Genomic DNA, 72089 nt, shown 5'->3' with positions numbered 1-72089 from the left:
AAATATAAATACAGTAATAATGCCATAAGTGCCTAGTATATTAATGTATAAATTTGCTTATTATGTACAATGTACAGTCTAAAGAAATTATATGAATATGATATACACATGAATAATTTCTATAAACATACAGATTTTTAATTCATTAAATTCTACTTATGTATTACATAATTAAATTTTTTAAGGTTTTATTATAATTATATAGAATAGGTATAGAAATATCGAATAATTTTAAACATTTAATAAAGTGGTAATATAGATTATAAAAGTATATATCTATCATCTCTGTAGAACGTATCTATGTGGTTTTCTTCTTATCTCATTTATGTGTTATAGTCATATTTCATATTAATATACTTGTGTGTTTTTATTTTTTAATTTGTTTAATTTAAAATTATTCATGAATTTCAAGTATTGAATATGTTATATAGTCAAAATATTAAAAAAAAACAAATTTTAGTGATAATTTATTACTAATTTAATTATTCAAGTAAAAATACTTGATTCAGAACTTTAAACGATAAAGTGGTATCAATGGAATAATGGAATTATTGGATACATCTTGAAACATGTAAACTAAGGTCCAATATCTACATACAATTTATACACACTCTACTTACATAATTTTACTAAATGACTCAACTGTATAAGATTATAAATATTTAATATAATATAGGTAGGTATTTTTATAAGACATTTTATGTTTATAATTTAGACGTCGTATGTTAAAGTTTTGATCTTATTATCTCCTCCTTAAAAATGATGACATTAAAATAATCCTTTAGTTTATGAACTTTATAAAAATTAAAAATGAATATTTTATTTTATTTTTTATTTTTTAGTTTTCTATAGAAATTTAGTTTTATTTTATTATATAATCATTTTCCTATACTACTATTTTTATCATATTAAATTTTGTGTATATTTAAGTCTAAAACAATGAATTAAACAAGCTACTATAAATTTAAAATAACCAAGTAGGTATGAAGTATAGTAAAATTGGTTCTAGCTATATATACATTGCTTATGTTCAATTATGGTATTATTTTAGCTTATGATTTCGATTTTTAAACATCTGTTTATTCCAAATTATGATGTATAGTTCATGAAAATAAAATAATTTTATATTTTTAAGTTATTATGACTATCACTCTAATCTTTTAAGCATGATAGCAAAAATTAAATAAAATTCATAAAATATGGATAAAAAATAATCTTGTGTTTAAAGATACAATTTTTATATGATAAAACATGATCATGTCTCTAAACTGAAAAAAACGATGGAATATGATTTTAAGTTATGAACACTCGACAGTGGACAATAGCCAATAATGCTGACGACCTTTTAATATCTAAAAAATTGCCAACCACAGAAATAGATTATGATACGTCTTTACTCCCACCCTTTTAAATACATTCTTGTTTACCTAATAATTTATATAAATTAAAAACAATTTTCAATATATATTCAATACTGTTTTAAAAGTTTTTCGTGTATGGCGTATTTGAGATGAGAACATAGCGCAATATACTATAGTCACCTAGATTTATTTTTAAATTTGAATCATTTTATCAATCATATAATATGCATTACATACATGAAGAGAAACACTATATTTTTCCATAAAATTAACACAAAAAATAGTATAATTCAATAGCCGAAAAATGTATTATATAGATTAATAAATAATGATATATTACCTGGGTATAGCATTTTGAGTTATACTCTGTTGCTGAGCATGGTTATGCGGATTTGGCCACATTTGAGATACTGTAGACGAGTGTTGGTGAATGTGGTGGTGGTGTAAATGATGATGGTGATGATAAAGGTGAGCATCCGGCCAACATTCATCATAACTTTGACTATCCTATTAATGTGTAATATATATAAATATATATGGTATTATTATGATAATAAATTATAATATTATACATTTATAATTAATTCAGCTAGACCAGCTATAGTACAAAATTATCTACTTAATTAATAAGCAAGTTAATCATTACTACTATATTATTACATAAATACATTTATAAAATAACTAAGAGCATATAATTTTAATAAAACTCTTAAAAACTTATTGAAATTAAAAAAAAAAAAAAGAAGAATAAATTGTTAATATAATATGAGAAGAATTGAATTTAGTGTTCTTGCCTTAAGTTAAGATATAAAAGTCGGCATATATGATATCTCATAATTAGTGACGATTCTTATTAAAATTTAATATAAAAAAATTTAACTGGAAAAGTTTTAGAAATATTTTTTTTTTCATATTAAGAGCTGTATTAATTATTATTCTAGATATTTGATAAAAATTGTGTACTTACTGTATTTGTCAAACTTGAATCCCAAGTGGGTGTATGGCCCGTAGTTGCGAATCCGTTGCTCATCATTGTGCAGTACTTTTGAATATGAGAGCAAGTACATCGAGTTTATCGGGGGCGTATTTCCCCTTTTGTAAAAGCTTGATATTGGTCCATCAAATCAGCCAATGGTGACGCAAGCAGATGTTGGTTCGTTTCAACCCTCTAGCTATACTGAAATATTATTTTGTATGATTCTGTACAAAATCATAAAAAATTCCAACTAAATGCCTTACTTAAGTTGTTAATAATCAAAAAAAACTATATATATACATATAACGTTTTTGGTATATTTTAGTAAATACCTACGACTAACCTACTGCATAAAATATAAATAAATATAAAATTTAAAAAAAAGATATTTTTGTTATAATGTATACCTTTATTATCTGTTATTTAGATATTTATATTAAATTAAATACATATGTCATACAAAATAAATGAATAACAATTAAATACAAACATATTTTAACATATTTATATTAACAGTTGACTGTTGTTAGAAGTACATGGAGAAAAAAAATTCAACTTATTAAAGATTTTGAGTTATCAAAAATGTATTTATTTTTTTAAAGTTTACATTAAAAAAGTAATAAAAATATACATACTTACATATCATTATTTTCAAAGAATTGGTTTAAGGTTAATTGTATAAGCTAATCATTTTAGATTAAAATATATCAAATTATTTTATGAATTTAAAATATTTATAAAAAGCTTAAATTTAGTTTAAATATATTTAAAAATTTATTGACTACAGAAAATGATAACTTAAGTAACCGTAATATATTTCAAGTTTCTATGCCTAATAATTTTCGAATTAAAACAAAACTGAAACTGTTATTTTACGTGGTAATATTTATTTTTGTCAAAATTTGAACCTAAATCGTTCACAAAAAATGTATATGTTAATAAGGAGTTTATATTCAGTTTGACGACATATAGATTTGTTGATAAAAAACCTGCATTTAATGGTGTTTTTAAGAATGTCCACTAATTCACCAACAACAAAGTTATGTGCTACGTGGTTCTTAGCATAACAATAAAAATATAATGCAATTGTAATTTGTGAATTTATTTTATTTATCTTATTATTTTAGTTAACCATTAGAAAAGTATAGTAGCTACATTAAATCAAGCAGTTAATCGTCCCCGGGTCAATATTTATAAATGTACTTATAAATAAGGTTTAAAACCCGCATCAAAACATTCAAAACTCTAAACTGCAAACTGCAGTAAACTATATTGCAAAAATTACTTAATTAATTGCCTATAATAAACAAAAATTAGACATTAAGTCATCAATGACTTAACAAGAATCAAATTGGGAAGAAATAAATCTACAAAACCAACTATAAAAAGTTATAGCAAATTTACAATTACCGTATTATACGATGTATAAATTATAAATGGTAAGTATGCATATTTAAATTCAAAAATTGTATATTCTGAGCAGAGAAACGATTGGTATTGATTTTACAAAAGGTGTATTTGTGTGTGTGTGTGTGTGTGTGTGTGTGTGTGCATGATAGCCGACAAGTAGAAGAAAAAAGTTTCTATTTTCAACTTAGCGGTCGGATTTGGATAGCAAATTGGATTTAGTTTATATTAAAGGCCAAAACTAAAAATTCTCGATACTTTTTTTTATAAATGGAAAAAAACAAAAAAAAAAATTAAGGAAAAACGGAAATTTTTAAGCAAATTTAATATTATTATTAAATTGATTGATTTTTATTCATGACTGCCTTAAAAATGTTACGTATATCATTAATGAATAAATAAATAAACAGAATGAAATTTAAAAAATATGTAGATTAATTTTAAGGTATTACCTATAAATACCAATTTAGAATACTATTAACTTATTCACATTGTTGTATGATAAAATGGTATCAACTCAAAAATTAAAAAGATAAAGTATTACAATTTCAGAAAAAATAAATTTCTCAAAAATATGAAGTTAAAGATATTTGTCATTTAAAAAAGTTTTAAAAAAAAACTATAACGTGATAAAAATAAAACTAAGAAAAAATTATATTGTATTTTCAAAAATAATAGGACTTTGAATTATGTCACGAAAATGTTTTTATATTATTTATAAAACATTAACCAATAAACTTACAACTTCGATATAATGATGCTTTACTGTTAATTATTTATTATATCTTTAAAGAGTGAAAAATACAATAAATATTTCGATTTGCAGAAATGTAGACTCGTAGCTGAACTTGATATTTAAATTTAAAAAAAAAATGCTTAGAAACATAATGTTATAATTTTTTTTTAGAGTTTTAGGATTTCTTTATATTTTTATAATTTAAAAAATAAAAATAAAATCTACGTAATAAGCAATAATTCATTATAGGGAGTTTACGCAATTGGTCATATACAATTGGTCGTGGTAAAATTGGTTGGCTGAAAATGATCGTTTGATAAATTGATCGAAGTATATTTTTGTTACAAAACATGAATATTGGTTTAAGAATGTTATATATAGGTACAAATGGATAATAATTATTATTATACGTTTTGCGATAATAAGTTAAATAACAGAGAGTACAAATTTAAACTATCTGGCTAAATCATATGAAAATGGCGCAATATTGTATCGGAGCAGAATCCCTTGAAAACAGAAGAAATATAATGACACTGCTGAGAGGATAAATACTCGTACAATATGTAAAACATTTAATAATAGAACATTTAATTAATGAATATATATCAACAGGGATAGCTCATAACTTATAATACTTTTCACATATATTATTTTTTATAACTTATAATTTTACACGTATTACTAAATATTCTTTCAGGAAAAATTACAAAAAAATATTATTTTTATATAATATACATATTATTTTGAAAACAACCAATTTTATCACGACCAAATTCATACGACCAATTGACTGTACTCCTATTAGAGGTATAAAATATGTTAAACATTTTTAGACAACGTAAACAATGAAACTTATCGATATATTTTAGCAAAAAAAGTAATTTCGTTTATTACAACAGTAGTTGATATTATGATGACTTATGATGTATGAGTTATATAATATACAAATCCTTCTTTTAACTCTGTATATATATAAAATCATATATTAAGCGCTAGCAAATTATTTAATTTGTTACGGCATCAGTCGTGTGTCGAAACGCATGTCAAATTTAATAAATATTTTGCTAAATGAGGGTATTCGCACTAAGCCTCCCTACATATTTTGATTTGTTCAATAACACTGTAGCCCTCCGTTTAACCGCGTGTTATGATATACGATTAGCATTACACCCCTAGTTGACTCCAGTAGCATCTGCCGTATCCTTTTTCATATATTGTTTCTATCAAGTGTATTATAGTATCCCTTCATATGTTTTTTACGGAATAATGGATATTATTAAATAAAATTAACTAAACTAGAATACTAATTCTCAATAATTTTTGAAAATTTTTAGCATTTTAATAATTAATGTCATAAATCATAATATACCTATAGCTATTTATAACTTATTAATGCATGTCATAAGTATTATTGTGTATATGTTGTGTTAAATACTTAAAATATTTCATAAGCCTAACAACTGAAAGTTCCAGTAAACATTTTAAATTTAACTAAAATAAAATTAAAAATATACGTATTCCAATGATAGTTTCAAAATATTATTTATATATATTTATAAATATCGCTAGCCATTCACTTGTTTGTTACCATAGCTAAATGATATCATATAAAACAGTATCACGCTTGAAGTTATTAATTCCCCTCTTGCCAATATTCACGGTCTATTGTTATTTGTTATATTGTGTTGCCTTTATTAATTTTATTAAAATAATGCAATGCACCGTGATCTCAATATTTAATATTTAGTTGAGCGTAGAACGATATTGTTATGCGCCCATACAAAAATAATAAATATTTATGACATCAATGACTACATTTTACGCCTCAATAATATTTTAATAGTATCTTTATATTTTCTTTAATATAATATTTTTATTTAGTATTACATTGTTAAATAACACGTGCTTAAAGCTTAAATTAAAAAGTATCTAACTGAATAAATATATCAAAATATAAGTAAGACTATGTACTAATGTACTATAACTATATAAGAAGGTACTTTATTCTTAAATATAATATTTCCTATTTAGTATTTACATAGTTTACATTATTTTTATCCAAAAAACTGATAAGAATATTAATAAATATACAATTCTAATATCTAAATAGTCATTAGCGCTTTTTGTTAAAAAAAATACTTGATTTCGAAATGCTAAATTATTATTGTGCATCAATTATATAATTTTTTTTACAAAAATTGGTACTCATTTTTATAATTAAATATTTTTAAGCTATGTAGGCTTTAAGACATGAGTCAATGAAATTAATGGAATAGTTTTATACTTAAACTAAATTTATTTGCCGAAAAATAAAATTGATAAAAATAAATATTTCCAATAATTCTATCATTCAATTATAATCCATTATAATAGTGTTCTTTAAGTACCTACTTTAGAATATTTCTATTTAATAATAATTATTTGATTTGTTTGGTTGTTCTCCGATGAGAATGAATTAAACATTTCAATTTGTAAGTATAAATCAGAAATAAATATTAATCATTCATGTAGTACGTTATAATATTAATTGTTGATAAATTAATGGTACCTATCTATATGTATAGTAGGTATATAAAAGTAAATCACTGAAATAACTTCAAAGGTTTTTAATGGTTTTTATTTTTAAATTTATCTAATTAGTAATTATCTTACATTCTTACAATTGAAATTAATTCATGCTTAAATATCCTTTCGAAAAATTTCTCTAATTATTTTACATCCTATTATTATTTATTAGAGATGCTTGGTCTAACTTTTTAAACAAAACTTCCAAAAAAAAAAGTGTTTATAGAAAATACAGGTATAAAGTTAATACTTTCATAAAACTATCTCTTCGCTTAGAATACAAAACTAAAGTTTGAAAAAAATGTATAACAATAAAAATTTTTAAATGATTATAAATGTATCATTATCACCGATTATTACTGTTATACAATATAAATAACAGCTTTATAACCTGTTGAAAGTATAAGTATTTTTATTTATAATTATTTTGTATATAATTATTCACCTATCACTTATCAGTTTTAATATTTTGGTATGTATTGATATAATCTATAATTTGGTTTCTTGCGTGATTTTTTTGCGATACAAATTTAACTATTTAAATTTCAACTTGAAGGAACCTTTGGGCTTTGATGAGTAAACACGTGATAGACAATCAGTAAATATTATGATTTTATAATTCCGTTCATGTAAACATTAAACAAACTCGAGGCTATTTACTTTGCAAATGCGTGATTAAATCAACTACAGGTGTTATGCGTAAATAATCACGTGCAAAATATTTTATATTAATGATGAAAAATATCATGATTCATGTTACATAAATGAATAAACATGTGCCAATTAAACAGAAATTAGATAATAGTAATACACTATTAATAATGGATTATAATTATAAAAAAAAATAAATAATAAATCAGCTCGGTGTGTTTGTATAGTTTATTGCGTAGTAAATTGATGCAATTTAAATTATACGTAAAATATAATTAGATATTATTGTAACAAAGTAGTTATCAATCAAAAATGTATAATTTTTTAAGAATAAAATAAGAGCAATATATGAATATACTATGAGGAACAATATTGATTATTAGTGTTCTGTTATCTATTTTCAATTTTAAAATGATAAAGATTAGATGATAATTTATTCGAAGATTATTCATACACTTAAAAGATCTGAAGATATTATAGTTACCGTTAACGTATTTTATACATATACAATAAAATTATAACTCATATACCCTATATAGTAAAAAAATGAACAAAGTAAGAAGTCTTACTTATACTTGTAGAATGTAGATTATTGCATCTATATATCACTTGTATAATATATGTATTATAATTACATACATACTTAATTAAAATTTTTAATTTTTCTTTTGAACATTTTTTATTATAGTATTATTATAATTATAATTATAATTATTATTATTATTCGTATTTAGTAAAACTCATCAAACATTCAACGCAATCGATTTACTCTGAAATAAGTATAACTACAAACAAGATAGGCTAAGTGAATAATGTGGATACAGCCTAATCGTTTAAATGTATATAAACAAATAGAATGAATAGTATACCTATACTAGAGTATTTGTGAAATCATGCCATAGCCAGGATGATTCACCAAGCATGATCACTCACTTTTTTCTACAATAATGCAATTGTTTAAAATCTAATTATTGGTATTCTTAAATACATAGATATTACTTAAAGGTTGTTAACTTAACCTTTTAAAAGATTTTTTATATCATTTGAGGAGTATCATATGGAGATATAAACTTTGTTTTTCAAACAAGAATCCTCATTTCTACTGTAAATAATTTAGCATATAATAATTGTCCTTTAAATGTTGACGTATTAGGTTAAAAAAAACGTACGAGTAATTTTTGAGTTATTTTAACTTTATATACTAATAGGATTATATGGGTTTATGTTAATAGGTTTGAAAGATATGAGGGCTAAGATACTTAAAAACTTAGGCGGCATTACTTTATCATAATTTATAATTTACAAAAATAGTCCAAGTTTAATATGTATGATATTTTATATATTTAATACTTTTTAAACCATTTTTAAAAATTTTAATTTTAAGTTTTATAAGCTTTATTGTTTCTAGTAAATATTAATATAAGTATTTGGTGAATATATCAAATATCTTATAAATATACTTATTCATTTTTAAATTACAATAAAATAACAAAATCGATTTTTATTTCAATAACTCGTGTTACATAAATATTCTCATTTTTCCTTATTATTTTTTAGTTATTCTGCCATTACTTGTCACCAGAAATCCGAAAACTTTCTTTTAAAATTGAAGATTAAAGCTTTTTACTACTTCAAAGAATAATAACAGATACTCAAAAAAAAAAAAAAAAAAAAAACACACACACACACATATCATTGTAAAACGAAAACATTCACTGCTTCGCTTAGAATCTAAAATATTAATAATAATTACTATAATAATTAGTTATAAGTAATAACTAATAAGAAATAACCTATTATTTTATTGTAGTCAGAAATACGAAAAATGGCGAGACACGGGCACACGGTGCAGACTATGAACTATTATAGTTATGCATCAATAGTTAGTGGTGCACATCTATCAGTTTTATGTCGCTAGTTATTGTATTTTTAATTATTAGATACTACTTTTTTTTTTTGCTTTCTATTGTTAGTAATAATATTCTATGATAGTGTAAAAACATTTATATATTAGTAAATTTAGGTTTTAAGCTTTTTTAATTTCCCTTAACCTCGATTTTCTGTCAACGAGTGTTATTACCACAATATCATACATAATAAATTATTTTTTTACGATTTACTTCAAAAAAATGTCTGAACATGCCACTAACTAGTTATCGCCATGTATTTATGTATATTATACTATGATACATGTAATCCTAATATAAATAAATAATTTAGGTTAGGTAATAAATAGTTTTCTAAGTTTTCTTTAACTATAATACTCCAGTAATTAATAACACACGATCGTACTTTATCCTTATTTTTTTTATCACAGCTTATATAGATACCTACTAACCTACAAAATAATATAAATTTTTTTATAATTTTTATACAAAAAATCAATTTTAAGTGAGATATAAAAGCATATGTTAATATGTTATCGAAAATTGTTAATACCTACGCCGTAGAATTCATATTAAAGACAAAAAACTCAGCGATGGTAGGTCAGGGACTAATTATTAGATTATACTTACTGATTATTATATTGTACTTGATATTAAATTATGTGCACGCAAGTGTTTACAGAATACCATGCACCTGTCATGCCACGAAATGGTGCAATTCCTTTATGAATTATACACATAGTAATTTAGTAAAAGGATAAGAATAAGTTTAAACATTACAAACAACATATTTGTTACTTTCGTTGCAATCGTTTTATCAAACAAGCGCTAATAATGAAATTATGGAAATGCACAATAATTGTTAATTAATTCAATAAATTATAACCTATACTCTTTCCTTTTAAAAGTTTTGTTTACAAATGTATATCGTATTAAATCGTATAGTATAATATGTTTTAAATGATTAGGTTATACATATAAATTAATTTAAGTAATTAATTTTTGATTGATAATTTCAATAGATTTTTTAAAGAAATAGTATTATTAGTATTTTATTGCTTATTTATTTATTATGTAGGTACAAGATACAAAAATATTTGTATACAATTTATGAAAAAACACAATTTAACAATAGAAATCCGATTTTTAAAAACTTATACTATTTTAAATTAGAAAATTTTATTTAAAATAACTTACCATGTGTTGAGAATAATATCAATTCTCCCCCTACTTAAATAAGCTTTAGATCAATTACTAGTGTTAATTCAAATTGTTGAACATACACTAGGTTAATTGATAGAGAAGAGGTACATATTTTACTAAACTTAAACTACCGTAAGTATTGACAAAAAACCCAAAGTACACGGCAATTAGAAAAAAAAATTGTGTGGAGTATAAACATAGACAATTAAAGTATTGAAGAAAATCCGTCATCTGGAAAAAATTCTTGTTTAAAATATGCGATATAAACTATAGTGCACTAGAAAAAAGTTAAAAATTTTCAATAATAAATCTATACATGTGATATTTTTTTGAAATTTTGTGTGTATAAATATGTAAATGTTCAATAATATTTTCACATAAAAATTCAGGCCTTTCTAAAAAATCACTTTAATTTTTAACAATAATTTCAATAATACCATCAATATTATTAAATATATTTTTCTGTACAGCCATAAAACAGTTATGCTCCTAATTATTGATTATAATAAATAATAGCCCGCTACCCAGTATCAGCAGTGGTTACCGGAAAAATCCCGATATTCTGCTACTGAGTAACACTAATTATATGTTATGTAACATTTTACAGCTATGGGTATACATAAATCATCAATCACCTTATTCGAATTTTTTTTATTATTATTATTCAAAAAGGTAATTAAATTAATTCAAGATAGAAATCCTGATAATTATATCATTTCAAACACTATAATGTTACGTGATCATTTGATAAAATATAATTGCTTATTAAAATGTAATGGAAATATTTTGGAATGAAAATAACTTTTTTTATCTATTTAAAATAAGTACTTACATAGCATATAACTTGAATTACAATACAAAATTATTGATTTATCTATCTCTTTAAAGCTGTAAACTCATTATTGTTTGAAGAACTCTGTAAATTGTATAATAAATATTTATTATAGATAATATGTAAAATCTTGTGTCAATGCACAAAACATTAACATTCAAACGACTATTAAATATAATTCTCACAACGTTTAATCTAATATAATAATTATATTTTATGTACCTATATAATATGCCTTACTGTTATAAGACTCTATGAAGACAAACCATCACATAATATACGTATTATTATAATAGTACATACGGTCATATTCAATTCTATATTTAATTGACTAAGTCAACATAAATTAATACTTCGAATTTATTTTATGTACCATTGGCGGAAACGTCGGTTTCACTATAATTAATATAGGTTCGTGTAAATCACATGATAATATTGAGTATTGACGCACTTATATATATTATAAATTAATTTAATTTTTAACTGGTTTTCATGAAAAAATATTTTAAATCAGATTCACTACGAGTTACGACAGACATAAAAAAGGTGTATAATATATTATAAACGATTACATACGTATAATTTACATGATTAAGAAATGCCCCATTACTATAGATCCAAAACTTGTCGTTCTCGCATAGTATACATGCAACCACAACTAAATTAATCGGAACTAAATATGTTAGGTTTTAATATAATTGTTTAATTGACTATGATGACTGATGAGTAACATAATTTATGAAAGATTGAAAGTAAACAGAAGTCGGTAAAAGACCTTTTCTGTTGCAAAGTTTAATACTCTTACATTTGGCGGCATTTTTTATTTTCAGCTGCCTACACTGTCATCGTTCCAAGCTTATGCAATTTTCCTTGTTTCTTATCACACTTATTATCAATCGTAAGGAAAACGATCGAATTTATAATACCCTATATTTTTAATTAATAAGAAAACGCCACTACGTCGGGTGGTACGGATAGTGCTCAGTACGTCACTCGTCGGGTCATCGGGTCTATTCAAATTTTTTTTATTTTCCCAGTTTGTGTCATCGGCCACAGTTCTTTTTACAAAAATACTATTAATTCTCGTGCGTATTGTTCCATTTTATAGTTCAAATAACGACAACGATGACGATATCTCCACACGATAAACGTGTCGCGATCGTCATACTGCAGTACAATTGTTACTGTTGGACTTCGGACGTCGAATTGTCTCGTTTTAAACGCGTGTGTAATTGGTTGTTATAATTGTTAACAACACCGACACGCGGCGGCCGTCCGGGTTCGCGCAATCGACGATTGCTGCAGTGCGCAATAAACAGCATTTAATAATCGCTATTAATTAGTGTTCACGCGTTACGCATTCGTTTTCCTTTCCGCTGCACCAACGTTCGTTTTGTTTACTTATTGTTTGCCGTTCTACATAGACAACGGGTTATAGGCAGTGGGGAACGTGCAACCAGTCCACTCGAGTCGTACATATTCCCTTCCCCACCGTGCACAGTTACTTAAAACCGTATAAATATTTCCGCTCGTTACCCGACGAGCACCAGTATCAGTCGACGATTGTTCATAGACGCAAACGGTTACGAGTGCAAAGGTATTCTTCAAGTCGTGTGTTTTCGTTGTATGGGTAAGTATCGACCATAATAATAGTAATAATATTATAAGTATTGTAACGTAATACGCTTGAGCTGTGGCGATTATGGCCATGGCGCAATGCGTCGGTTGTAAACTTATAACTGCAAACATTTTGATTATGATTTTATCGAACTCGGCATAGCAAAATATGATAATTTTACTCTAGGTACGTGTTGACCACCATGTCATACCTACCTAATTATGCGATTATGGAAATATGTCAGATGAATCGCGTAGATGCAAGTCGTTTTTACTCGCACTCGTTTCCGCCATCTACTAACAACTATATTGTCCACCAAATCCGTTTCATAGTATGATTTCCATACAGTTCAATTCCCATGACCGTGTGTAACAATAATATATTAAAATTTTAATTGACAGGTAGGTACAATATGTACCGCGGTCACGGACGTACATAACTGTGTCAATGTTTCTACCTGTATTTTACCTCTGAAAGTTAGGAAAGTGTGGAATTGAGTGAGTCCGAATTCCTTGGCCCAATTATGAATTATGTCTACAATTTGGATTTTGATATTCTTGTACCATGATCCATAATCCTGCACTTTCCAGTGCCATTTATTGTTGTTCACCACAATAATTGTCGATTTGTGCACGCCTTTCGATATTTATGTAATTATCGTATGTGACGTATGATATTGATTAATTTCTTTGAATTTAACCCGTACCCACACCATCAACTATATTATTATCGAACTATTACAATTTTCAATTAATAATTATTGCATCCTACGAGTTTCAAAACTGTTGTGTTGTGTTGAAACGATTATGACGTTCAGTTTTATATCTACTACAAAATATGGTTACGAACTGTGTTGACTATTAACTCAATAAAAGTATACTTTATCAATGCTATTACGGATCATTGATATAATAATATTCATAATATATCATTCTAAGTATTAAATTTCATAAACTCCGCAGTAATTTTATAAAATTATGTTAGAATTTAATCGCATTTTTCCTTAGTTTTTTCTCCGAAATATTAACAAAAATAAAGTTCATGACACCTAATTTATCTCTGACTATTATTAATTCCCAAATAATTTTAAAGTGAACAATTTAATTTTGTTTAATATTTTAATGAATCATGTCATTAATAGATTTAATTATGAGTGTTATTATTAATATTGATTATTTTTTAATTGTTTGGTATAGTTTTAATTTTTATTGCATATCTGATTCAAACGTATACAAATTTAAAACTATGTTTCTGAAATTATTATAAATTGTTAATTTATTGTTTTCATCACTGAATTAGTATTACGTCATGAGTCATCGTATAAAATTCTATTTACAAAACATTTTTTTTTTTTTTTTATCTAAAATTTAAAAAAATATATTATAAGCAGTAATATAGGCAACACTGATTGTTATAAAAAAAAAAAATTTATTGCTTTTTTTATTTTTTGAACAATTTAAGTACCTACCTATAAAATGATTTATATTCCAAGTGTATTATAAAATGTTTTTGTAAATTATTTATATAATAATTACATAATGATAAATGAGTGTTTTAACGTATAACTTCATAACACATCAATATATTTTATTATGTTAAGATCATTTTATTTTTTATTAAATATATAGATTACATAAAATATGTTAGACTGTTGAATGTATATATTTAATGCAAACAATAATATTCCAATTACAGTCAGACATTATTTATTTTTTCTGAAGCCAAATTTTGAGAATCTTTTTTCTTTCATTACTATGATTAAATGAACATGCAGGTGTTAGTTTAATTCACTTTTCATTTTTAAAAACTTATTAATTAAATCTATATGTAGTTAAACATTTATTTTATTTATGTTTAAAGAGCGTGAGAAAAAATTACTAGAAGTAGAAGGACCTGTTGGCGCTGCAGAAGACAGCTGCTACAGGGATGAATCCAGCTACATACCAACAGTCGGTAGATGGGGAAATGAATGGCCGAGTTGACTCGAAACCCGGCCTTCTCCTGACAACCACAATAATGAAGACGAGTATGCATTTTGGCTGAACTATAGCCAGAAAGCGGACGACTGGCCAATTGGTCAGCCAGTGCCCTTACCAAAATGGGGTAGTTCAAGGCCACCCCTTGTGGTCAGCTCAATTGAGGAATATGAAGAGCTGACTAAACAATTTGAAAATGAAGTACAAACATTACTTCAGGCACATAATTATGATTCAATAACAAATTTCATCAAGTAAATAGAATATAAACATGATACAGTAATGATATCAAGACTTAAATTTTACTTCTGTTTTAGATTTTATAATGAATTCAAAAATGGAAAATATGAAACATTGGAGTACTTTTTTAGGAAATATAAACCACCATTAACTAAAAATGCTAACACCTGTGTTGGACTTGGTTTGTTATTGATTGGTAGATTGGCATTGTTGGAAAACAAATTTCCTGGTGTTAAAAATAGCCTTTATTTGGTGTCCTGCGAAGAAGCTATAGAGGTGCGATTTTACATTTTACTAATTGTAAATTTTTACCTAATTATTCATCTAAAATATAATTTTTTTTTTTTTTTTAAATATTTAGAGTCATGAGGGATACATTAGTAATGATTATCCAGACCCATGGGTAAGTGATAAAGAACATGTTATGGTTGCAATGCAAATCGAAATCAATGGTCGTAGTGGTGTGATATTGTTGGATCCCGGTTATCAGATTGGTAGAGTGATTACTGTAATGATTGATCAACAATATCCTCATACTGGTAATTATTTTCACTGAAATTGTTTTGTATTATTTATTTTAACTTTATATATCTTTAGGTCGTTTTGTACCATCATCTTGTCCTCAAAAAGAATATTGTTATCAAACAATGGTCGGTGAAAAGTATGTGCAATGGTCTGTATGGAATGGATCAACAAAACCAGAAACCAACTTAGTATACATAGGGGCTTCTTATCATTCACCAGTGTCTGTGACTGAACGTCGAAATTTAGTTTACAACTTTAGAAGCTTATTAGCCACCAATTGCAAAGGTCATTTGTTGGCTGGTGTCTATTTTAAAGCAGCACTACAGTCCACATTCACATTGTTTTGTGATGATGATCAAGATCCAACAATTAAACACCGAATTAAAGTTCCATCTAATAAATTTATTACATTAAATGTAAAGAAATCTCTAACTAAATATTAAATTAAATCCTATTTAATTCTGTTATTTTTTTTTTTTTTAGGAAGTCGACAATGAAGTCGAAAAGATACTAAATACGAGTAGTAAACATCTGAAGATGACCAAGGTTCAATTTTGTAATATACTATCAGCAGTTGCAAAAATATTAGAAGACAAAGATTTTCTCGATCAAATGTGTAAAATTAATGATGATATATACAAACTTGGTGTTGATGAAAATAACAACAATGAAGGCATTAATAATTACAATTTATCTGGTTAATTTAGTATTCACAATTATATAAAATAAGTTTTTATTTTACTCAATTATTTTCTCTAGAGATCCTATATAAAAAACCACTTTTTAGTTTAATATTATATGGAAATTTTTTCTCATTATATTATTATTTATAAAATAGACATTTTAGTTATTATATATTATGGAAAAGGATAACATTTTGACGTGAAAATAAATTTTTTTTGAACTAATTATTTGTTATTTATTATTATAATTAAAATAAGTATAAACACTAAACTCAGCATTACCAGCAAAATAGCAAATTTAATACTAGAAGATCAATTAATCACTCGCATACTAAGTATATAAATTAAAAATAAATACCAAACATTAAGAATGGCTTAATCCTTATTTAAATCATAATTCTTAAAAATTAATTAATACTAAATACATCCTATTTTAACGTCATACTTTTTCACACACTTTCCTTAAACATAATAATTTTATGGAACATAATTTGAAATTTGTGAATACAATTTAAATGTGTATTTTTCTATATTATACAAAATAGAGAATAAAAAAAATTAACTTGCAAGCATAACTTAGGCATCATTTACAGGATATTGTTGGATCTTTTTAGGAGTGCGCTGCTTAGCTGCACGTTTTCTACCTTGATCTTGCTGACCTTCTATAGGCAACACATCACTGAAAAAACAAAATACATTAATATTTATATATAATTTAAAAATATTTTTGAGTATATTTTAGTAAATAATTGCACAAAGTTAACATAAGTTATTGTAAACTTACCAAGTATACACAATCTACATAGCAGTTATTAATTTATAACTTTTTTAATTGATAAAAATTACAAACAAAAAAGCATTTGTATAAAAATTTTAAACTTTTTGACTAAAACTGAAAGAGTGTCATTGTTATGTAAAATCAGAAAATTCCAATTTTTAATATAGTTTGGCAAGTTATAACTTAATAGTAATAAATAAATAAAAATAAATATTGGATAGTTAAAATCCATATGAATAAAAAATAGATGGAAGATACAGAAATATGTGCTGTAAGACATTGTAGTAAGTTCAAAGTTTTTATTAATAAGACTTGATATATAGAGGTATTGTTAATTTAAAAATCAAATTTCAAAAAAAAATGATTTAATATTAATTTATTTAAAAATTGAAGTAAAACACAAAATTAAGTACCTACCACTTACAAAATGCATTTTTATTTATCCTAAATAAATGTATAAAATTTAAATCAATTTTGTTGAACTTTTTTTATATTTTTGTATTTTTAACAATTTTTACACATCTAACCATTTTAGGTAGATATCTAAAAAAATAAAAAAAACATCCTTCAGTACGCCACTGAATATTATTCAATATTTATAAACCATTATAGTATAGTTTTATGATAAAATAAGCATAAAAAACACCTATATTAATTAAGCAAACAAAATATTTATTGTTTACAAACATAAACAAATATGATATCTTTAATAAGATTTATTAAAAATAATAACTATGATTAATTTAAAATTGTATTATTACTACGCATACCTGTTACGTGATGTTGAAGGAGGGGGTAATGCCTTGAGATTCCTTTTTAAAGGAATTGAAGAATTTTGAATTCTAATTATAAACATAAAATAAAAATAAAAATAATACCAGTTTGTACAAACATAAAATCAACTAAAAATATTAAAAAGTATCCACGTATTTAGAAGTGTAAATATCTAAATTCTTAAAAAGCAAAATTAAACACAAGTGCAGTTAAATTAAAATTCTAATATAAAAACAGAAAAACTTAAAATTCATAAAAAAATATCATCCCTCTTTAACTTTAAAATAAATTTTCTAATCATGCTTAGATATATAAATTAAACAACTGTGGAAATCTCTCTAATGTATTAAAACATACAGTGCACCTCATTGAAAAGGATACTGTAATATTAAATTTAAATTCAATGATGAAGCATTAAATAAAATTAAAAATTGATTCTAAATGGTAGTCTGTCAGACTTAATTTCTAAGGATATTTCATTTATTAATATGTATTTATATTTATATACAATATTTATTTATCCACAGAAATATGGTAGGTTGAATTATTCTTTGATACAAGCAATTCACATTAATTATTTGATAAATTTCATAAAAAATTTAAACCTTGATGGGTAAATGTTTACACACAGAAAAAAGAATGTTATTATGTTATCAAATGCCAATACAAATATAAATATGTATTTGTTCGAACACTGGATAATATAAAAATTCAGTTTTTCCATGTTTTTAATTTAATAATAATTAATTAAAAAGATTTTGAAATTATTAATATGTACTAAGTGTGAACTAGACCTAATTTATTACCAAAAGAAGCTCACTGAAAACCTCATAAATGAAGCAGTTTTATTAACTCAAAAAATTGAAAATTAAAAAACAAAACAGCACATATCACTGTACCAATATATTCATCACTCTCAGAATCAAAAATTATTATGTTCTTTTATTATATTTAAAAAGAAGAGTTTTTAGTAATCAAAAACATTAGAAAACTTATTAATTATAAATAACTTAAAAATTTCAAGTTAAAATTGTAAGAAAAAAAAAATGTATGAGCTATTTTATATATTTTATATACTTGGAAAACATTTTATATAAATTAAATATAAAAATGTATGACAGTGAATTATGTACATTTTGACATTTGTATATATTTATTGACCTAATATAATAAAATAAATACTTACTTAAGAATATGTTATGTAATTATGATTGTGTAATAATTATATTATCTAATTAAAAGCAATTTTTTTCTTAATAAGATTAATATTCACTACTATTCTAATATTTATTTCATACATAATAAAAAATAAAAATGTATTATACATACCTAGGAGTGTAGGGCAAGTAACGACTACGATGTGAATTCAAAATCTGAGCTTTATTGCGCCATTCGTTGTCAAACTCTTCACCTTCATCTAAAAATAAAAATTGTTAGGTCAGGTTGTCATTCATTATAAAATATTATAATATCCATGTAAAATAATAGTATTACTATCAATGAAAAGTAAATAAATCACAAATACAGAAATTTGAAATGTATCACTCTACTTTTATTATATTTTTTGAGATGAATAAGGTTTATGTATTGGAAAATTTATATTCTTTACACTTAGTACAACTAAACACACAATAAAATAGTTAACACATCTTTTAGTCATTCTTTCATTTCAATACATCTAATTACACTCTAAATGTTTTAAAATAAACCATGTTAAAATAAATCATGTGGCCCACAACTTATTTTTATGCAACTTCAACCACACTGAAAAAATGTAAAAATATTTAATTGTTCATAGTAAATTAAATAATTTATTTTTGCAGCCCACGAACTTTCTTGTACAAATGTAAAATACTTTAAATATGCTTGTTTTTAGTCATAGATCATGATTGAGTAAAATAATTAAATAACAGTGATATAATTTTGCCTACAAAGAGAAAATCAGATATTCAATAAAATTAAAGGCATTGCATATAAATACTTAAACGTTTCTTAAATAATGAACTGTGACCATAAATTTTATTATTTATTAGTTTAAACGTGTATAATGTAAATTCATTATGTTTCTTTCACTATTTAAGAGTTTAATTGAAAAATTAAGGTAGAATCTAATGAATTTATCCAAAACCAACAGGTAATTGAGTAGTTAAGAAACAATACTTTGTTGTATTAACTGTTATAACACTAAAACATTTCATGCAAATCATTAAATAAGACATTGTCACAAATAGTATAGTAGAAATTTGGTAGAACTTGGTCCCTTCCCCTAATTTCAACTAAGTTATCCTACTCAATTCAACAATTAGTAAATACTAAGCATAATAATATATAATTTATAGAAAATATTATGGAGTCTTTAATCTCACCAAAATGTTAATTTATTTGTGAAAATAGACAATAAATAATACTAACTGTCATCTAAATTAATATATTCTTGATTTTCTTCTTGGTCTCCTGAATACATATTTTGTTGACGTTCTACAATGTGTGCACGATCTCCAATATGATGTCCAATAGCTAACTTTTTAACACCTGTCCTTGAATCACTAACAGCTTTTTTTGTTTCTTTTATTCCTCCTGGACCAGTACGTGTAGAAGTAGAAGCTTTATATACCTAGAAAATATTGTAACAAAAGGAAATAAGTATCTTCAATGTAAAATAATATATTATATATTATAAAATATGTACTTGAGGTTGCCCGTTTGGTCCATTTGATGAATATGACATAAATGTACTGCTGCTGCTAAATGATTGACCTGGATGATTACCACTATTCATCATATTCATATTACTCATCATAGAACCAAAATTTCCAAACATCCCACCTCCAAATGGCATCATCATGCCAGCCATCGGATCAGGAAATCCACCAAAAAATGAATTCATCATTTGGTCCATTTGGCGCATTGAATTTCTAAATAAAATAATTGATAATTTTTGTTAAAATATATGTAAATATTTAATTATATCTGAAAGTTGATATTTTACACTATATTATACTTCTCATGGAAACCAGTATTTTTGTTAAGCTATTTTTTTAAAATAACTATTAAGTTTCCATGACTTTATGTTAGATTTCATAAAAACAATTGTTAATAATTTACTCAAGTCTAGAATTAAAAGTACCAGTCATAAACCATTAATTAATTATTTATGTTTGGTTCTAACCAAACGCATACTATTGATGATTAAATTCTAACAATAAATGTTTGATGATTGTTTAAGAAATTTGGCATAAGATTTGAGTTATACAAACTTAATGCTGAAAAAGATAAATACTCAGATAAAATATGGAGTAAAATTTTAGAATGTATCACAAAATAATACCCTTTTTCAAACAGTTTTATGTTAACTATTAATTATTAAACAGAATATAGTGCTTTAAGTGTATTATAAAAGAAAACTATTCAATTTGAGTCAATGGTACTTCTTTATTGCTTGAAAAGAGGTTTAAGAGTAATAATGATGATTTATATTAAAGGATTTAATGTTTTACGAGTTTTTAAATGACACAAAAGCAACTTTTTGTGAGTACCTAATATAAAAGTAATTTTTTATAACTAACTTTATAATGGTAATAGTTTTTATGTTTAACTTATTTAAAATTATTTTATGCAACATATTTTTTCATAAATTAATAATTAATAATTAATAAAGTCAACTTTAAAAATTTTAATAAGCTATTTATATATAAATTATGGTAATCATTTATATCTGTGTGGTATACATAAATCATGAAAAATTATAGTAGATAGCTTATGATACCAATGAACTAAATGTAGATCACTTATGATACAATTATCAACTATTAAATTTTAAAAAGAAAACCTTATTTATTAATAAAAATTTAACTAAATACTGATCATACAATTAAAATATAAGAGATAATAGGATTAAATAAATCAAAAATAGTTACTAAATTTTAGATCAAATGAGCAATTGTAGTTTACTTGGTTCTAAAAATTATAGGAGAAGTTAAACTAATGGAAGACAGATGAACCAATTGTTACAGAGATATATGATATTGAAGATCAATGAAAGTATATAATTAATTTAAAGTTATTATAATGTTAATGTTTCCTTAATGATAGTTATGGTGGACTGATAAGTGATGACTAGATCGAACACAGATAGAACCATTGAGCATTTAAAAAAATCTCATGGGCAGAAATTCAAAATTAAAGTATAGACTGGCTGTGAGGGTAATACACTACATTTCTAAGTTAATTGGGACCTCTCATTCATCTACATTTTTTTTTGGATAAGCCAATGTGAGACGTGTATATAGTTTTGAAAATTTAAAGAAATTGTAGATTTTTATACTAATTGATATAAGTGTAGTTTTTTTTCTTTTTTTAAATACGCTGTCTGTTAATTAAGGATCACACAATATTTAAAATAAAATTATGGATAAGAACACATTAAACAATACTTGGAGATGAGAATAAGTCATTTGTTATCCAACAAATAATTATCCATTTCAACATACCTATATGGATTATCGTTTCCAAAAATGTCGGTTGTTAATGCATTAGGAAACATGTTTGATTTGCTGTAGTAGGTCGACTCCCGTAAAATTGCGAAATTGACGCAAAAGTGATACTGTTAGAATTCCCAAAATGCACACGACGAAATGTCAAAAATAAAATTTACTGATATTCTAATTTCTACTACTCAACACGATAACTAAAAATTATTACGATCGCACTATACAGTATTCACAAGAAAAAACGTGTAGAAATTAAAGTCATATGACGATTAAGTCTTAAAACAGTTAAAACACACACGGATCAACGAAATACGAATAGTGTCAATACTGACAAGTGACAACACTCAACAACGATGTAACAAAATAACAATTGATGTCAAGTACGAAATGTAATAAGGAATTATTGTGAATTGTGATTACTGATTTTACTATAGTTTCTTGAATACCTACTTCATTACTATATTGAAAAATCAAGAACTTTTTCACATAATCAGTGTGACCATAACTGAGGCGCTAAAATATTTTACGGTAATTCATTAATAAAAAATTACATTTTATAAATGTTTTCAGTCATTGATGATACTGTCCCTACTGTTCTCACGTAAATTAGCTTATCCACACTGGTTTACTAAAGAATTAACACTAATCAGGAAAAAAACAAAATACATAAAAAATTTAAACAAATCTTTCAGTTTTCTTTACAATGAATTTTCAAAAGTTAGGACCCTATGTCTCTATGCAAAACCTTAACTAAACACGTTGTTACTCAAATTAATGTGCAAAGCACAAAATAACTTAATATCTAATCCTAAATATTTTAGGACCTCTGTAAAAAACTGTAAAAAAGTAAATTATTTTCCTGCTTTATTAGAGCTTGATAATTCTTAGCCTGATGATTTAATGTTATAGTTAATATGTACGGTCAATTTTTCAGTTCAATCTACTCAACCCCTGCTAACATTTCAAACATGTCTTTTAATGGCTTAGTACTATTAAGTGTCAATCTTAAGTAATTGTAATCCTACAATTTCCAAAGTTTTTGAAGGTTTATCAAAACTGTGCTAATACCCCGCTTGCTGGACCGGATTTAATTTCTGAGATTTTTTCTAAAAATTGTTATTCTTTTACTTGCCCAATTCACTTTCTTTTTTTGCTATCTCTAAATTAAGGTATCTTCTCTACTAATTAGAAAACCAGTTATGTAACTTATATTTTAGTTATAAAGCTTGTTATTGTTATTTTGTATTCTGCACCGTTACCTTTTAGACGTAATTATCTTTATGATGACAATAAAAATAAAAAATAAAAAAAATAATAAGCAATTAAACAATAATTTAAACTGTTATAAAGTAACGTCCGAAAGACTTAAAATAATTTTCACTTTTTTAGTGTTCAGTTGTTAAACTCAATAAGAGTTTTAGTTTATTATTATCAGTACAGTGGCGGATATTAGGGGGGTAATTGGTGGACCGCCCCCCCTTGAGATTTTTGTCACTACTATAGGTACTAGGTAGGTTACATCAATTATTAATATTATAGGACTTTGAATTTAAGACCAAAAAACCTTAAGAAATTTTCTCACAATAACATAATAGGTATTAGGTGTATCTAGTTTATTATTTTATGGCTTTCTTTTTTTGCTTCTGCCGAATAAAAATTAAATATTTAAATTCACCTTCTCTCTCAGAACAAAGATATTTCCGCCACTGTATTAATATATATATAATATGTAATATAGTATATTCTGGCCAAATCTACATCTAATCTAATCTGTCCATCTACTACTCACCCTTCCAAGTCTGATTTCATCTCTTTCTTAAAATTGTGGGTACTGATGATTTCGATAATTTAAGATGTCTGCTATTCCACAAAAATGATTTGTTAATTGAACTTATATTAGCATAAATATATTATTTTGTATATAATTTTGTATTTGAAAAAAAGGCGACAAGAAAAATAACTCGATGCAACACTATTACTTGTAGTACAAGTCTATCCCACGACAGCACGAAATAACGACTAACTCGACCGACTGCCTGTTATTCCGATATATATAGGTTTACTCGCTACCGAACATTCTAGAACGTTCTCGCACGTTCTTCACAAAAATGCTTGGTACTCGGTAACGGGTAGTACCCATATATCGGTAGCTAAAAGGTCGAATATGATGTCACAAATACCAACATTTTCAGGAGAGCCATTTAAAGTTTATTACTATTCTTCAAATACCTACCTAAAGTTTTTTTTAAATATATACATTTTAAATTATGTGTGAACTTGATATAGTGTTTAATTAACTGTAGAATATTAATTTGCTAGTTTAACTCGACTAGAACGTTCCATTTTTTTTGGGTAATTTTTTAGCGGAATTAGAATGGACTTCTTACAAATAACAATTGTTTTTAAATCTTAATACTGATATACTTACACGTATTTTATGGATATAATATTTGTTAATCAAGTTATTACAATTTTATTTTATTCATATTTAATATTATACAATTCAGATTGTTAAAAATATACTATTTGTGTTAAATATAATTGATTTATTATTTTTGCCTAATAGTGTATGTCCGGACTCTGGACATGTTACATTTGTTTAGTTAAAATAAGCACCAATGCCAGGTACGGCACCAAGGAGGGGGGGCAAGGTGGAGCTCTAGCCCTCCAAGAAAACAATTCAGCCCCTTCGTCAGCCCCCCTACTAAAAAATATGTACGATATAATAAAGACATAAAACATTATTTTTAAAAGAACTATATCAGAGAATTTATGAAATATACTTTTTAAAAATTAGTAATATTATGTAAATACTTTCATATTTATGAAGATATGTGTTTTAAGTTTTTGCTGTTATAAAAACCGATTTAATAATAATAATAATATTGTATACACAAAAATCGAAGAATATTATTAACTTATTTAATGTTTGTTGTATGCAACTTCAACAAAATCGTGGATGGTATTTTACACATTTAAAAATAAATAAACAATTATTAATGACAATAAAATCTAAAAATAATAAAATATGTGGAGGATTTGATCTTTCCCCCACTTGGAGATTAATTTTTACTTTTTAGTTATATCATAATATAATGCATGGAGTTCTATAGTGGGCTCAACTACTAAAAAACTATTATGTACAAGGCGTCAAGGCATGTGCAAAGAAATTGGAGTAAAAATCTTTCAAAAATAAAATCGCAAGATAAAAAAATTTAAGTTTTCAAAACGTTAAAAGCTTCATTAAATTAAATTTATGAAGATAAATACTACAAAGAACTATCTTCAATAACTAATCAACTAAAATATTATGAAGAAACTGTTAATTCTGGCCAATATTTTATTATCACACATTTGTCAAGAATAGAAAAATGGGCGATTTTCAATCGTAAATATATTGGTATAAATACAAACATGTACCTTGAAGATTTGCATAAGAATATTAAATATTGCTACTTGAATGGTAAACAATGCAGAAGATTAGATTTCTTTATAAATGTATTAATGTTGTTAATAAGAGACAAGTTATTTAAAAGAGTGATAAAAATATCTAAAGAAAAAAAATCTTCAAAAATGTTACAAATCATTAATAGCCGTAATAAACTGAAGGCATTCAATAAAATAAAATAGAACAAGTTGAAGATAATATGTGATTGATTACCTCTGAATCAGATATAAAAATTAAATATACAATAGTAAAAGTTAATATAATATGCAGTAATTGTGCTTTACGTTGCAATAAATGTAATATTTGTATTTACACATTTAAATGCTCTAGCATAAACAATATTATATATTTAAATATTTACAAACACATACATGCAATTACTAAGTTCAATATTTTAAATCCATTTTGAAATAGTAAGAAAATATCAATATTAAGATTTTGTTTTAAAAAACGCAGTAGAAATAAGTAATCCAGTTTTTTTTCATTAGATGATGAGATAAAACAAAAAATGGAAATTATGTTCAGAACGTATAAACGGTTGAATCTAAATGAAAAGAGGAAAAAAAAACATTATTAAAAATTGCAATAAAATGATCATTATTTCTTCAAGCATCACCATAGGTAATACCATTGATTTTAAAATTCTATAATCAATGGTAATACTGACATTAATTACAATAATTAACAGAATATAGATTATAAAAAACAAAGCCGTTTAAAAAAACAAAAAATCAAACAAATATATTTAACTGTTACCACTTTATCTACAAATGAGAGCCAACTAATAAGAGATTCTTTAATGGAAGATTTAAATGACGAAGTATTAAATATTCACTGTACAAATGACCAACTTACTTTGAAAAATAAAAAATAACGTTTTTATTAGATTATATTATTATATAATTATTAATTACTCTATTATTAGCACGTAATGAAAGTGAATTTTGATTTAACTATTATTATACTTAATTATTAAATATTATTATTAGCACTTTAATCTTTAATACGTATTACGTTATGACAATGAATTTCCAATTTTGATATATCTATTTTATTTTAACTACCTATTATTAGTATTATTATACTTAATATACTTAATAATTATTATTTGATTTAATGAATTTTAAAATTGACTTTTGTGATAATAGTGTAGTGAGTAGTGACTTCTTATTGGAATAATTTAGAATTTTTCCCGTAAAGATCCATTCGTCTATCACGAATATAACTTTATCGACTATCGAGTACTCGTGTAGATAAGACTAAATAGATTAAACATACCTATATAAACAATGGTAACTTTGTTAGTATCTTCCAAATTAATTGATAATATAGTGATAACATTGATGCGTAAACACAGAATAAGTGTAAATATGTCAATGCCATAGCATATATTGGGCATTGGCTATAAATTGCCATTGCCATATACACATGATACATATCATGTCATTATTGCACGTTTAATTATTAGTTTGTACAATAAATATTACCATATTGACCTTTAATATAAAATACAGTATAACTTAAAGAAAATCGTACCAAATGTCAAATACCAATAGTCATTTATTGCTTAATTATATTGTTTTAATATTGTGATGTTCATAATTTTTACATTAAGTAATATTTATAATAATAGGAAGTACAAATTTTTATCCTTTTCATACTGCAAATATTCAATTTAACTATATGAAAATATAAACATTTGGAATGAGGATTTTACTATTATATAAAAATTTGTTTAAAAATGAATCATATTATTTATTTTAATATTTTATTAACATTAATATATATAAATAAAAATTAAAAAAAAAAAAACATTCATTATTAGATCAAAGTAAAGTAAGTAACTTTTAATACAAATATCACAATGCAGTCTCTACAATTAATATGTTTTTCAAAACTTTCAAGATTCTTATCAAATACTCATTCGTCTAGAACTGTACATTTTAATTCTCATGATATATTTTCCAAAGAAAATTCTTTAAAATCAGTGAAATGTTTCAAGTCTTTATGTCCTAAGCTGAACACTGATGGTAAACGTCAAGCCGCTGTTCTTATTCCACTATGTATTGTTAAAGATGAAATATCATTATTGTATACATTAAGGACTAATAATTTAAAAAGAAATAGTGGCCAAGTATCTTTCCCAGGTGGAATGCGCGAAGCAGACGAACAATTACAAGATACAGCATACAGAGAATCTTGTGAAGAACTAGGAATAAGTAAAACTAGTATTGATATTTGGGGAAGTGGTAGATTTATTGTCTCTAAAGATATAGCAATTATGCCATTTTTAGGAAATATTGGTGTTATAGAACCAGTTAATTTAAAAATTTGCAGTGAAGAAGTACAATATGCATTTGCTGTTCCCCTTAAGCATTTTTGCAAACCAGATAATTGTAAACACACATACTTTAGACAACAGTCAAACAGAATAATGATGATACCAGTATACCCAAATGACTATAAAAGAATATGGGGTATGACTGCTTACTTGACTTGGATGGTATTAAGATCCATTATACCAGAAAATTTTAATCAAGAACTTAATTCATCATTAAATGTAAGAAATTAAAAAGTAAAATAAATGTATTATCTATTAGTTACCATTTTAAGTCAAAATATTATATGATTATGTACACATTTTTAAACATGTATAATAAATAATAATTGATTTAATATTTGTAGTTATCATTAAAGTTTAACTTATAAGTAAGCAAATTGTGATATAAGAATAAAAAGTGTATTTTGGTAATAAGCAATATATTTATTAAATAAATTCAATTTTTTTTTCTATATTATGTATCAATAATTATTACTAATGTAATAGAAATAATACACGATACACGTGTAATTAATATTTTATTTTATTATATTGTTATAAACCTAAAATGTATTATGTATTACTCTCATCAATCTTGCTTTCATTTGATATTAACTTGGACTTTCTTTTTTAATAACCATTATTTAAATAGTATTTAAAAAAATTTCATTAGTTCTAGGATATTATAGCCCGAAATATTTTACTAATCCCATTGTTTTAAAAAAATTACATATTTTACTGGTAAGTTTTATTCTAGGAAATATTTCTATAGTCTAGTTACCTTCTATCAGTGTTCATATACTAAGTCTTGAAGGTATTCAAATTTATCATATAAATGTAAAACTAGGCAGTAAATAGTTAGCTTTAATGCTTACTTACTTAGTAAATTAACTACCTAGTTGAATTTAATGTGTAAAATAATCTAATCTAACTTCTTAAAACCAATAAGTAACTATAAAGCTTTTTTTCAGATAATAATGTATTAAGAAATATGATTATTATTAAGTATTTTCATTTCTTAATTTTATGACAAAAATAATATTTTACTGTTGTGATAAAATTATATACCATATAATGTAGCCAATAAAGGAAATATAGGCTACATATAAATTATATATGAATTTTTCTGTTTATATTGTGTCAATAATCAATATATAGTATAGATAAATATGTTGTTATATTGTTTCATATTTGTTCGTATTTTGTTAAACTTTCAATAATCTAAAGAGAAATTACTGATATTCCAAAAAATGAAGGTTATTACTATTACCTACCTACTTAAAAATTTGATCAATATCAATTGTTCAATTTAATTTTTAATTCATTTCTAATAGTTCAAGTTGATAACCTACCTACTTAATAACAAATTTATGCAATACATTAAATTTGAAAAAACAGTTGTTTTAAATTTTAAAAAAAATAACTTTTAACTTAAGTTGGTATTTTTTTCAAAATTACTTCTAAGTAAAAAATTTGGTAAATTTTAGAAACCAACTTTAATCTAACTTAGTTTTTGTATGTAAGTAACTTAACTTTAACTAGTTGAATAAATGATTAACTTGCCCAGCTTTGTAACAAATATACTATTTCATAATGACCTCATTCACAAATCTCAATTCAAACCTTTGTTAAAGGTATCTATTAAATTTGTGATTTGAATATTTTTAAAATATTGATTATAACAATAAGTTATCAACGTTAATTCATAATTGTCTACTTCATCAAGGATTTAATGGAAGGTAGAATTCCAGAAAAATAGAGAAGTACTTGAAAAAGATATAGATTTGACGTCAATGAATTATGTAATATGTTAACGACTGTAGCCTGTAGATACTATTCTAATTATTGATGTATCATACATAAACTATTATTATTTTATATTAATTTACAGCAGGTATTTGCAAGCTTCCTTAGAAATTAAAACTTTGGCCCTTGCCTCTTGGAATTATTTCCTTTGTCGTTGTTGAAAATGTAATAATATAATGATAAGTGATAACAACTGTTATGTGATGGCTGTTGGCTGATAATAAATTCTTGAATTCTGGTGCATAGAGTAACTATATTACTAGTGATAACGTTAAACTGTTATCTTATTTTTATCAATATAAAAAATATACAATTTGAATTTTACTTTATAGTTTATACACGTGTTTTTTTAATTAGTTTTTAGATTCTATTTCTGATTTATTTTTTCATATTGGAACTTATTATTAATTAATTATTCAATTACCTACATATTATGAAGTATATAATTTGGACGTAATTAGTTAATAGTTATTATTAATTTATATATAAGATTTAAAACAAAATTATAATGTACGAACCAACACTTAAAAATTTAACAAATATTGATTATGGTAAACCCCCCGATATCCAAAATCAAGTAAATTATTAATATGATTTTCATTATTTAAGAATGTTCGTGTTTTTTTTTTTTATTATTATATATATTATTGTTTAAATTATTTCTCAGATTCTTCAAGAATTGGGTACTCCTCACATAGACTCCTTTAATTATATGGTTGAAGAAGGGTTGAATTTGGCGATTTCTGATTTGTTACCAGTTGAATTTGATACAAAAGGAAAGTATCGTGTGAAACTCACTTTACTGGTAATTATTGTATTTTTTAAATTTGTGAAAAATTGTTTTTATGGTTATTTCAATGATGTAAATTTAATTCTTTTATCAATTTTTGATCTATATTAATGATATACCTACATTTCTAATAATTTAACTTATATTAAATTTTAAGAATGCGACCATTCATCAACCTCGAGTACCTACAGGATCACTTGGTGTTACATCACCTAATATATATCCGTTAGAATGTCGTCAACGTCATGGTACTTATTCAGGAAAACTAGAAATAAAACTCGGTTGGAGCATTAATGATGTTGAACAGATAAAAATTGACAGAGATATCGGCCAAGTGCCAATCATGTTAAAGGTATTTTTATTACAATTATTTGTTGATATTTAATTTAAGAAATATTTTTAATCATAATGTATGGTAATTTAATTCAAAGAGTATAATTAAAATTATGATTTATTCTTTATATTTTGTTAAATTTATATATTAATCATTTTTTTAGTCTAAGTTATGTAATTTGGAAAAAATGTCTCCAAAACAATTAGTTAAGCTAGGAGAACATCAAGATGAATGGGGTGGATATTTTATAGTTAAAGGCAAAGAACGTTTAGTACGACTTTTGCTAGGAACAAGGAGGAATTTTCCAACTGCTGTTCAAAGAAATACTTGGAAAAACAAAGATCAATATTTTTCAGATATTGGTATTTTGATTAGATGTGTTAAAGATGATTTAACTACTGTTGTAAGTTCTTTTTAAGCAATTTTATATCATATATTTTAAGTATATAATTAAAAACTATTTTTCCTTTTATGATAAATAATTTTAGACAAATAATTTACATTATTTGACAAATGGTACTGCCAAATTAATGATCCCAATTAAAAAGAGAGTATTTTATGCACCCATATTTTTAATAATGAAGTGTCTTACCAACAGTTCAGATGAGTTTATATTTAGACACATTGTTAAAGGACATGAAGATGATTTGTATTTCATCAGGTAAATTTATCAATATAAGTAATTTATAACTTTATAAGTTATATTTAGGGAACGGACTTTATGCCATGAAAATAAGAAAAATGTCTTAAAAAATATGAACTAATGCCTTAAAAAACTTTAAAAATATTTTTAAATTCTTAAATTTTTTAAAAAACACATCATTATAAAAATTTATCTCATAAAAAAAAAAATGTGTATTAATTATTTGCCGTTATCACATATCGTAATATTATCAAGCTTATTTAAAATTAAGATCATTTCATACTAACGATACGGTCACAGTCCTTCAATGAGAACTGTCTAGGTATCAGTTGATCTTCGTGAAAATAACTAGTTTATGAGACAAAACAAAACATTTAAAGAAATTTACATTAATCTATATTTTTACAACTTTTATAATTCCAAGCAACATATATACTTAAAAAATGACCTAAAAATAGTCAAAAAATGCTTTAAAAACCTAAAAATACAAAATAAAAGTTCCATTTTTTAATTCTATAATGTATGAATCGAATTGTGTACTTGGAAAGCATTGCTCTATACCGACCACTCAAAAATGTATTTTGCATCAAAGTCTGTTCCCTAGTTATAATACTTGTATACCTTAACTGTTAACATTTTTTTCTTAAAAATAAAAACAAAATCATTTTTTTTTTTTTTAAGGTCTGTAATGGAAATGATGCGTTCCTTGCATGAAAGTAATATACATTGTCAAGAAGATGCTAAAGAATATGTTGGTATCCTATTTAGACCTAAATTTTATGAATTGCCCGAATGGAAAACTAATAAAGAAGTTTGCGATCATATGCTGAGGTTTGAGATTTAATTGTCATAAATGTTGTAATCAAATGCTATAATTTTCAATCTGTTTCAGGAGTTATGTTTTAATTCATTTAAATACCGATTTTGATAAATTCAAACTTTTAGTTTTTATGCTGCAAAAGTTATTTTCAGTGGCTCAAAATAAATGTTTAATTGAAGGTGCTGATGGAATTATGATGCAGGAATTAATGCTTGGAGGCCATCTTTATCTAAAAGTAATAAAAATACATACATTTAATAATAGAATTATAAAATTAATATTTTTTCAGATTCTCAAAGAAAAGTTGCAATTATGGTTAAATTTGGTTAAAAATAACTTACTTAAAATTGATCAAGGTGGTCAACCATCTATTGGTGATATGATGACTGCATTAAAAAGATGTGATTTAATAGAGCACTCATTGACAAATTTTTTTGCTACTGGTAATCTTAATAGTCAATCTGGTCTAGGAATGCAGCAAGATAAAGGTACTTTATTTAAATTTATCTAATTATTAATTTATGATTTATATTATTAGCTGTTTAGGGCACACATGTAATCTTTAAAAATAAAAAATAAACATATTTTTTCCTTTACTTAATTGAAGTTTGAAGTAGATGACTAAACAATTGTCTCATAAAAATATTTAATGTCTCTTAAACACCTTTTAAATACATTGTTCAGATTAAATGATTGTTGTTATTTTTATTTTTATTATATTTTGTATAATTTAATAGTTCTTTGTGATCTCTACTATATTTTTATTTAATTTTTTTACATAAATATTCAATTGTTCAAGTTAATGCATTTATTTATGTACTTTATTAACTACTTACTATGGTTAACAATTAGGTAAATATCATTATGACTTTAGCATACAAAGAATTTTTACTCATTTAAATTAATTATTTATGGTTTTATTTCTTTGAATCATTTTTCTTGATCTTTCTTAATATTAACTACCAAATAATTACAATTCAAAATACCACAGCCACACAAATAGCACACACCAAAAATTCATGGTCTTTGAATTCAAATTATTGGTAGTATCATAGTCAATATCTTCATTACTAACAGCTTTATAATTTTTCTGATATATATTTTCTTTATATACTTTCTTCTTCCTTGAAAAAAGGATTTATCGATATGAACAATAGATTTACATTTTTTTAAACAATTTTACCATACCGCAAGATAAATTGAACCAACCCAAAATTAAGAGATGTCTTATACCAGTTATTTTTTCTGTTTGAGATACTTAAGACTTAAAATTCATTAATCCAGTACCAAACGAGTTCAATTATTTTTCATATGCTTTCCGTCATTACTCTTTTCATTTTATCTATGGAAGTAAAAATTGGAATTAAATAAAAGTGAGTTAATTGCTATGTTTGGCATCACTAATATTTTGTTTTCAAGGCAGTTAAACCACATTTAAAACAATTTTTTAGTTTCTTTCATTTGTTTTATCACAAATCTTACCAGAAGTAATTAAATTTTATATTTAAAGTTCCATCATTACAAATAATTTGTGGATATGATTTATCCATATTAATCATTATGAGAATTCATAAAAATAATTCAATAAGTACCAAACAAATACTAACATAGCTATACAAGTTAAAAATACAGCCTATTATAAAATATAAATTTATTACATTTGTATAATATACTGGGTAAAAAATAGATATTGTTATCAAGTGTAAATGGTATTAGACACCCATATATTGACAATAGATATTATATGACATTTGTGTCACACTAGGTTCCAATTTATAAAATTTAATAATTTTATTTCTCTAACAAAGGACTTACAATTTTGGTTGAAAATATAAGTCGAATGCGTTATATGGCTCATTTTCGTGCAGTTCATCGTGGTGCTATTTTTGAGTCTATGAGAACAACTGAACCTAGAAGGTTACTGCCAGATGCTTGGGGTTTTATATGTCCAGTTCATACTCCAGATGGAACTCCTTGTGGACTTCTCAATCATTTAACCAAATCGTGTATAGTAAGTATCAACTATAAAATTAAAATAAATAAATTCATATTTTTAAACTAAATATTTTGAATTCTAATATTATTCAATTTATGCTTATTTAGGTCACTAAATCAGTTAGTAGAAAATTACTGCGAGACATTCCAAAAGTATTAGTATCTCTTGGTATGTGTGAAGCATCATACAAACCTCAGGACATCAATATTGGTTTTGTGTACAATGTAATTCTCGATGGTCGTATAATTGGATATGTACCTGAAACATTGACAGCATTATTTATTAAAAAGCTCCGTACCCTGAAAGTGAAAGGAAAACAAGTAAATGCCATTTACATTATAACATAAACTACTGTTACCTAAAACTTGTTGAACTAAATTTCGGGAGTCAGTTGAAACGTTGACAATCAAAATATCGACAAGTTAAAATGTCGATGGTTGAAACATCGACAAGTACAATATGTCGACAGGTCAATATATCGACAAATTAAATTAAATTAAATTATTATTATTTTAATTTATTTAAATAAATAAAATAAAATATAGGATATGAATTATAGAAATCAAATAATGTATAAAATACGAAATACGAATTATATAAATAAAATAAAATTATAATGCCATATTGTAAGTAATTTCTCTTAAAAACTCTATAACTGGAATGTTTCCATAATTTTGTATGATGTTTTGGATTCTGTCCTCTCGTAACCTATGTCTAATGAAATATTATTTTTTAATTTGATTTAATTATTTACAGTAACTAATATTAAACAGCAAGTGTTTCAAGTCAATATTTTGTAAATATTGACATATTTTTGTAATTCATGAAATACTCAAAATAAAATTATATATTTCAAAATAATTATTTAATAAATACTTATATATTATTATAAAAATAATTACTTTATAAAAATGTAGCTTATTGATTAGTTGACATAGCAGGCTCTGCAAGGTACATAAATAATCATACACGCGTGTTTTCGAAATGATCGAAATTATTTGATTTGACTACACAGTCGCATAAGAAATACCTACTATTTATTTTATCCTTATCTTTGTATACTAAATATGAAAGAATACCGTTCATTTTATCTCAATGTTAAATTATAAAATTTAATTTTTTTTTATTTGTAATTTTTTACCTGTAAACATTGTAATTTGTCGACATTTTGTACCAGACCCCTAAATTTCTAGTTTAAATTCTATAATCTTGAATAAAATGCTTAACACCAAATATTATTACTTTATTTAGAAAATATAAATTTTATCTGAAATGTTTAGATACCAGAGACTACTGAAATTGTTTGGCTTCAAAAGAAAGAAAAAAATATTTTGGGTCAATTTCCTGGTCTTTTTTTGTTTACTGGAAATGCAAGAATGATGAGACCAGTTTTTAATTTAGATTTAGAACAAATAGAGCTGATAGGAACTTTTGAACAAGTTTACTTAGATATAAGTATTTCAGAAGATGAAATTAGACCTAATGTATGTATAGCTCATGCAATTTCTAAATTTAAAACTATTTTAATATATCATTTATTGTTCTCACAATTTAGATAACTTCATATAGAGAAGTTACAAAAACAGATTTTCTTAGTCATTTAGCGTGTTTAATCCCTTTACCAGATTACAACCAAAGTCCACGTAATATGTACCAATGTCAAGTAATTATAATTATATATTTTGAAATAAATTAAAATAAGTAATGGTTATATGAATATTTATTTTTATTTACAAATATATATAATTATAGATGGGAAAACAAACAATGGGAACCGCTTGTCATAATTGGCATTTACAGTCAGAAACAAAATTGTATAGGATACAAACACCAGCATCACCTTTATTCAGACCTGTTCATTATGATGCATTATCAATGGATGATTTTGCAATGGGTACAAATGCTGTTATAGCTGTAATTTCGTATACGGTAAAAAAAAATATATATTAAATTAGTATAAATAGTACAACTATAGAAAATTTAACCATGTTCAAATTATTTTTAGGGTTATGACATGGAAGATGCTATGATTATAAATAAAATGGCATTAGATCGTGGTTTTGCTCATGGCTCTATATTTAAAACTGAATTAATTGAAACCAAAGTATATCAGTATTTTTTTATGTTATTGTTATTTATTAAACCTAAACTAACTCAACTATTTCTCTTAGCCTCATACTTATTTTATGCGTGATCCATTTAAAGAAGATCTTCCTAATTTTTTGGGTTTAGATGGTCTTCCACATATTGGTTTAAAATTATCTAAGGGAACACCATATTATAGGTAACTGAAATATAATTTACTTAAGTTATTCTATCAAACTAAAATATAATTTGTTTAAGTTATTTTGATGAACAAATACAAGGATTTATAATTGCCAAGTACTTAAGTAATGAAGAAGTTATTGTTGATTCAGTTCGTCAATGTGGGGATTTTACAACTGGCCGAAAAATACCTAATAAAGCTACAATTACCGTGAGAGTTCAAGTATGTTAATTTGATAAATATATATTAAATTCAGTAGTGTATTATTTTTTGTTACATTATATTTTTATTATCAGAGAAACCCAACAGTTGGAGATAAATTTGCTAGTCGTGCTGGACAAAAAGGGATATTTAGTAAAGGCTGGCCTGCAGAAGACTTGCCATTTACAGAAAGTGGAATGGTTCCTGATATTGTTTTCAATCCTCATGGTTTTCCTTCGAGAATGACTATCGGTGAATACTTTTCTATACTGATAATTTTTAACTTTTTTATAATATTATTTAAATGTTTATCTTTAGCTATGATGATAGAATGTATGGCAGGCAAATCTGCAGCAGTACATGGTATAGTACATGATGCTACACCTTTTAAGTATAGTGAAGAAGATACTGCAATTGATTTCTTTGGAAAACTCTTAGAAGCAGGTAAATTATCTACATTCTATTGAAAAGATGATGTCTTTTACTCAGGCGGCATTATATATGTGTACTACCTACCAACAAGAAAAATTGAAAATATTAAGTCCTAATAATACTATTTTATTAGTACTTATTAAAGTTTGAACATTATGTTTTAAAACTTTAAGAAATTTGGTGTATGAATGTATAATATATATATTAAGTTGTTACTTATTTATGCTATTGTAGTACATAATAGTACAGTGTCAAAATTAAAACATGCCATTACATGCAAATTTATGTACACAATTGTTTCCATGTATCTAATTAAATGTTTTTCAATCAATTATTTTGGACATCATCGTCATCATATGTCTGCTTTATTATTCATTGATATTCTAATTGTTCATAATATTATTAATTAAAAATAAGTATAAGTTTTCCTTGTAAATTGCTCTAAATCTGCATGTGTTCTCTCTATCTTAAAAATGTACAACACAGCAAATTTTTGTTCATTAGAACATATTTTATATATTTAGCTAAAATTTTGGAGTGAGATGACCTATTATGAAACTTAATGGTAAAGATATTGTCTATGTTCTCTCTTGAATTTTTACAACACTTTAATTTTTAAGCAAATTTTGAGCATTTTGAAATATTAATATTTTGCATATTCATAAATTGCTTAAAAATTAATATTTGAAATTAAAATAATTGACTAGAGAACATAGATAATTTTCTTACCATTATTTTTGATAATCAGTCATTTCACTCTAATATTTAAGCTTAACGCATACAATTAATTCTAATGAAGAAAAATTTGCTACGTCTGTAAAACGACAATACATGTGGGTGTGATATCCTCTTAAATAATTGATAATATGTTTGGTTATTGTAAAGAGTTTGAATTGAATAACATTTATTCCTATAATTTCTTAGGTGGGTACAATTATTTTGGAACAGAACAAATGTATAGTGGTGTGGATGGACGAGCAATGAAAGCATCTATATTTTTTGGTGTTGTACATTATCAGCGATTGAGGCATATGGTGTCAGATAAGTGGCAGGTAATTAAATCAAAAGACAATGTAGTAATAAAAAAAATAAATAATGTAATTATTCTATATTAGGTACGAAGTACTGGCCCAGTTGATGCTGTTACTAAACAACCTGTTAAAGGACGTAAAAGAGGTGGTGGAGGTCGTGTTGGTGAAATGGAAAGAGATGCACTAATATCACATGGAACACCATTTTTAATGCAAGATCGATTCATGGATTGTTCAGATAAATCAACAGTTAGTATTTATAATTTAATTTAGAATTAAAATATCAATACAGGTCTCTTAGATAATAATATCTTACCTTTAAATTTTATAATAAATCAATTTCCTCTAATTTTAAAAGTTATAGAGTAAAATGGTTAATATGAAATAAATAATAATGTTTGTTGTTGTTTATTTTGTAAAACAGAGACAACACATATGTGTAGCATTCTCTCAATATTAATTTTAACACAAACTTATGAATTATAATTCAATACGTTTTTTAAGCATCATGAGTAAAATTATTTTAAACTTTGAAAACTTAAGTATTGGTCTTTTAAACATCATTTCTTTAAAATATATTACACTAGATGCTTTTTTTATTAATAATTAATTATATTCTATTGTACATTTTTAGGCTCTGTTATGTTTAAAATGCCATACAGTACTAACTTCATTAATTCAGTTTAAAGAAGATAGTTATTCAAGTAAAATTGCAAAATGTAAAACTTGCGACTCTACTCAAGTTCAAGAAATTGGAATACCTAATGTGTTTCGATATTTATGTTCTGAACTTGCAGCAATCAATATTAAATTACAGTTAAATATAGAAGTATAAATACTGTGAAAAATGAAATTAATACCAGTACAATGTTTTTTTTTCTTTATTATAAGTAACTGTACCATAAAACAATTTTTTAATAAATAATGTGGAAAATATCTGATATGCTTGTTTTATGATATTTTAAATGATATTGTTTGTCCATGTTTTCCTTTCATAATCAAACTTATTTTTCTAAAAATGACAAAGTATTTATAATCCTTGATTTAAAAAAAAAATATGGTGTGATTGTATAGATTCTTATTATTAATTAGGTCTTCAATTTTTATAATTTTAAAGAGTTAATATTTGATGTCAATTGCCTAGCGGCCAGCGTGCAGATATGTTTATTATTTAGCTATGTCAATTTATAGACAACGGATACTTTTATTGGTAATAATTAGGTCTAGGATAGTATAGGATTTTGCATTTTTTTTTAGGATTTACAGGATATAACTTTTCAAGCACAAAATGTGATTGGGTCATCTACGAGTTCAAATATATAGTTTTTATTTTGCGTATTTTTGCATTTTTTGTACTTTTTTGAATTTAGGGTCATTTTTTTTGCATTTTTAGGTCATTTTTTCAATTATACGGTCATTTTTTTATACTTTATTGAAATCTGGGTTATATTTAAACTTGAAGGAGTCACTAGTTGTCCATTGCAACAGTAAATAATTTAAAGGTATTTTTCAGTATACAAATATTAAGTATTTAAAATAATTTTAGTTTCACAATATTATTTTAGGTATCTCAAAATATATTAATTTCAGAACAAATTACGCTTGCCATTATACCAGAAGATGAATTTATTTGTTTATATAAATAATGTATATTATATATTAATATTATAAATATTAATATATAATATTAATATTATAATATTATGTATTAATATTGTAAATATTAATTATTATTAATTAATTTATTAATATAATTATATTTTTTTCGATCATTTTTTCTTATTGAGTCATTTTTTTTTGATCATTTATTAGTTTTTATTAGGTCATTTTTTTAGGTTTTTTAGGTCATTAAAATCCTAGCCCTAGTAATAATATACCCTTATGCAAATATTTTAAGACTTAAATACATAGATTTTTTAAAGATTTTATGTCTATACTTAAATGAGAATTTTTATGAATGAATATTATACTGTGTAATGTGTGTACTTGGATTAGACTACCAAAGGAAGAATATGTTGATAAAAGTGGACCAAGATATGTTAGTTGCTACAGCTAGCATGGACGTCATGCTTTTGAAACAGTTGTAACACTAACAATATCATAGGAAATCTTGTAATTTTTTGTTAATTTATCCTAAATGGTAAACTTATGAATAAATACTAGGTATACCACAATATAATTTTTTTCAATAAAAACTATTTTACGTAATTGCCAAAATTTAAATTATTTTGATTAACAAAAATATGGATATTATATAGAATAATTATAAAAATATTTATTTTTATTATTAAGGGGTTGGTGAGAATTGTTATTGGTCCTCTAAGTTTACTTATTTTTGATCTTATGGAGAAAAGATGACTGTTGATTAAATTTCTGATCTAGAACAAATTTTAAATATTACTTCATTGCATAGTTTTTCTTCATTTAAAACATAGTGTTGCAGCTTCTAAAGAATTTATCAAAAAAAAAATAATAGTTTTTCCAAGTTTTTAATAGTTTTAATGGGCTTTTATAAGATAATTCATTAATAAAAAAAACCTCTTGGCTAAGAGGAGTAAGATAAACAAAGTTGTTCGTAGTGTGATGTTTGAGTGGGGTCATACCCAATCCACCCACTTTATTTGACCAGTGTTTGTAATGAGTATATAGACTATATTTTTAAAAGCGTACATAAGTCATAAATATATATATGTAATAATTATAATATGAATATTGCTCCCTTACTGGTGAAAATTCTGCGATTGCCTTGGCTTTAAAAATTAGAGGCAATTTAGACATTTGGTAAATCAAGATGTTTTACGATGCATAATAAATTATTACATTTCTTTAAAATAATGACTTGGCATTTCTTTATCTCTAACTTGTAGTTATAATAGAATCATTTGTCACAATTATAGGTAAATAATAAGTACACACTACACATCATTATCTTCATAATGGTCAGAAAAAATTCTTTTGTTATAATAAAGTATTCTAACCCTTAATCTATTCACTTCATTTTTGTATAAGTAGTAAGTATTATAGTGTAAGAGTACTAACTATTGTCTATTGACTATTAGTGTCCATTGCGTATTATGTCTATAACTTGGCAAAATTAATAACGTTATCTTCTTGATTAATAGATAGGTACTTCATTTAATACCAACATGATTTCACCCCGGTTATATTTTATCCTTAAGTTTACTAAGGAATAACAAAAATATATAATCTTTTACAGTCTTTGTCTTACTACGTTTCTTTCTAATCGATACGAAATTTCATCATAAACTTTATAGTTTATACTCATTACTCTTTTTATTTGGTGTCCAAAAAAATTAAGGTTTTGGTTTAAATTTTAAATATTTTAATTAAAATAGCTGATCAGTGATAAATTGTTTCTCATACCATTCTACCAAATGTAGAATTTTGAAACTTTAACCACGTTGTTTGAAAAAAAGATACGGTATTTAAGTAATGTTTTATGTTATATATTAATTTTGTTCATAATAATCTTATTGTTTAGCCATTGAGAATACAATAATTAAAATATAAACTGTGTACTTTAACGTGCTCTGTCTTTCTAAGATCTTTACATAATTATTTGAGGTGTCAAACTTTCTTAACCACCACTAACTACTATACAACATAACGAACACACTATACAAAATATTTGCTTAAAACTTACATATATGTTCATAATACTAAAATACTAATATAATATGCTATTTTACATTACCATGAAACTTTGTTAATGTAGATTATGTAGAATCTGTTAAAATGGTACTGTTAGTACCGTTCAGTAATGCCCAAAATAATTGTACCCATGTGTATCGAGCAATGGTGTTTTTACTTGGAGTCTCCCTAGAGTGCTGAACAGATTAATATATAGGTAATTTTGATATCCTATGACCTGTATAATGTATTCACAAATTACAATATTACCAAATAATTAATAATTTTTTTCTTTTTAAAACAATGAGAATACTCCTTGTGCAACCTATAAAACTCAATCATGGAGATATCTATTATACTTAACCCAATATTGAAAATAAGGGTGTTTGAACCAGATGATATTAATAATAATTCTGATATTTGATACTTTACATTGTATTAGGTTATTGCTATTTAATTATTATAGTATTGTACTATCTATGATCCATTTTTTATTATTTGATACAAGGTTCAATGAATTATAGAACTAAGCTTAATAATCACAAAACCAAAATAATGTTAAAATGAATGATAATACAAGTTTAATAATATATGAGTACTTTGAAAATTATATTAAGTCATCAAACACTTAAATATCAATAAATGCAAGTACTTTATGTTATACTAATAATATGAAAGTATTAATTTTAGTACTTTATTTTTTCACTTAATAGTCATTAGTATTAAACCATGATAGCTCAACAATTATAAAGCTTTCAATACTTTATACACAAAAATAAATTAAGTTTAACTTGATTTTATGTCAACTTTTACATTGAAATGAAGGTGCCAATAATTTGACCTAGTTCTTAAAATAATGTTGAAATATAGATCATACTTAATGCCAGATTCTATTTTAAATACCATTATCAAATATTACTCAATTTAATTAATATTATTTGTCAATGAATAGTAGTACTTTAAGGCCAATGCCATTTTTTATCTACTAGTATTTTCAATTAGTTGTAAAGTTTTATCAGTATAATTTAAACCTTGACCTTCAACATAAATTTTACAAGGCATAATTCTAAAACATTTAATATTTCACTATAACACTGTACAACAAATAAATTTAAACAAAAAATGGCTTAATTTATAAAAGTGTACGTGTACAATACATAACTAGGTATAATCAATGGGAAAAATTGATAAAAAAAATAACAACGTGGTTTTACTCATAATTTAATCTATTATAGTATTGTCACAAATACTGACATTACGCGGTAGCTTTTTTCAAATAAGCAATGACGTTGTTTCTTTCTTCTACTTTTTTAATACCAGCAAACACCATTTTAGTGCCAGGTATGTATTTCTTAGGATTTTCTAAGTACTCAAATAATGTTGTTTCGTTCCATGTGATACCCATAATCAAAACAAATATAAAAATAAATTAATCAAGATTATAACAAGGTTTATCGAAACCTAACTGTAATTATAAGAATTCGAAAAACAAGTTCAATTGAGTTTCAAATGATTGATTTATTAAAGTGACTTTGAGTTTTCATTTAATTTCTTGATAAAAATTCAATTTTAGATGGGAAGTAGGAGTGGCATTTCATGAAATGAACTGTACCGTTCAACTGGATTTTTAGATGATTATAAATTATTTATTAGTAATACCTAATATAAAATTTAAAAACAATATAATAAAAATGATGAAAGTTGAAAGCTTTTATTATTTAAAAAACCAAATCAAGTTTTTACAAGTAATTATTACATAAAAATAATATATTAAATATAGGTTTAAAAAAAATATATAATTACCCTTTTGTTTATTGGCATCAGTATAAGAATAACCTGCAGCTTGGCCGGTTTTACGACCAAATAAACCATGTAAGTTAGGTCCGACTTTGTGTTTTCCGCCCGCTTCAACAGTGTGGCATTGAGAGCATTTGGTTTGGAATACCTTGAAATTACATTAATATTTAATCTAGTCATACATTTTAATAAGTAATAAAATATTTACTTTTGCTCCTTTTTCTACGTCACCCATTTTTTAAAATTATTTAAAAATTTGATAAATCTGCAAAAATTCAAAAACGTGACTTAGAAATAAACCTCAAAAAAAAAAAAAATAAAAAAATATAATAATAAAAAAATGATGAGATTAAAAACAAATTTTTTTGTAAAAATTTGTAAAAAAATCTCGTTAAACTTGAAATTATTCATAAAATTAGAAAGAGTACTTACAAAATGAGCGGAAATGCAGGAACGCACGACCTGTCAATACAAAACTGTATGTGAAAAGAACGAAAATTATTGTATTATATTGGTTAAGGAATAGGAACTGACCCAGTCGTAGTGTCCTACGATTGCCGATCGCCCTGATTGCAAATAATGTTGTAAGCCAATTGGGCGGGGACGCAGGAAGGTCATGCTTTTTATCATCCATGAATGTAGAATTGATTAGTTTGTAAATTGTTTTTTCCAAGACATAAACCAAGGTTTCTCACCAAATACCACTAAACCAACCAATCTGTTTATCAATTACTTACATGTAAGTGTATATATATACTTAAAATTAATTATCTACCATGAACTATTAGCAGATAACACTGTTAACTTAACAGCAATATTTATTGTTGAATAGTAAATCTACTATTCTTAATTTTTATATTTCAGCTGATTAGAAAATTAGTTAAATTATAAGACATATAAGTACCCTTATTACACTCTATATTTCTCGTATTTGTAATACTAACTTGTTCAATATTTCATAATTAATTCATTACATATTATTGAGAAATTAAAATACTACTAACATTTTATAAAAATGATTGGCTTAATAAAAATTGTTAATCCAATAACACGAAGTACTTATTCAAAAATTGTAAGTATTTCTTCTAAATTTAAATTGGGAAATTAGTTAGGTCATTGTTAATTACCATGAATTCATGATTGAAAACTAATGTAAAAAAAGTTTGCTTGGCTCAGACTCATATTAAATTTTTATAAATGAATAAATAGCTTAATTTTAATATTTTAACGATACATTCTTAAATATTTATATTTGTAATAGTCTATTCAGCGATTCTCTTTAGAATCATTAAATTAAATTCTAATATTATCTCATCACATTTGTGAATAGTTTTTTAATTTCTTAAACCTAAATTATCTTAATATTTAAAATAATTTATTAAAAGCTAAAGTGTTATAGAAATATTTGTTGTCTTATTGATTTCTTATAATTACATGATTCTCATAAACAAAAGATACATTTTTAATTAATACTATTAATAAAATACGCATATTTTATAAAAAAAAAGCAAGATGAATTAATATGAATTGAAGAATTTCTAACAATTTTGAACCTTATGATTTAATGAACAAAATTAATTCTAAAAGGTTCTTCTAAAAGTTCTATCTTTATTCATGTACTGATATTTATAATTCTTTATTATATAATTAAAAAGTTATGTCTAATTTAATTATTTTATAATATATACCTTATATCCTTATATCTATAATTTAATTCAAATGGTTTTTAAATTTTTAAAAAGAAATAATTTTTGTATATTTCTTATACATTTCCATTAAATTGCTGTCTTAAAACTAAATAGCTTTTATTACTTATTATTTTCTACTCTAAAGTTTAGTTGTTAATTTATTACTATTATAGTAGTATTGCATAATATGTTGCAATAATTCAGTAAATATTAATTTTTCGAACTAATAAAATAATTAAATGTATTAAGGAAATACAAATCATTTATTTAATTTTTTGAAATAATACTTATCTTTCAATTATATGTTTATACATATATTACATGTGTATTAACATTATTTATTGTTGAAAATTTATAAATATCTATATAAGAAGAAATTAATATATCATTAAAAATTGTTTTTATCAATGATATAACATTATATTTATACTTAAATAGCAAAAGTTAACCAAATTTATGTGTATATTAATTTTTTAGAATAATTGGAGCCGTCCATTAAATTGCACAAGAAACTTACATCAATCCCAATACTATTCATCAAAACAGAATACAGCAGTAAGCATATTTTTCCAAAACAATCTTCTAATTTGATAATTTTAATTAATAAAAACATTAAAAAAAGAAAATTATTTGAAAATTTGTTCAAAATTGAACAAAATAAACTACTTAAATTTATTTTTATTTGAAATTATTACAACAAACATAGTTTATTTATATTTAATATTAAATAATTATAACAAACTTACTTCTTCATACATTATTTAAATAATTTATGTGTATAGTTATTGCTAAATATTATTTTCCTTTATCAATAATTGATTATAATATAATAATTATAAAAATATAATTTTTTTTAATTAATTGAAAATAATTTCTAGGGAACTAATGCATACTCAGTAATTGATCATGAATATGATGCCGTCGTGGTTGGTGCTGGAGGAGCTGGTCTCCGTGCTGCTTTTGGCTTAGTACAAGAAGGATTTAAAACAGCAGTTATTACTAAACTTTTTCCTACAAGATCTCATACAGTAGCTGCTCAAGGGGGAATTAATGCTGCTTTAGGAAATATGGAAGAAGATGATTGGCGATGGCATATGTATGTATATCATATTTTTTTATATAAAATATTTGAAGTAATGTAAATTATTTATTATTTATTACAGAGATTCTTAAAATTTATAAACAAACCCCTGATAAAAATTTTTTAGAAATTGCAGACCTTGCTTAGTAATTTCTTTTGAATACCTGTTTTTTTTACTAAGTATTTTGTGTCATGTATTCATGTCAGAAACACCAATAGAGGCAATAAAGCCCCCCTGAACCACAGACATTATTATTGTGGACCCCCAAGGGACCTTAAACCATAGTTTAAGAATCACTAATTTATTTTATTTAAGAATAAAATATAACCATAATTTATTTTATTGTTGTTTAAATTAATTTTAGCCTTATTCTTGTTTGAAAAAATTTGTTAAATTTGTATGCTAACATTTTTTATAGAATATATTGTTTTGGAATGAAATATAAAAATCAAAAGTGGATAGTTGTTGCACTGACAAATATAAAGGTGTAAAAACAGATAGTTTTTAATTAATAGCATATATTAATGAGAAAAAGTATATGAAAATGCAATATATGGAATACATGAATGAATATTTTAATCACTAAGCGATTAATAACTAAGATATTTATACATAATATGATCCTAAATAATTTTATAATTGAAATATTATATTTATAAAATTAATTTTATTTATATTTCAGGTTTGATACTGTTAAAGGTTCAGATTGGTTAGGAGATCAGGATGCTATACATTATTTAACTAGAGAGGCGCCTGCAGCTGTCATTGAGTTAGAAAATTATGGTAAAGCTATTTGAAGTTTGATATTAAATAAAATAATTAATTATTTTTTAAATTTAAAAGAAAAATAATGATACATTATTAAATTACTGTTAGTTATTATTTATAGAATTTTTTTTTTTATTACTAAATAATTAACTATTGTCTAGTTTTTTTTTAAAATTATAACTATAATAATTTACAAAATTTAAAAATTGTATAGGTATGCCTTTTAGTCGTACTGATGAAGGAAAAATATATCAACGTGCATTTGGTGGCCAGAGCTTACAATTTGGAAAAGGTGGTCAAGCTCATCGTACTTGTTGTGTAGCTGACAGAACGGGTCATTCCCTCTTACATACTTTATATGGATATTCATTAAAATTTAATTGCAATTACTTCGTAGAATATTTTGCTTTGGATTTAATTATGGATAAAGGACAATGCGTTGGAGTTATTGCCTTGTGTTTGGAAGATGGTTCTATTCATCGCTTTAGAGCTAAGAATACAGTTAGTATTTGTTTTTATTCTCTTAATGATATTTTATACTTTATTCATATTAGAAATGACCAGTTTTTGTCAGTGATGCATAAATTACACACATGACTGCTTCTCTTACCTAATCAATTATTGATAATATAAACATAAAACAATACCACTCCTATATGGAGAAGTTGCCCACCTTAGTCTCTTTCAAATAGAAATGGAGTATACTTTTCTAATTTAATTATACATTTTATTTTTAATAGGTTTTAGCTACTGGTGGTTATGCTAGAGCCTACTTTTCATGTACAGCTGCCCATACTTGTACAGGTGATGGTCAAGCTTTAGCATCAAGAGCTGGCATTCCAATGCAAGATATGGAATTTGTACAATTCCACCCTACTGGTATCTATGGTGCTGGCTGTTTAATGACAGAAGGTTGTCGTGGTGAAGGAGGATATTTAATAAATGGTTTAGGTGAAAGATTTATGGAAAAATATGCACCTAATGCGAAAGAACTTGCATCCAGAGATGTTGTATCTAGGTCAATGACTATTGAAATCATGGAAGGAAGGTAGATATTTTCATTTTTAATATATTATATGTAGAACAAAAAATTGAATAGGTAAAAATACATCTAAATAATGAAATAAAAACAAGGAACACCTTCAGATATTTATAAAATATAATTTAAAAGTATGTGTTCATAGTGTTCTATGCTTAAAAATAACAATCAAAAGTAGTTTATAGTATTATTAGTATTTTTTACTTGCATAAAATAAGTGATTGTGACAACATCTTAAATAATAAAAGCCAAATGTCTAAAGAAATTATCTTAAACAAAAAAAAAAAAAATTAGCTAGTGATCAATAGTTATTAATTGTGATAGCTAGATTCCTAAAAAAACTATAAATAAGAAAAATAAACTTGAATGATAATATTTGAAGAAAATATGCATTTTAAAATTTTAAATATCCAAAAACTACTAAGAGACTAATGTAAAAAAAAATTGACAAAATTTAATCTCTTCTAAAAAAAATAAAATTAATATAATAATACAATTAATTCAAAATCCTAGAATTCAGAAATATGTATTGTATTATTTGATCATTTGTTGAGAGGAAACCTAGAATAATAATTTAATTTTCAATATTATTTAAATTGAGAATAAAAGGCTAAATCTAACTGTTAACTAATCAATAAAATATTGTTTTAGAGGATGTGGTCCTGAAAAAGATCATGTTTATCTTCAACTGTATCATTTACCAGCTGAACAACTTCATGCTAGATTACCAGGTATTTCAGAAACCGCCATGATATTTGCTGGAGTTGATGTTACTAAAGAGCCTATACCTGTATTGCCAACAGTCCATTATAACATGGGTGGAATACCAACAAACTACAGAGGACAGGTTAATAAATAAACCCTAAAAAATTTAAAATAGTATTGTTAGCATTAATGTTAGGGTAAATTGATCTGTTTTTAAACTTCAAAGTTAACTTATTATTTAGGGCCTTAGTTGGTTATTACTTTTAGACACAATATGATTGCGCGCGGTCCTTATTGATGATACCTTTTTAGGTGTTCAATTGTGCATGCTATATTATTTTTACTTTTAAGCAACATTGCCAAATATAATATAGGTTCATGGTACGATACTATAGTAGATTATTTATTACTTATTACTTCCGATACCAGACTAACTTCCCATCACTAAATTACAATTGGTTATATTATCATACTTTTATAATGGTCAGAATTATTGTCTTTATTCTAAATTCCCGTACATGTACAAATATACCTATACTATAATAATTGTGCATGATATGACCATGCTAATACAAGTCTTAAAAAATAAGTTTTATTTCCTATAATATATTACTTATTTTTAGAACTACAGACGGGGTTGAAAGTTTCCATAGTACATGTAACACATAGTTTAATAATGCTCAACTACCGATATTTGTTGTTAAAACTACCCTTATATAATAATAAACTTAGGCAGAAACATTTACCAAATTATCAATCATATCTGAACGAATAATTAAATCAAAATCGAAGGAAAAATTACAGAAAATTTAATTTATCTGTAAGCTACACAAAGGTTATGTAAAAAATAAATCACCACAATATGTACTAAAATATTTGTGTCTATATTTAAAAATTAAAAAAAAAATTATGATTAAATACTTAATTTTTGTTTAATACAAAATTTGGAAACGTCACACCCAATTTCACAAGCAATCATATGCATTTGATTAGTTAAAATCATGTTCATTGTTATTCTGGCATTGCATGCAATTATATACTCAAAAAGGTAAAACGCGTGCAATTGTGCTCTGTCGTATTTTTTTAAAATTATAACTATGTAAGATACTACAATTTTAAAATATCTATAACTTGTTTTAAAATTAAAATATTAATAAGACTTTGTGCAGTGCCATAGAAAATATGAATAACAATATTTCTTACCTTAAAGTTTATTAACAAGTCAATTCACTTTAATATTAAAATTAACAAAACAAAATTGGATCTCCTGAAAGCACATTTGGTATGTTATTGTATGTAGAGCAGACAGAGAAAACCAATAATGCACTGATTACTGATATCTTGGTATAATTATTTATTTTAAATTATTAATATTCAATAAGGTTATCAAAACATTTTGAGTTCCAATACTAAAATAGCTACAGTGAATCCTTTAACTATATGTTAATGGGAATAATTTAGTCATTTTTATTTAAAGTAGTTATTTAAATTTTTGATTATGTTTCATCAAGTTATTTATTTTTAATTATTTTATATAGGTAATCAATCCTGAAAATGGAGAAGATAAAGTAGTACCTGGATTGTATGCTTGTGGAGAAGCTGCATGTACATCTGTTCACGGAGCTAATCGTCTTGGGGCTAATTCATTACTTGAGTTAGTGGTATTTGGACGTTCATGTGCTTTAGATATTGCTAAATATAACAAACCTGGAGATAAAATTCCACAAATTAGTGATGTAAACTTTTAATAATATTTAATCTTAGATGTATTATTTAAACAATTAAAAAATTAACACATTTGTACTATAGAATGCTGGTGAAGAATCCATTACGAACATTGATAAATTACGTTTTAAAAATGGAACAATACCTACAGCAGACTTACGTTTAGATATGCAAAAAACTATGCAACTATATGCAGCTGTTTTTAGAACTGGTTCTACTCTTAATGAAGGTCGTGACAAAATGCAATCCATATATTCAAAGCTTAAGGATATTAAGGTATGATTAATTGATTAATTATTCGTCCATAAAATTTTACTTTAAAATTTAAATAAATTTAATAATATTAATTTATCCTAATCAGATAAATGTTTATTATAATCAGTGGCACATAGAGAAATTTTAAGAGTAAACGCGGGTAACTAAAATATTATCCCCCCCCCCTCTCTTTTAATATGTAAAAAAAATATTCTCTTTGCTCTCAACAATATTTTTATTCTAATAGGTGTCTACAAATATTAATTCTAATTTACATATTAAGCTTTCATCTAATATCACATCCAGTTATTTACACCTATATTTTCAAAAAGAGGCCACAATGTTACATTATTTGGTGAACACTGAATTTCATGAATCACCACTGATTTGATTAACATTATTATTGTTCTTTTTTAATATACTGCAGTAGTGAGGAAGCTACTTTACTATTGTGATATAGTTTTCTACACAAAAAAAAAAAAACTATACTTATTTGTCATGATCTCATGATTATTATTTATAATATTATATAAATGGATTTATCTAATTTGAAAGATACTTAAAATAAAAATACAATTATTTAAATTTTTTATAAATCTTTACATATTCAAAAATAAGACAGAGTAGTTTTTTTGATAGTTAATAATTTTTCAGTTAATAATTTAAATTAATATTTAACTGTTAAGACTTTTTAAAAGAGTAGAATTAATAAATTATTATATTAACCATAATATAAAACTAAAAATAGTTAATTACTATATTATATTCATATATTTACAATTTCAAATTTTTTTAATTAATCAAATTTAATATAAAATGATCTATTAATTCAATGTTAACAACATTTTTGTTATATAATTTCACTAACTAAAATAAAATTGCATATAATAAGTGAAAGAAAATTTATTTTCAAATTATTTTATAAAAGTAGAGAAAAAATTTTAAATTTTTTGCTTACTGTATGGTTAGTTTAAAACATAGATAACAATATATTGTTTATATACTATAATTTTTATTAAGATTTAACCATCACACAATTTATAAATAAATATTATGTATTTATGCTATAGTCAAAGTGATGATTGTGAAAGGATATAATTGGATGGGAAATATTCTCAGTGCTCAAAATTAATTAACTATGTAGGTAATTTATGTAAAAAAACTTATTTTGTACTAGAATTTCTAAGATTGGTTGTCAAATATGATAAAAATATAGCTTTGTAAACTTAGGGACATAATTTTAATGAAAAATCTATGGGTACTAGAATCTATAATTTTATGATTATAGATCACACAATCATCAACCACATTTCCTGAACAATACTGTAATTTTTCAAATTAACATTTTAAACCGTATTTTCCAAAATAAATAGATAAGTCTATCAATTAAATTTTTATATTATTATCGTAATAAAAAATTTATGTTTATTATATAGATAAATGATCGATCAATGGTTTGGAATTCAGATTTAGTAGAATCACTAGAATTACAAAACTTAATGATTACTGCACAGCAAACAATTGTATCTGCTGCTGAACGTAAAGAGTCCAGAGGAGCACATGCACGAGATGATTTCAAAGTATGATATTATTATCATTATTATATTTCCTTAATTTTAAATTAATTTTTTTTTCTTAGGATCGTGTTGATGAATTTGATTACAAAAAACCGTTGGAAGGACAAACCGAAGTACCTATTGAAAAACACTGGAGGAAGCATACACTTGCACACATCAATCCAGACTCTGGAGAGGTTTGTAAAATTAATTAATTTTTTTTTTTAATTGTGTTTATTTAATTATTATTATTTATTTAATTTTTTTTTTTTAGATAAAATTAACTTATAGACCTGTGATTGATCATACTCTGGATGATAAAGAAGTAAAATCAGTACCACCTATGATTAGATCTTATTAAGATTCATCCATCACTAATCAACTACTGCTCGTAACTCTAGTCTGCCCACTCAATCAAATCTCATAACAACACAAATCTTATTTGCATTTAAAAATATGTATGATAAAAAATTTTTAAATAAGGTATATCAGTAAATATTACCATACTGGTATTTTTTAATACAAGTTATTTTACGAGCAAAATTCAAAGAAAGTATTAATAGTAAAATTAATATTAGTAAAAATAAATTACATAAATCTTTGTTATTATTTTATTTTGTTCATTACCTGTAAATAATTATTTCATCCTGTGTCTAACGATATTGGTAATATATATATTTCAATAATTAAAAACGTTGTAATTTGTTGCTGATATCTATCTTTCACTTTGATTTATTTTAAACTATTAACTGAATAATACATTAAATTTTATAAACTAGATTGGTATAGTATGTCATTAATATAATTCATTTTTAAATAAATTTAAAAACATATGTTCTTATAAATGAATGAATTATAATATGTCCTTATATAAGTTAATAGTTTATAACTTATATAAGTGTTACTAGTTACATAACATTATTCAATTATTTTTTTATGGTAAAAAACTCAATTATGAAATAAAAAAATGAGAATTTTATTTATCAATTATTGTTATGATTATTCTGATACTTTTGTGAAATATGTATAATTAATATTAATTATTATAGATCTATGCTTTTGTAGATTATGATAAAATAAATTGATAACTGAACAATAATAATTATTATATATTAATATTTATTATAATATTAGTAGGTATTTTACTCTTAGATATTATATAAGTTACTTTAAAAAATAGAATATGTGTTTGTGTTAGTAACTAATATTACTGATAAATTATTAATAACATACAGTACTTATTATTTATCTATAATATTTCCTTCCAATATGAACATATTATAGCAGTCTCTTATAACATTATAATTTTTAAATACCATTGCAGTATATAATATCAAGAAACTTATTTAAATGAGCTTTTAAAATATTGAACTAAAATTTAAAAAAAAACATTGGATAAATCAACTGTTATACAGTATATGATATGGTCAAATCAATCAAAGATAGTATGCTAATACATTACTTCTATATAATTAGTAAACATTTGCATCAATATTTTAGGAAAATGAAAAATTTCCAATTCTAATTTCTTTAAATGCCGCAGTAGGATTTAAATATGTAGATAATCTATTAAAAATCTGTAAATCATTTAAAAACTTATTATTTTAAATCTTGATGCTAATTAAGTTTATGACATAACTATGCCTCATCTACCATTACCCCTAAATCTGTAACTATTACATAAACAAGCTAAAAAATTGCTTTCAAATTAAAATTAAATAAAAATCCCACACGAGAAATTCTAGACAATATTCTCACTTTAAAAATGTATATTAGGTCAAGTCATTCTAATATCAAATAACCTAATAAAATTTATTTTTCTAACATAAAATTTGATGTTATAATAGTATACGGGGACGCATGTACGAAATTCTTTATGTTTCACAAATTAAATTAATTAATTCCCATGTGGTAAATAAAAAAAAAAAAATTTATTGTGCATAAAACGTAAGTTAATGTTTTAAATTCTTATTATTTTACTTACGAAAATAAGCCCTACCGTTTATACTCTACAGGTTACCTACACAAAAATAAAAATAAAAATAAATATGAAAAATGTTATTAAATAATAATAAGTAATATTAAAGTTCTGCAATATGACAGTGTGTACTGATGTATTAAATAGATACCTAATAAGACGAGTAGGGTTACTTATATAGGTACATAATATTTATTATATGATCATAGCTTTGGGTCGTTAGTCATATTAATCAATAAAAAATAATACTTACACATATTAGGTTTATTTTTTATTATAGTCTGATATCACTGATAAAAATAAAAAATTATAAATTAAAATTTCATCTACAGAAACAGAGTACAAGTGTAGAACTATAAGCAGTATGCATCACACTGTAATGTAAATTTAGGTACCTAGATATAATTACCTGATTGGCCGACTGTTATAATATTAATAAATAATAAATCGTTATTTATATGATGTCATTTATGATTTACGATGTACCAATAGGTAGGTATGATTATATGAATCTGTATTGATTACGCTTATAAACAGTTACAATTATTGTATAAAAAACATCAATACTCAACAGGAAATAGATATCTTTAATCTAAATATTGTTGATAAAATATAATCTAAAATTATTACACAACTTTTATAATTTTGAATAAAATTATAAAATACGTTATACGTCTAGGTAATTAATTACATAAAAATATTCGATATTTATATAATCTATTACATTATCAATATGTTTCTGTTTAATTCTGAATGATAGTTATACTGTTATACAAGAAAAATAATTAGTGGCTGAATTTTAACCGAAATATAAAGGTTTTGCAGTTTTGCTAATAATACATACTCTTAATGTTCTTAATTTCTCTTAATTTTTTCTTTTAATATTCATTGAACATTTTTATTTTTAATAATATATGAAATTAAATATAATTTATTTATTTAACTTTATGTAACAGACCAGTGGCGCAACCAGGATTTATTCAAGGGAGAGGGGTCCAAAAAAATTTACTTATCTACTGTTTTTCTGTTATTTTCCTTAAATAACACATACATTTTATTGCTTAATAAACAAAATTATATTATTTAATATACATGTTTTTAAAATTTTTAAATTTATATCAATTAATTAGGTATTATTATTATGCCAGTTAAATTATGGTAAGTCATAAGACTATAATATTGTAAAATAATATACTATAATATTAATATGGTCTTAATATTGATTTTATCTATACATCGAATTCGACGTGTTATCAACAAAATACCAAATATAATAAACAATCTAATCAATAAAATTTTATGAAAATTTCAGAGTAACTTTAAAAAATAAAAATAAATACTATGACATAAGCCAAGTGGGGGGAGAGGTTCAGACCCGGGGTCCACCTCCTGGGTTCGCCAATGTAACGGACTAAGTTCAATGACAATGAGTAGTGGTGCAATTCAAAGAAAAAAAAAAAAATAAGAGGGACACTAAATTAACGTAGATAATATTTTAATAATACGATAACATATAAGTTGAAATAATTTTCGTCAAAAACCAATGACACGTGTATAATAATTTATATAATACAGTAATTTATGCTATATTAATAGAATAATATCTTGTTAGTTATCTATTTATACGTCAATACCGTAAAACGGCTTACGTAGGTTCATGATATAAATAGCTTAAAATTTATTAATCTCAATATTTTCTTATAATTTTATTTTATTGTTTAGAGAAAACAATAATTTACATAGAAGTGGAATGTTTCAAGTTTCAACGATTAATATTTTTTGATTAACAATAAAATAAGATAATTTTTTGAGAAGAAATTTTTATTTTAGGTGTGAAGAATTAACGTCGCTGACTGTTGTTTTAAAAAAACTTATTAAGAATTTCGTATTACATTTTTAAGTATTAAAATTAAAATTTTTAACTACAAATTAATTTTTATATTTTTGTAATTATGATATATTTTGTACGTAAAAGTTTGAACTTAATACGTTTATAAAACAAAATATATAGCCATACACTTTTGATATTTTATAATGTATTAATGTTCATAAAAAAACTACGAGAAACTTTGTACTTCATAAATTTATGATTAACAAGAAACAATAATAAAAAAGGTAGGCAAGTTGGCACCGCTTTGTTGTACATTATGTGTCGAGTGGGTCACAGTTATGGGTGTGTTAAATTTAGTTCAATAATATATCGTTGCATACATAGGTACAACGATTCTGAACAGAGACGGTCTGTCGGCCAATATTATAAAGTATATAATATGAAACTTTTTTTTGTTGATATATAGCTATTAAAGTAATTTATTTTATTGATTTTTTCAAAAAGTATTGCATTTATTATATTTTTAGTATTTAATTATTCTGATAATTGATATTTATATCGTATTATATCAGCTTCAATAATTCATATTTCAATAACCTATTTCTGTAAATGTCATAGAACAGTAAAAATAAGTTAATACTTTATTGTATAAATAGATTATATCTTTAAAGAAATCAACAATATCATTGCATTTATTACTAAATATAATAATAAAATATATATAAAAGTTTGAAATATGATTACATCCACAATAGCATTAAAAACCTAAAAAAATTGAAATTTATACCATGCATATAAAGTACCAATATAAATATTTTATGAAAAATTCAAGTTTCTAAAAAATTAATCATTTTTGAAACTGGGTTTTGTCCTTAAATTTTTATTTTTCTCAATTATTTTGGAAAATACTTCTTTTTTTCCCCCTGATGCCTCAAAGTATTTACTAAATCCAATTTTCTATCAAAAAACATTTAAAAAAATTAAAATTGAAGCATTTTAACTGCTCAAAAAGGCAAAAAAATATAAAATAATAATAAATTTAATACATATGTTGCTTCAGGGAGCTATATTTTCCTAGAAAATAGTTTGTTTTATATTCCGATTATTACATTCCCATGAAATTCTTTTAAAAAATGTGTTTGTTTTTTTAAAAATTCGTACCTTTCGTACCTACCAGGCCCGGACTGGAAGGATATCTGCCTACTAATCTCAGTGAGCAGACGGCCCATAGGCCCATAGAAACAATAAAAAAAGACCTTTCTTTTTTTGCTCATTTTTTAAAAATACTCAAGTATTTTATTACAAAATTGAGACGTGCGGCCTACTATGTATGCTATAGAACAGTAGCACAGTGGCTCAGTTCGGGCCTGGTACAAATAGTACAATGGTACCTACCTACCCATAATAACTGATAAAATATTTCATATTTTATTTACGAATTTGTTTCCAAAGACTTTTTTAACTTTGTATGTACCCCAATCTATGTGTTTATACTTCATTGATACATAAATGTTTTTAATAAAATCTTAATGAATTATAATTAATTATAGTTTCTGATTTGTTATAAATCTTTACGACATATACATAGGTAAACTACCTACATAGGTATATAATTTTATTCATATAAGTATTTAGGTAATAAATAATAATGTAATAATAAAATATGCAAAAGAAAAATTTTAGAGGTAAGTTTTAAACTTGTTGGAATTTTATAATGTGACAATAAAATAATGCATTTAAACTTAATTGACATTTTAGATTCTAAACAGAGTACCTAATGAATTATGTATTAATTTTTCAATGACATGTTTTTAATAATACTTTTCATGTATATTTAAATGTATGGATTTTCAGTATTAGGGGTAGTTCCTGTTATAAAAAATTGGATCAAGTTGATAAATTAAGGGGGTCAAAAGTAAAAATAATCGATGAAAAGAAAGAAAAATAGAAATTTTTACGCAAAACCAGTTTTTGACAAAATCGATTTTATTTTTTTTTAATGTAATTAAAAAACGAATAACCGTAAATATGTAAAATGTCCTTCAAATATTCATATTAATATTTTTTATATTATAAATAAAATTTTAAAACTATTTAAACTCAATTTTTTTTTGTAAATTTTATGTTAAATTAGGACGAAACTAGATTTTAAACAAAATATAAGTATTTTAATTATTTTGTTTTAATTTAAAAATATTATTTATGGGTACTTGAAAATTTTAATGTACATTATTGTATTTTAAATACGCTATAATATTTCCTAATGTAATGTTTTCAGAAAAAAATGATTAAACTTACTATATTATTTAGCTATAATGATAAAATAAATTACTTTAATAGCAGTATAAATATATTATAAAATATAACAAGTGGTAATTTAAGCAGACAGACCTTCGCTCAGAATAATTTTTTGTACGTAATGATTTATCATTGAATTCAAATTTAACACATAGGTAAATTAAAATGGCTTATACTTTTCAATGATGAATGACGAAGATCTACTCTATAAAATATCGACACCAACTGTATAGCAGAGCTTACTTATAATATTTCATTATTTTATATATTAAACTTATTCGTTATAGTATTCAAATACGTATGATTTTTATTTAAGTAATTTTTTTTATTTTTTGGTCGGTTGAAAAATATATTCGACTATAACTGCTAATGATAAAGTTAATTACTTTATTCATGTACAGTCTTTTATTCTCCCGTGTAATTGAACTGATATTGTTAAGTAAATTGATTAGTTATTCATGTTCTTTATCAAAATCAATTAAACCGGTTAAACTTAGTTCAAATTTTAGGATTAAGAGAATACTCTTTCTCTGTGGTATTTGATTAAAAACAAGAATATCCGGTGTATGTTTTTTAAACAGCTCAACTGCTCAATAAATTATCCACACGATTTACATAGTTAGATATAATAATAATTAAATATTTCCTTCGGTTCCCATAATATATAAATGTATACACTTATAGTAGCATGGACTTATGGTAATTGCAGTAGACTTTATACGTATAATAAATAGGTATGTAATAGCTTTGGAATTAGAAATACTATGAGAATATTTCAATGTATTTAGTTTAAATTTTGGAAGTATCAATAATATCAAGCCTATTAAATATTGTAATGTATTGCTTGAATTCCGGTAGTCTGGGGGTGGCAACCAATCACACAAGATAATCTTATGTTACTTATAAAAGATATAATAAAATTGTATTTTGCTGTTCCTTAAATATATACACGTAAATATTTCGAAAATTCACCTATTTTAATATTTATTATAGTACTATGCAAAATTTACTTATAAGTTATTAGTTATTTGTAAAAAATTCAAAAACGTACACGATAAATCGATCACTAATATTATTGAAATATGAATACCTTTCATACAATTAGTATATAATAACAATTAAATTAATACACATGGTCATATGGGTGATAAAGTGTAATACTAAAAACAATACCTACTTATCTTTATAGTAGCTACGTTTACTATAAAAGTTAAATTAAACTAATTAGTAATTTATATTAATAAATTAAATCAATTCTTGATCATTTAATATAATTTTTAATAATAACATTTTATTATTTTAAATAATATTCGAAAATCCTTACATTTTTATATTTACTATACCATCTTTGGTGAATGCGCGTAGTCCTAATTTAGAATTGAATTATTATACCCCGTGAACTGTAGTAGACGCTGTACTGCTGTAGTATGCAAGTGCCAAGTATAACTATAGTCCAATTATGTACTCACCAGTCACGGATAAAAAGTAGTTAACGTACTGCGTCTTCTATTGTCATATATTTACGGGGATTCAGTCAGTCACGAATTTTGAATATAATTGGAAAACATAGTTTATATATTTACGATTACTTTTAGAAAAATATTTATGATTAAACGTGCTGTTAATACGAACTATTAATGGCAAATGCTTTCAAACATACCTGCGACACACTCGGAGCCGGCGCTAAAATTTGCGGGCCCCTAACAAAATTGTTTGTGATGCCCCTAATTCCAAAAATAGATTTTATATCTATAGTAGTGGTTTGAGCGTGAACGATAATGTATATATTGCAATATAGTCTGTGTGCAATTGCCACACTATCGGCATTATCACTACCATAAGTTCAAAAAACTCGCACTTCTAATTTAAATTATATCAGTATTTATCAGTTGTCCTTCAAATTTAGTGTAAAAAATTTGGCTTTGCTTAAATTTACGACGTGGTATACGGTCTTATAATAATATATTTGCAAATTTACCGTCTTTAAACCTTATAAGTTATATGTTTACCGTATTTGTTTTACATATATATATAAGGTCATATTACATACCTATACCTATCAAGTATTATTTACTTGTAAAAAACATTTAACTGTAATATGTATAGGTATGGTTTGAAATTAAAGTTCAAAAATATTACTTGCTTGCAATGTGGTTAAAATACTTAAAATGCAATATTATATATATTATACAAATATTTACGCACTATATAAGAATTAGAAACTGCTAAATAAGCCGTATTGTCGATAACAACATCCAAATTCTGATGTTAATTTTACAAATATTCGAACCTTAATTTTATAATACTTATAATCAAATAATAGATAATATAGTCGTAGTGGTATTGAACTAATAAATAATTAGGTGACCGCGCATCTAAATACAGGGAACGTTTTACGTTATTATAATGAATATACACGTTGAGCTCATTTATTTTTTATCGATACACTCATTTTAGACGTTTTAATATAGATTTGTTGTGTATATTCGCGCAGATTACCGTCTTGTCTGAAGAAATTCACTTTGTACGACTTACCAGACGGACACAGTTTATTATTTTTTACACACTTTACAATGTGTGTGTGTGTACTGCATAGGTATGCGTGCGTCATATATATAGGTACCTCTTTCTCCGCGGTAAATAACGATCGTATGACGTATCTATAGGTATGTGTAATCGAGAGCGCGCGCGTTTATACGCTCGTATAGATCTATATTTATACAATAAATATACCATGCATGCATGTTCGTAGCGTGTACACTACATATATGGTGTATGACACTAAATATGTGGTGCGGTGCGACATTTTAGCGAGTGTGCGGCTCGATTTTAACATTTAACGGAATGCCGTACACGATATAATATTATAAAGTACCCATATAATAATATTATCGTTTATATTATTTATGGTGTTGCCTCTCCGTCAATAAAATAATGGACAAACGCTGCACGTCTATCCGCAGTACGTTTCGTTTGCAGTAGCTGGCAGATACTAGATGTAGTACCTAGATAGGTACACCGAACGTCGAATACCCTGTATCGCGGTTGAATTATTACTTACTAGTGCAGTACGAATAAAAACGTTGGTAACTAGTAATCTTCGTGGCGTACAGTATATAATGCGCATATGTGTGTAATAAATATAACCGTCGTACGTTCGTACGTGAAACGAGAAGTAAATAAGCTGAGAGTATCGGTGCACTGCATAGTATTATATATTTATGTACATAATAATAACATATCATAACGGTAGACGGTAGATTGCGATGTAATAATATAACGGGTGTATCCAACTGCAGGTGTAGATGCGCGCACATTTGCAATACGTATTTACAGTATTTACACACAACATAATAATATTATGCATCTCTCTACTCTATTATAAGAATATCCTAATACAATATAATTGTAGCGTGACATATTTTATAACTTTTAAATTATCAAGGCAATATAGTCGAAAACGAATTTCGTGGGCCAGGGGAGAAGATTTTAAAATACAAAATTATTCTTGACGCGATGGTCGTAAAAATTGTTCTAGGTATTTTTATATATGTATACTTTAACTTAACCTAACTATACTACCCTCGAGGCCGGATTAACACAAGAGCAAAAACGGACCGATTTTCCAGGGCGGCATTTTTCACATATTCGTACAGTGTTATACATAAGAAATAATATATATTATTACGTTTTTATTGATAAGTAGTACCAAATGTGAATCGCTCTAGCGCGGCTCTGATACTTAATCCGGTTCCCAATCGACTGAATCCTCTCAAAGTAAATTATTAACAGATATTATATGATTTATTATTATAGTGTAGGTATTCGCCAAAGATTATTTTATCAATAATATTATAACGTGTATATACTGTATATATATATATATGCGAGCGTTGGCGGTTTAAGACGTCGTATTCATACGGCAAACGATACACAGAGATGAGACACCTTTTAATAATCTATTTTCGTTATTCGTGTAGGTCGTCGTCGCATCCGTATAACAAGACGTCTAGACGAAGTCGTCTGTAGGGCGTATTCCGCGGGTCGATTCGCGCAACGACGGCGGCGGCGGCAGCATGGCGTATGTAATATTATTATGTACGCGCGCGGGTCTACGTATATTAAATATATATATATATATATATATATGTACGTACACGCGACGACGACGACGACGACACAGTCGCGGGACGCGCGGCGGCGGCGTTTATACTTTGGGGAGAGCGGTGGTTGCGGTTGCGGCGGCGGCGTCGACAGCCGTCCGCCGGATGCTGTGGAATGCGACGGCGGAGTGCGTCCACAGAGGCCGGTTAACTTTGCGCGCGCGCGTGCGTGTGTGTACGAATATAATATTATTATGTGTGCGCGGCCGGTGTGGTACTCGGCGGCGACGGCGGCGGCGGCGGCGGTAGTTGCAACGATGTCTGCCCGCGCTCGCCGCCGTTCGTTTTGCCGGATCTGCGAATGAATGGCATTCCGACGTCGACGGTGCGGCGAGTGGACGGCGAGTGTACGGCGCATACATATAATAATAATAATAATAATAATAGTGTATTAAATAGGCCTCGCCGTCGTGGCCGGTCGAGAGGGAAACGCGTGGCGGCGCGTAGACCGAAAATACTATGTACGCGCGCGTAAACGTGTACCGGCGGCGGCGAGTTTTAATCGATCCGAAACTTAAGCCGCCCGACAACGCCTATTATTTTATTTTATTTACGCCAACTTGGCGTGCGCGACACTACTACTGTAGTAGACCGTCATCGATAACGTCGCTGCTGCACAGACCGCACGTTAAAATATTATTTTATCGCATTGTTATTATAAATTATATATTTTAATGCAACGCAGTACAATGCTCAGCTGTGTACGAGTTTGGGCAGTACACGTTGTGGGTAGGGGGTGTGGGAAGATTGGCTAGAAGAGACCTAGCCGCTGAACGCAGATTCAGTCTTTTTAAACGTTTAAAAAAATTTTATAATAGGATACCTATTTTTTTTATTAATTTTACAATGTATTATTTGATATTTTATTGACATTTTTTGCATTCGTTTTTTGTTAAGTCTAAAATATGAATAGTCTAGGTACCTCCTACCCACCATATTACTTAACCGACCAAAATTATGTTGACCCCAGTTGTGGCCGTGAGTTATATAATAGGTATACGTGAATTTCTTCCCCGGCCAATGCCCAATTATTCATCATGCTATTTACTTTACTCCGCAAATCATAAATAAATAATACACATATGAAATATTATGTAGTTATTTATAAATATTATGATTTATACTGATTTTGTTGACTATTGAACTATCCTCTCCTTCCTGTGAAATTTTTTTAGGATAGAGTCATACTATGACGATAGTTGTATATTAAAAATAAGTAATGATTATTTAACGACTTTACTAAATTATTATCTGTATTTTTATTTTATTATATTATACATTTATTATGGTTTCAGATTTGTGCGTACGATTTATTCAAAATCATGAAAGTTTGAAAATAATTTTGTACCTATAGTTAAATATTTATTTAATTTTTAATTTTTATTCAAAATCTTTGATAATTTAAAAAAAATAAATAAATGTAAAATCTTATATTTTTATGAGTGTTTGTAAAAAATAAAATTTTGATATGATTATATATTTATAAGAAAAATAATGATTTTTCAATATAATGTTTAAAATTAAAATCATATAAAAAAAATATTTATGCTTACTTAAAAAGTTTGAAATATTCATGAGGTATGATGGGATCTCAAACTTACCGTACTAATGAACACCCTGAATTTTAGAAAATAAAATTCGAAAAGTTCGAAGTTAATATTAAAAATCCAATAACTCAAATTCAAACATTTCAAATAATTCCGAAAGAAATAAGGTTTTATATCGGTACTTTTATAAATATAATTTATATTTCATAAAATATTTGCTTATCCTCCATTGCGTTGTCTGTGATAAATTAAATGTTAATAGTGGATTTATCTTGTATTCAACTCCGTTAAATGTAAATCACATACATATTTATGCATTAATTTAAGTAATTTTGACCAAATATAAAACACAGGTCTAAAATTATAACTATTTTAGTTTCTATTATCAATAACAACTCTATATAAACAAATAAATATTCGTATTTCGCGAACTGTCAAATCTAAATCGAATTATGTAAATGCGATAGACTTACACATCACACACAAACATTATTTTTTATTAGTATACATCTAGTTAGAAGATAGATCGATAAATAGCCGCACCCTAGAATACTATTTTATTTTTTATATGGCCTATATCAGTTATGACACTGTATATTTTTGTTTAAAATTAAAATAGAAGTATAAATTAAATTTTAAATTTTAAATTTCAAAAGTTTTGAAAAAAAATTAAGGTAGAAATGAATTCAAGTTCGAAAAATTCGATCAATCCCTTCATAAGTATTTCTAATTCTAACTAAAAAATATTGAAAAGAGGAGGCATAACTGTTTTAGACATATTTAATTTAAAAAAAAACATTTGAAGTTAAAATTTTGATAAGTTTTACCTACAATTATTAATTTAATTAATAATTTAAAAAAACTTTAAATCTCATATTACAATTATGAAATATTTTATTACATTTATTATTATTGAATATAATAATAATATTAATAAAAACTTGTATACTATTCTTTTTTATAATCAATTTGATCTAATACAAACAATTGCTCTCTGCCATTCGGTATATATTTTAACATTCCATTATTTAATAGATTGATAAAAAAACTTTAAATATTTTTTACAATAAATTACATTTCATGTTAAATAATTATAATATACACATTAAATTTAAATTAATAGTTCATAGACGATTGATCCGACGCCAAAGAGAAAACGTACTCAAGTACACAACCATTCGTAAATCAGATAAATGCATTATGTATATAGGGTTGTGACTCAGTTGTGAGGGTGTTTATTTTTATTTTTACATAAATTTAAACTATAATAAATAAAAAAATCCAACAAGCTAAAAGCTCCTTCCATTAAGTTATTCGTGTATAATAATTTCATTCGGCATATTATTATGTACTCAACATAGTACAAGCTTTTATTGTTTCTACAGGTATATCTTAAAATAAATCAAAAAAATACATGAAGTTTCTAGCTACTAAACTTGTATGAACGATATTTTGGCATTGATAAACGCTTATATAGTTTTTCACATTTTACGATAAAAGAGGCAATATACATTAAAAATATCATAGAAAAAATTAACAAGTATATTTTGTTTATACGCTTTTGTCTTTCACCGTACCGAATCCAATCCACGCATTACTCAACTACCTATATAATATGTCGTTGTAATGTTGTAGTCTACAGTTTAATACCACTAAAAGTTTTGTAAAAGCAGTACTATTACTATTCATAATACATTCATATTTATATGCTTACCTATACTAAAAATTATCTAAATAACGTGACTATTAGATCAAGGTTTTATTTATATTTCAAAAATCTATTTACTCTCTTATACGTTAATATGTTTTATTATAAGTTATAACTGATGTAAATACGCAATTAATTTAAATAATATTATTAGACATAATATGAATAACTCTATAGTGTATTCCTGTATTCCTATAAGGAACCCACAAAGAATGTATAAGATGCCCATCATAAAATACCATATTTAGTGCTTCGTAAAGTCAATAGTGCCTATAATGTCTATGTCACTTTTATCTTATTTTGACGTTGCTGCCTTTAGAAAACGGGTGATGTACTGATGTGTTTCGTTTAATTGGAAATAATGAGGATAGCTTTCAAATATAACGAGTACCTATACGTATATAATACTCATTTTGTTGAAATGTCATTACTTTACAGTTTGTACATCAATAATTTATCATAATTTCATATAAAAAGAACTTTTGGATAAAAATTTGAAAATTTTTTTAATCGAAAATTATATACGGTTATAGAGAAAATGATCGACGGTTAAGGTATTACCGTTTAACACACCGATCAATATCTCAATTATTTACTAGTGAGTACCGTATTATGCTTCATTATATGTATGAACCTTGATTTACGAAACTAACGTGGTATAAAATTAACCATTAACACGATCATGGTCCATTTTATGTATTTTAATTAATTTATATTAACTACTCACGATCGATAGTAGAACTTAGAAGTAACTATATTACGGGTTGACTTAATAATTCTTGTTAAACACAAATCTCCATAAATATAACGATAACGAGAAATTTATGTACTTATAATAAAGAATCCATATTGGTAAACATTGATTTCAAACTTTGTCACATTACAAAAATTTTATTTTGGTTTCATAAACTGCTATATGTGTACAGGACTTATATTAAAATTCATACAATATTTACACATCCTATTACATTCATAGTTATAGAATATAGATACTTAGTACATATATATTACATAACATCATTTCTATTTACAATTGATGGAAACAATTAAAATTAATAATTATATACAAAACAATATATGTTGTCATTCAAATAAGTAAAAATTTAAAAGGAAATTATATGGAGAGGTTGCCGTTAAACTGCGGAAGTCGTCCTAACTCGGAAAGATACAAGCCCTCGGACCTGGTGCTAGTGGTCCACATACGGCCAAGAACAGCTAGACGAAAGTCAAAATCAACCTGTTCCTCTACGCAGCTATAGTGATTATTATTTTTTATATCTCTCATCGCTAATACTCGTATATGTATACTGTCAGCGTGAAGGTAAGCGAAAGCCACAAATCTGAAATTACCTACGTTATATTCAAAATAACATAATACAAACATATAGTATAAAATATAAATGTTTAATTTATAAGATGATTTGCTAAGCATTCTTCCCCTTATCATTAATAATAAGGAATTTATTTAAATTTTCATTTTCAAAATGTTTAAATATATATTTAAAGACCATATTTAAAAAAATGAGATTTGTTACTCCTTACTCCTTAGAGCGACTTGTAGTGTTATAAACTGTCACAAACTTCTAATTTTCAAATGAATTAGAACTCCCCTTTTTACTGTAAAATATTTAATGGATAATTTTTGTTTTAGTGTTGGTATACTTAATTCAAAATTTGAACAAATAATTTTTCAGTTATTAAAATGTTTGTTATATATATATAGTCCTTAAAATTAGTTTTACAAAAATATAAAGTAACAGATGTTTTATTGGATCTAGTACTTATTATTCTTAAACCATTTATAAATTATAAATATTAATAGATTCAAATAAATTAATAATAACTAATATTTTTAAATTACCGTAATCCAAATATCTTCCAAACATTATCCTATTAGTACTCAAAATTAAATAATTCAAAAACTGCTTCTTCAAAATTTTATTCAATATGTCAAAATTTTAGAAAAATTATTCGTCAAATAATTTACTATATAAAGAGGGATTGTCATTTGTAAATCAGAAGCTTGTAATCTCTATAGACATTCTTCAAGTAATATAAAAAAATCTCAAGAATTTAAAAATATGGTAAAACTCCAAAAATACAATTTTAAATACGTAACTATATTATCTAACTATATTGTTGTTAACTATATTTTATTAATTATATTTTATGAAAAAAAAAGGAGGTGAACATACTTAGCGAATCAGCCTGTATGTAATAATTAATGACTTAACTTATAATTAAAAAGGCGTTTATAAGCACCTAACTCCCGAATCAATTTAATGCATATTGATTTAATAGATAATATAATTCTAAACACACAATATTAACAAGTAACTTTTTGTAAAAATAAATAGTAATGTGTTATTTCTCTGTGTACTTATAGTACATATAGTATGTATCTATAGTTAATATAAAATTATTGTATCTTTTTCATAAGTGTTAAATATATGTTATTTTATGAAATTTTAACTTAAACATAATATCATACAATTTAGTAACTAGTTTTATATTAAAATTAACTTAAACATAATATCATACAATTTAGTAATTAGTTTTATATTAAAATATATATAAATAAATAAAGCCTATGATGGTCAAACTTATTTTTGTAGAAAAGAAATTTCTTCACGCAAATAGTAACTATATGCATAATAGGTATGATATATTATGTAATGATTTACGGTATCTATTTATAGTTTAATTACTTAACGGATCGGCAGCTATGGCATCTTGATACAAATATGGCCTTTTTTTTTTAATCATTTAATCATGTCTAATAATTTAGAATAAATGGCAGCTACAATCAATGTATCTACTTTAATATATTACATATGTTCCCTATAAAAATCTCTGTGATGTTTGGACACAGTTTATCCACTAAACATCTGACCCTACATATAATGGTAATGGCTACGGCTATGGTATGGCGTAATGTTTAACTGCAGTCACTGAATGGTGCTGTGGTCAAGCACCGCTTAGCGTTATTAGCTCTCGGATGGGTGACCATCCGGGTTCTTAGTGATGAAGCTATATCAGTATGTTCCACACATGAGAACAAATTTTCCAAAAATCTACTGTAGCATAACCTACTATAACAAAAAAAAAATCCCACAGCAAATGGATATAGTTGTCGAGGTTTAATTAATAAAATAAATTAATAAATACATTTGTCATACATTTTTTCTATTAAAATATAATAACACATTCTGTACATCAAAATTAAATAAACTAATAGATTTATAAAAGGAAACATTTTAAAAAGAATGACCAAAAATTAAGTGCAAGGAATTAGGAAGCTATAAAGTGAAAGAACCCTTAAGAATTCAAATTTTACAGATTCATTACAGTGTTCTATTCTATTAAATAATGACATACCATACAGCAGAAGAGAGTTCCCTAGATTTTTAATTATTTACTATTAATATTTGCATCGCGTAATGCTGTATAATATGCTATGGTTAATTTTATTGTAATCTTTATAATTTTTCTCCAAAATTCTTTTAAGAGATTTTATAAGACTTGTACAATGTGTAATTACTATAATATTTAATTATAAGGTTCAAGGTTATTTCATTCAAATACATTTTGTTGTAATAGTTACTTATAGTTATTATGTTCAAGGAATGGACAGTTCAAGATTTTTACGTTCAAGGTCACATCATTTAGTTTAAACCCAACTTGACGTTTCACAATAATGTTCTAGTATTTGTTTTGTAAAATTGTTTTCCTCAAAAACACAATTATGTACTTATTTATTAATCAATTTTAAATATTATACAGTTTATTTTATTTTTTTGTAATTGTTTACATACAAAGCAAAATATTTAAATTTATCCTAGCTAACATATATATTTGATTATTTTAAGGGTGTAGACTATAATATGATGTATATTTAAGTTTAAAACTTTATCAAACAACGAATATATATGTAAGTATTATATCTACATTTAAAACGAACACATCTAAATAGTGCCTTAGTAATGTTTTTATTTATAGAATTATAAAACAAGGAAAAAGTAAAAATAATAAAATAATATCAGTGATGTTCGCGTGTATGTATAATATTATTATATATTTATTTCTTATTAATTTTATAGTTTATGTTTATACCTATTAAAGTATTGATTACCTACAACCTACTCAATAGAATAATTTGAATAGTGTGAGGTAAAAATTAATAGGTATATAACATAACATTATTAATATTTATTAGTTATTAACAATGACAGTTATTTAAAATAAAAGAAGCGATAAAAGTCAGTAATAATTTTCAATCACTACTCATTTTATAAAATCAATTATTATTATTTAATTACATTTAGAAAATCAATTAATATTATTTAAGTTTTATTAAATACAAAGATAACACCAGTTGTCTTTCATTTAAATGTTATTATTTTTATTATTTTATTATTATTAGTTAATAGTTTGGCCAAAATGCTTTCAACACTTTATACGCATTAAGCCTAACTAAAATATATGAAATAAGTTTTTAAAGAAAACAAAGAAGCCAACATCATTAATTTTCTAAATATAACTGACCTCATCAGTGAAATAGAAAATAATTTAATTCATTATAATAATATTCTTAATTTTCAGAAATCTTTCCTAAATCGTTATCTATAATACCTATAGTTTGTATCCATTATGATATGGAATCTAGTGCATTCTATATTAACTATTTTCATAAAAATATTGAAAAATTTTTTTAATAATTACTAATTTTAAATTATTTAAAGTAAATTTTAATAAGCTGTATATTTAATGTCTATTTTTTTACACTGTAATACGTATGTAATTTTGGAACTTCTCGTGTTCTATGAAAACGTTTAATGGGTATGGTGATTGATAATATATTAAATGGGACTATAGGTACCTAAAGTATGACGTATAATTTACAAATAAGAAGAACGTAACTAATGGACACTGGCTACTAGTTGCTACTTACCTACATTAATATGGATAGTGAATATATTTATTTTTATTTCTAGTAGACTAGTAGTCAGTCGCAGTAGCGGTTGGTCAGTACTTAACAGATAAAATTGGCAATATAACATGGACGTAAACGCGTGATTAAAAGTAGTGGAGACTGGAAAGTTTAAAATACAATAATATAATAATATATTACTTTATTTATTAAATGTTAATAAGGATTATCTCTCCACATCTCACTTTTTAGAAAACAAAAGTAATACCTAATTATTAATTAAAAAAACTTTATATATTTTTTCACGTACCTAGCTTTTAATCTACTGCATAACAAAAATATTCTTTTTTACGTAGGTATAATCTTATAATATAATAGTATTAACATAATTATATCACGTATAACTTATAAGCATAGCTTTTAAATTAATTAACATACTGCTCATACTAGAGTCCAGAAAATAAGTACAAAAATTCACGAGTAGGTTTTATAAATATTTGGAGGTTCCAGTGGTTCCACCACTAATATCATATTCCTAATTAATATTTTGTTAAATATTCAAAATGTTCATGTAATTTTA

General features: G+C 24.9%; 7 protein-coding genes across 10 annotated transcripts in view; 4 read left to right on the top strand and 3 right to left on the bottom strand.

Moving 5' to 3' along the window:
* LOC112601361 (protein Fer3-like) overlaps positions 1–2538 on the bottom strand; it is a 6745-nt gene extending 4207 nt beyond the window's left edge. The window contains exons 1-2 of the mRNA XM_025348949.1: positions 2329–2538; positions 1702–1868 (exon numbers count right to left, since the gene is read on the bottom strand). Of these exons, the coding sequence (XP_025204734.1) occupies positions 1702–1868; positions 2329–2394 (233 nt within the window). The 5' untranslated portion in view covers positions 2395–2538. The remainder of the gene's footprint in view (positions 1–1701; positions 1869–2328) is intronic.
* Positions 2539–15223: 12685 nt separating this feature from the next.
* On the top strand, positions 15224–16809 carry LOC112601369 (the record flags this gene model as incomplete). The annotated part of the gene is made up of 5 exons (XM_025348967.1): positions 15224–15465; positions 15529–15727; positions 15813–15990; positions 16049–16392; positions 16460–16809. Coding segments are annotated over 5 exons (1182 nt in total), but the record flags the coding sequence as incomplete, so codon positions are not given.
* A 141-nt stretch (positions 16810–16950) lies between these two features.
* LOC112601323 (myeloid leukemia factor) lies at positions 16951–24707 on the bottom strand. 3 transcript variants are annotated; one of them, XM_025348874.1, is made up of 6 exons: positions 24491–24707; positions 20901–21126; positions 20624–20825; positions 19541–19628; positions 18208–18279; positions 16951–17338 (listed from the first exon to the last, which is right to left on the bottom strand). In XM_025348874.1, exons 1-6 carry the CDS (start codon positions 24508–24510, stop codon positions 17236–17238), a joined length of 711 nt encoding a protein of 236 aa, XP_025204659.1. In that variant the 5' UTR covers positions 24511–24707; the 3' UTR covers positions 16951–17235. The 3 variants fall into 3 exon arrangements, with proteins under 3 accessions (XP_025204659.1, XP_025204660.1, XP_025204658.1); XM_025348873.1 differs by lacking the exon at positions 24491–24707 and adding an exon at positions 22702–23159 and having other exon boundaries at positions 16955–17338; XM_025348875.1 differs by lacking the exons at positions 18208–18279; positions 24491–24707 and adding an exon at positions 22702–23159 and having other exon boundaries at positions 16953–17338.
* A 3229-nt stretch (positions 24708–27936) lies between these two features.
* LOC112601360 (nucleoside diphosphate-linked moiety X motif 8) lies at positions 27937–28747 on the top strand. 2 transcript variants are annotated; one of them, XM_025348947.1, is made up of 2 exons: positions 27937–28368; positions 28444–28747. In XM_025348947.1, the coding sequence occupies exons 1-2, from the start codon at positions 28014–28016 to the stop codon at positions 28719–28721; spliced, it is 633 nt and encodes a 210-aa protein (XP_025204732.1). In that variant the 5' UTR covers positions 27937–28013; the 3' UTR covers positions 28722–28747. The 2 variants fall into 2 exon arrangements, with proteins under 2 accessions (XP_025204732.1, XP_025204731.1); XM_025348946.1 differs by having other exon boundaries at positions 27940–28747.
* A 2036-nt stretch (positions 28748–30783) lies between these two features.
* LOC112601364 (DNA-directed RNA polymerase I subunit RPA2) lies at positions 30784–39660 on the top strand. Its single transcript, XM_025348956.1, has 21 exons — positions 30784–30852; positions 30943–31080; positions 31223–31417; positions 31563–31802; positions 31888–32060; positions 32724–32873; positions 32935–33097; positions 33152–33350; positions 34671–34873; positions 34966–35178; positions 36139–36342; positions 36414–36521; positions 36611–36787; positions 36864–36962; positions 37030–37142; positions 37202–37346; positions 37421–37577; positions 37644–37769; positions 38682–38809; positions 38873–39037; positions 39423–39660. The coding sequence occupies exons 1-21, from the start codon at positions 30784–30786 to the stop codon at positions 39621–39623; spliced, it is 3366 nt and encodes a 1121-aa protein (XP_025204741.1). The 3' UTR covers positions 39624–39660.
* Positions 39661–43644: 3984 nt separating this feature from the next.
* Positions 43645–44783, bottom strand: LOC112601291 (cytochrome c-like). Its single transcript, XM_025348821.1, has 4 exons — positions 44669–44783; positions 44445–44501; positions 44243–44384; positions 43645–43840 (listed from the first exon to the last, which is right to left on the bottom strand). Exons 2-4 carry the CDS (start codon positions 44469–44471, stop codon positions 43695–43697), a joined length of 315 nt encoding a protein of 104 aa, XP_025204606.1. The 5' UTR covers positions 44472–44501; positions 44669–44783; the 3' UTR covers positions 43645–43694.
* Positions 44784–45112: 329 nt separating this feature from the next.
* LOC112601290 (succinate dehydrogenase [ubiquinone] flavoprotein subunit, mitochondrial) lies at positions 45113–53568 on the top strand. Its single transcript, XM_025348820.1, has 12 exons — positions 45113–45308; positions 46402–46479; positions 46803–47020; positions 47689–47789; positions 47989–48275; positions 48515–48822; positions 49465–49660; positions 51057–51254; positions 51328–51519; positions 52935–53078; positions 53138–53251; positions 53329–53568. Exons 1-12 carry the CDS (start codon positions 45252–45254, stop codon positions 53413–53415), a joined length of 1980 nt encoding a protein of 659 aa, XP_025204605.1. The 5' UTR covers positions 45113–45251; the 3' UTR covers positions 53416–53568.
* The last annotated feature ends 18521 nt before the right edge of the window (positions 53569–72089 follow it).

This window comes from Melanaphis sacchari, unplaced genomic scaffold (assembly GCF_002803265.2).
Source record: "Melanaphis sacchari strain LSU unplaced genomic scaffold, SCAv2.0 Contig77_pilon_pilon, whole genome shotgun sequence".
Classification (NCBI taxonomy): domain Eukaryota; kingdom Metazoa; phylum Arthropoda; class Insecta; order Hemiptera; family Aphididae; genus Melanaphis; species Melanaphis sacchari.
The sequence above is the reverse complement of the archived record's forward strand: the minus strand, read 5'-3'. Positions and strand labels throughout refer to the sequence as shown.

Bases quoted from the DNA above. Each gene is read 5' to 3' on its own strand.
- LOC112601323 (XM_025348873.1), bottom strand. From the start codon at position 22,754: ATGTTTCCTAATGCATTAACAACCGACATTTTTGGAAACGATAATCCA. The intron at 20,826-20,900 runs GTACATATTTTA...AATATTTTCTAG, and splicing joins GACCAAACGGGCAACCTCAA to GTATATAAAGCTTCTACTTC. The intron at 17,339-18,207 runs GTATGCGTAGTA...TTGTTTTTTCAG, and splicing joins CCTTCAACATCACGTAACAG to TGATGTGTTGCCTATAGAAG.
- LOC112601360 (XM_025348946.1), top strand. From the start codon at position 28,014: ATGCAGTCTCTACAATTAATATGTTTTTCAAAACTTTCAAGATTCTTA.
- LOC112601364 (XM_025348956.1), top strand. From the start codon at position 30,784: ATGTACGAACCAACACTTAAAAATTTAACAAATATTGATTATGGTAAA. The intron at 33,351-34,670 runs GTACTTTATTTA...TCTCTAACAAAG, and splicing joins AGGAATGCAGCAAGATAAAG to GACTTACAATTTTGGTTGAA. The intron at 36,788-36,863 runs GTAAAAAAAAAT...AATTATTTTTAG, and splicing joins TAGCTGTAATTTCGTATACG to GGTTATGACATGGAAGATGC.
- LOC112601291 (XM_025348821.1), bottom strand. From the start codon at position 44,471: ATGGGTGACGTAGAAAAAGGAGCAAAA. The intron at 44,385-44,444 runs GTAAATATTTTA...TGTAATTTCAAG, and splicing joins ACGTAGAAAAAGGAGCAAAA to GTATTCCAAACCAAATGCTC. The intron at 43,841-44,242 runs GTAATTATATAT...TTTTGATTATGG, and splicing joins TGATGCCAATAAACAAAAGG to GTATCACATGGAACGAAACA.
- LOC112601290 (XM_025348820.1), top strand. From the start codon at position 45,252: ATGATTGGCTTAATAAAAATTGTTAATCCAATAACACGAAGTACTTAT. The intron at 48,276-48,514 runs GTTAGTATTTGT...TATTTTTAATAG, and splicing joins GCTTTAGAGCTAAGAATACA to GTTTTAGCTACTGGTGGTTA. The intron at 53,252-53,328 runs GTTTGTAAAATT...TTTTTTTTTTAG, and splicing joins TCAATCCAGACTCTGGAGAG to ATAAAATTAACTTATAGACC.